The 69616-nt window shown below is 43.8% G+C and overlaps 3 protein-coding genes across 3 annotated transcripts; all 3 read left to right on the forward strand.

Annotated features, from left to right (window-relative positions):
* Positions 1-15616: 15616 nt before the first annotated feature.
* On the forward strand, positions 15617-18358 carry LOC111224647 (guanylyl cyclase-activating protein 2-like). Its single transcript, XM_022749214.1, has 4 exons — positions 15617-15877; positions 15962-16111; positions 16673-16769; positions 17859-18358. The coding sequence occupies exons 1-4, from the start codon at positions 15686-15688 to the stop codon at positions 17978-17980; spliced, it is 561 nt and encodes a 186-aa protein (XP_022604935.1). The 5' UTR covers positions 15617-15685; the 3' UTR covers positions 17981-18358.
* Positions 18359-20828: 2470 nt separating this feature from the next.
* On the forward strand, positions 20829-22836 carry LOC111222929 (guanylyl cyclase-activating protein 2-like). The gene is made up of 4 exons (XM_022746853.1): positions 20829-21029; positions 21185-21334; positions 22490-22589; positions 22712-22836. The coding sequence occupies exons 1-4, from the start codon at positions 20829-20831 to the stop codon at positions 22834-22836; spliced, it is 576 nt and encodes a 191-aa protein (XP_022602574.1).
* Positions 22837-25661: 2825 nt separating this feature from the next.
* Positions 25662-59555, forward strand: LOC111222936 (golgin subfamily B member 1-like). The gene is made up of 29 exons (XM_022746866.1): positions 25662-25673; positions 27333-27392; positions 28509-28670; positions 30518-30655; positions 30961-31077; positions 31840-31995; positions 32135-32314; positions 32444-32566; positions 32661-32774; positions 32851-33157; positions 33611-33720; positions 33979-34096; positions 34255-34346; positions 34454-34604; positions 38718-38824; positions 39919-40042; positions 41653-41786; positions 42410-42519; positions 42726-42894; positions 43008-43112; positions 43287-54758; positions 55036-55139; positions 55464-55500; positions 55724-55861; positions 56040-56162; positions 56978-57084; positions 57167-57259; positions 57432-57546; positions 57867-59555. Exons 2-29 carry the CDS (start codon positions 27348-27350, stop codon positions 58023-58025), a joined length of 14910 nt encoding a protein of 4969 aa, XP_022602587.1. The 5' UTR covers positions 25662-25673; positions 27333-27347; the 3' UTR covers positions 58026-59555.
* Positions 59556-69616: the final 10061 nt, after the last annotated feature.

Below are 69616 nucleotides of genomic sequence, written 5' to 3' on the forward strand. Positions count from 1 at the left end.
CAGAGCGGTGTGCTTAGTGGATTATTGTTGTTTACCAATACAGCACTTCACATCAAACGTATGTAATTATATAACTATTTTTTTTGTCAGTAATGTTTGATGTGTTTCTCTGTCCAGGTTCTACAGCGCCCCTCAGTCCACAGACGGTCACACACTGACACCTGGTGGAGAGTTTGTGAAACTGCAGTTGAGTATTGTGAATAAAACGTAAGGAGCAGACTAGAAGAAGAGGGCTTCAGTGATTCTTGTTTTGATACTGTGTCATTGTCATGTATGTGTAGACTCGCTGGGAATGTTATTCTTATGGGAATGCAGGAGGAAGAGCCGGGGCTTAGACAACAGGAGTGGTGGGCTGCAGGCGGGAGAACAAAAGACTAAGATAAGGCTCTTTGCATAAACTCCCATCAGCCCTATGAGCTCCGTAGCACTGTAAACAAAGCAATAATGTCCAAAAACCGGGTCCAATCGAGTCACCTTGGTCCAGAGTAGGTATAGGGATCTTAATGCGTTACCCGGAAGTCTGTAAATTGTAGTTTTCTGTAAAGCGAAAGTCAACATAGAACGACTTTATTCTCTTAGAAGCGTAAGTTTCGTATTCACCATGACAGTATGCACTTCCGGTGCAGACCCGGATATATACTGAGCCGAACCTTGTGATTGTCGTGTTACTTCGGTAACACATATACTAAAATTGGAACGATACAGAGAAGATTAGCATGGCCCCTGCGCAAGGATGACACGCAAATTCGTGAAGCGTTCCTCATTTTTCATTAAAATATTAATTTTTGTCCACTGACTCTAATGGAACAGCGCCCCCGCTGCCAGCGGCGCTGCCGGGAACTGCAGCGGCAGGAGTCAGTGTCTGTTACAAACTGCATCTGAAGTAATTATGACTAAACCGAGCTGCTCTTAAACATCAACGACTGTTGATAAAAACTACACGTCACAGACAAAGGAACGGTAAGTGAAATAAATTAACTCAAAACTACTAAATTTTTCCGCGGGGTCGGAGCTTTGGAGCTGTCCCGTCTCCAGTTTGTCAAGAGCGGGTGCGAGAGCCGGTCCAGCGCAGGAGAGCGTCGTCCACACCGGGGAGCGGACGGAGGTGTTCGCACATCCACCACCATCTCAGCCCAGCCTCACACGGGAACCTCGCTCGAGAGCCCGCTGCCGAGCACCCACCCTCCGGTAGCAGCGTCCTTCAGGCTCGGCTCCCCGCGCACTCTACTCCTCTCTGAGCCAAACAGGTGCAGCCACCTGCTCTCATCATCTCAGGTGCAATCACTCGCTGTCATCAGCTCCACGCGCAAGAGGTCCTCGTCCAGACCGAGGAGCGGACAAAAGTGTTCCTACGTCCACCACCAGATCACCCCAGCCTCACACGGGACCCTCGACCGATAACCCGCTGCCTCTCTGGGTCACACAGGTGCAGTCACTCGCTCAAATCATCCCAGGTGCAATCACTCACTTTCATCAGCTCCACGCGCTGTTTCAACTCATTTTCTGCTCTAAAACTATTGAAACGTGTTATTTTTTCTTCAAACCTCCTGCTCACGTACTGACCCTCGGTCAGACCGTGGTCCTCATGATCCAGCCTCTCCGGTTCAGCCAGACTCGTCCTCCTCCAGTTATTGACTAAAACTCGTTGTTTTTATGTTTTCGACTAAATTGTGATGAATCAGAAAACTTTGGAAGAGAAACGTTTGGTTCATGTCTTTATTTCTCCGGACATTTCATCTGTTTTTCAGGAGCTGAAAGGCATCAAACCTTATTCAATTTGTTACTGTGGTACTAGTCTTGGGACCCGTAACATGAACAGTTGAGACTATTTTTTCTGTACTTTTAGTGATTTTCAGCTGTTCTTTCTCTGTGTGAAGGATCACAGCGCCACCTACCGGACGAACTACATGTGACACTGAAGTAAAATATCACAACACACCTCAAATCTGAAAGTGACTTCCGGTGACGTGCTTCTAAATAAAAGCCCAAGTGTGTTGATGGAGAAAAACAGAACAGGTAATATTATTGATAACACCATTAACACCTCTTGGAATTTCTATTATTATTTCCACTGTATCAAACAGTCTGAGCTTAAATACAACAGTATACAGATGCTCCGGGTCTCTCCCTCCCCAGAAGGTCAGCAGTTCGATACCCGGTTGTTACAAAACTGGAGAAAAGCTTCAGGGGTTGTTGCACAGTGTAACAGGTCTTTGTAAATAATGTGGCCGCCTGATAAACATAGAACAGTGATGTATTATCTCCCAGACAGGGACATAGGAAAATCCAAGATTAAGTGTCTGAGTGAAGTTGTTGTTAAACTGGACTGAGATCATGTCACTGAAGGCACCAGCTGATAGTGACTGAGTTCTGTTATTAACATGAATAATTACTGACATGTTTGTGTTGCCTTGTATTGACATTTGAACCCTGACACCGTGACTGTCATAAGCCATCCATGTTGTCTTGTTAGTGTTTCAGTTGCATGTTGTCCTCATGTTTACATGTTACATAATGTCAATAAAACATAAATAATAAAGCTGTCACACAAAGTGCAGAGTGAACTATTTAATTTTTATTTATTTGCAGATTTTAGAAACAACATAAACTGAAGAACACTGGCAGAAATGATAGATATGTAAGAAAGAAAGATAAATTATATATATATATATATATAAAAAAAAAAGAAAAGTCCTCAAGGTCCTCTTCTCTTTGGAGGGGTATCTGGCCTTGAGACGGTGGGGACCTCAACGTCCTGCAGGTATGGTCCGGGTGGCAGGGGCAGGCTGTTCCACCCACTCAGGATGCCTTCAGCATCAGCGTGGCATCAGCAGAGTGGTCTACTACAGTGACACAGAACATGAGAGTCAGAAGGTTCATGACTATGAAAACATGTTATATTATTATATTAATGCAACTGGTGTTTGAAAACATACTTCTTTTTAAGGAATGAAGCAGTTTGAACCTGTAACAGAGCAGAGGAGGACACGAGATCAAGGTTTTATTGCTGCATCATATATAAATACATATTCATACACAGTATATATATGGTTACACACAGATGTTCTGACATGTTTTATATATGATCACTGACATATGTATGAAGGACAAAAGCCTAATTTTCCCGCCTCAACATGAAAAATTAAAGTAAAAGCAGCAAACAACATTAGCACTGTAACAGTATACAGACCGACTGACAGCGAAGTGTTAGCATAATGTTTTTAGCCTAAAAGACGGTTTGAACAACATGAATGTTAGCTGGCTAGCTCACAACATATACAAATACTGTATATCCACGAATTCCACGAAGTTAAAATGATAATTTGACATTTTGAGAACTACAAATCCGCAAATATACGGCGTATACAGTGATAACGATCAGTCGGCGTTTCACAACGAGCCGTAAAAACCCTTCGGTAAAGAAAGTCTGACTAATACATCTATCACAAACAAGTTTACTTTCCTCAAATATCTGATTAAGACGAGTGAATATTGGACTTACGTCTTCACTTCGTTCTTCTAGGAAGAAAATGCTTCGCCTTGACCGTGGACGTCACCGTTCAGAAATTGGAACAAATCCAGCTCTTCCATTGGGCGGCAAAAGATCGGCTTCTCGAAATTGGAACAAATTCCGCCATCTGATTGGCTGGCCGTTTCCCGGAATTTGGAAGAATTGGAACAAATGCAGGACGGTGATTGGGAGAGGCGGGACATCGCCGAGGACAGCCATTGGTTCAGAAGTTGGAACAATTAGAACTCACTGCATAGTCTTCTCTGTGGGGGCCGGCGAAAAAAAGGAGGGGGGGGGGGGGGGGGGGGTTTGCTCCTGTGTTTTCGCCGCGGAGCGGGAGGTCAGTTGTTCGATCCCCGGTCGTAACAAAAGTCGAGAAACGCTTTAGCGGTTGTTACCTGAGGTATATGTGAACAATGTGGCAGCCTAATAAATGTAGAACAATAAAACCTCTCAGCGATGTATTACGTAAGTTGTTGTTGTTAAACTCGACTGAGATCATGTGACTGTCATGGTCACATGATCAAACACCAGTGTTGGTTAACCCTTTACCTACAAACAGTATGTGTTTGTAAGTATGTGTACAGTGTGTAAACCATGAAAACTCCATGGTTCATTGATGTTTCTGAGCTGTGTGTATGATACACAAGTGATCAGCTGAAGCAGCTGTGGTTATCTTGTCAGACTGAGGCTGCACTGTGTGGATTATATGTTGTCACTGATCCCTACCAGCACACACCATGTGTCAAACATCTGATAACGGCACTAATTCAACATCCACTACTTTTATGGGAGCCTTGGCCGAGCAGGAGGAATTAAAGATGTAATTGACAACAGCTGATTGTCAACTGAGTTCTGTCACATTTGTGTTGACTTTCTATTGTATTGATCTTTGAACCCTGACACCATGACTGGCATGAGCCATCCATGTTGTTTTGTTAGTGTTTCAGTTGCATATTGTGCTCGTGTTTACATGTAACATAATGTATAACATAAATAATAAAGCTTTCAAACAAAGTACAGTGAACTATTTAATTTATTTATTTACAGATTTTAACAACATAAAAAGAGGGAACAAATGAAAGAAAAAAAAAGTCCCTCAGGTCCTCCTCTGTTTTTTCCTCATTTCCTCCCTCCACTCTTCTACAGTCTTTCCGCCGACAGCCGCACAGTATGATACACCTGCTATGCGAGTGTGGCCAGTGTCAATCCTTTTCAGCTGGCCACACTTGCTGCAGGTGTACGATGTGGGCTGCCGGCGGGCTTTCGCTCCGGGGAGTGGCTCCAGTCCCGTAGCTGCGGCTTCGGCCGCCTTCCTCCTCCTGTAGGCGGTGGTCCTGGGTACACGTCCAGGAAGAGGAGGCGGCTGTGGAGCAGATGACTGGAGCGAGGCGAGGGGACGGGCGCCAGCAGCGGACGAGGGTCCTGGTTGTTCCTCATCAAGAGGAGGAGGAGGGGGAGGATGCAAACCCCTGCCAGAGGGCCCATGCCGATCCTCTGGGATGTGATAGGTGAGGGGCTGTCCTTGTCCCACCTGAACCAAGGACAGCCCCGTCGCTGGGGGGGCGGTCCCGTGTGCAGAGGCTGGAGCAGGGACCATGCCACTCCCCTGCTCCAAATTAAAGCACAAGAAAATATCATTATTATATTATTATTATTATTGTCGTTGTTATTATTCCTATTATTACTGTTTGCACTTGGTCAACGTACATCAGAGTCTGAAGAGGGCTGGTGGAGAGCAGGGGCCTGAACCTCAGGGGCCTCTTGGTAAGAGGCGGCTGGAATTGATAGCTCAGACCTGGGTGCGTCAGCTGGATCACCTGACCGGGCCGCCGCGCTGGTGGATGGGGTATCCAGCTCGAAGACGGTGGGGTCCTCAACGTCCTCCTCCATACCCTCATCCACCTCTTCCAGCGACTCGACGGCGGCGGCCTCGTCCGGAACGTCAGGGTCCACGCTGACGTCCTCAAGCACTCTGCCTGTCTGGTCAAAGAGGAACTCCACCCCGATGAGTTCCCCTGCGAGACAGCAAAGACACAGAGCGGTGGATCCAATTAGCGCTCCTTTTGTCGTAGTTCTGACGTTAGCGTCGAGTTCTGAAGTTTAAATTCACGTACCTGTGTACTCAGCAGGCTTGGTGAAGTCCTTAACCATCTGAAGGCCAAGCACCCTTTGGCTCTTCAGGTTAAGGACGTGCTTGAGGTGGCCACTGTAGGAGTGCAGAGACGCCACCTGTTCCTCAGCTGCGGACGGCGGTGCAGCTGCGGCTGCGCGGTCCTCGTTCCACCTCACCAGTCCATCGACCAGGAATGCTTGAAAGTACTTGGCACTTGCTCGTTTCCCTGTGGAAAAAGGGTTTGGATCAAAAAAGAATTTACTTTTGCATGTGATATAAATACACGATAAACATAATCGCGAGCTGTGAGACACACGCACGTACCTGGGATGAACCGGTTGAGGTGGAGGTGGAAGGACTCCAGAGACCCAGAGCCCCTCGCGCAGCGATAAACCGGCAGGATGACCTCGCCCTTTGTCAGCCTGCCGGTCTGTGTGTACAGCTGCACTCCCGCCGGGTCCTGGATGCAGCTGATGTGGCGCCTCTGCGTGCTCCATACGTCCTGGATGCGAAAAGCGTCTAGCAACGGGACTCCCAGGGTGTCGCGTCCTGCCGGTCCGCCGAAGGTGTTGAGGAGGTCCTGAATGAGGAGCGTCGTCTCCACCGCTCCACGTGTCCTCCGACGACAGTGGAGCCTCCACTCCTCCCTGGAGATCCTCTGGATCACCTCGGCGTCGGTCAGGGCGACCGTCCCGTGCCTCCCCTCGAGCTGGGACCGCTTGGCCTCGATGAGACGGCCTGCATCTCCGGGGTCCACCTCAAAGATGCAGTGAGACAGCTGCCTCATGAAGGTGGGGTACAGCTCGTGGCTCTTGGTGGTGACACCCGACGCGAAGCGCCGCATCAGGTGCCAGATGTCGAGCCGAACTACGAGCTGTCCCCACTCCTGCCACAGAGAAACAAACGCAGTCCCATTCATTTTTCTAGAATTTGTGTACAGTGCATCTCGGGTTTAGTTTACATAACTCAGTGTGTGAAACGTGAGTCTCGGTTCCGTACGTGAAACAAGGCAGCCGTCTTGGACGGGCCGTCTCTCCTGCAGCAGTCGCGGTTCACGTACATCAGCTGAGGGGGAGGTACCCCGGCGAGTCGGTACCGCCTCATCAGTCCGGCCGCCATCCTGGACAGGCCCTCCGCGCCCTCGGAGCAGGTGAGGACGCTCATGAGGACCTGCCCGTACTCGTTACCCACGTTGGTAACCCAGGCGGCCGTGTCCGAGGCGGAACCGGCGAGCTTCTTCGTCACCTGGATGGAGAGAGAAAGAGGTTTCAAATGTTAACATGCGATGTGACGGCGGCTGTGAGAACATAATACGCTCTGATAAACTCTACTCGCCTTCTTGGTGGAATCCATCTTTAAGATGGATCCGAAGGTGGACGTGATCCTGGCCTTGTACTCGTCCAGCCGCGTCAGGACGTCGCAGCCGTACACCGTCAGCAACCAGACGGGTGACGGCACAGGGGGCATCTGGGGTGGCGGTGTAACGTGCCCCCTCAAGGCCAGGAACTGCTCGCACACGCCGAGGTACTCGATCGCTTTCCGCATCCAGGAATCGGAGTGCGCCTCCCGCAGGGTGTTGTACAGCTGGGTAGCACTGTTGCCCAGAGTGCGAGACCTCAGCTGCTGAACGACCCTGAGGTCACAGGACAACCTGCGGAAAACACAGCACCAACATTATATACAGCTGCGTCACCGCGTGAACACTTCAAACCCTACGTTCAAAGCAAACGACAGAGATAAAAAATACACAGAGTTGAATGTTCTCTTACTTGTACGTAAGTACGGCTGGAAACTGGCAGCTGTAGGTGGGGGACAGCTGCCGTATGATGCCCTGTGACCACCCTCCAACCTTCTTCTTGCATCGACGGCACTCCAGGTACTCAGTGGCCATGAGATACCAGCCGTCGATGTCCAGGACCCTCCGGATGGTCCGGTACAGCCCAGCCTTCGTCAAGGACCCGGTGCACGAAGGCTGGGGGCATGTCAGCTGCAGACACCATATATGATGCGGCATCCACAAGAACAGCCGACATGCGAAGAAGGGGTTGGGGGACGCGGGAGGCTGATTGTAGATCGGCCGGGTTTGGGGAGGGTGCCACCAGAGGTTCAGCTCACCGGTGAGCCGGGGCCTCCCCGAGCTGTCCCTGGTGAACAGCACCCGACCGATCCACTGCTGCTGCTCCGCTGTGAGAGCTGCCCGCCAGGACTCTGGAAGCAGCTGGAGGGAGAACGAGAGGAACGTACACAACATTTAATGTCAGAAGTGAGGGCGGCAGAGAGGGCAGTGGCCTCTGATAAGCAATGTTTACTGTTTGACAGACAGCCTCACCTCAGCACAGCCAGCAGGTGGTGGGGGAGGGAGGACGGCTGGTGCGGGCAACTCCTCCATACTCTGCTCCACGGGGGCCTGCAGGGTTGCAGCGGCAGCCGGGGCAGGGACGGTCCAGGCGGCCGGGGCAGGGACGATCTGGGCGGCCGAGACAGGGACGGTCCGGGCGGCCGGGGCAGGGACGGTCCGGGCGGCCGGGACAGGGACGGTCCGGGCGGCCGGGACAGGGATGGTCCGGGCGGCCGGGACAGGCGGTGGCGGCGGCCTGGCTGCAGGTGCCGGGAACGGAGGTGGAGGTGGATGCGGCGGCGAGAGAGAGAGAGGGGCCTGTACTTCTGAGACTGAAAGAGAAATAAAGTTTTTCAGTTACATGACAGAATCAGATTCATGTGTTCATACTGAGGGGCAGAGCAGCTCGGGGACATCCACACAGACAGTCACATGATGGTCTGAGAGGAAGCAAGGTGAGACAGATTAGACAGACAAGTGGAGGCAGCGATGCAGGCAGCAGCTACAGGAGTCATGCAGGGAGGAGGATGAACAAAGTGTGATTCTACAGAAGCCGTCATTAGTGATGTGTTAACAGCTGATGGGCCAGAATGTCGGTTAGTGATACGAGACCCACACCGGGAAGCTTTTCATTGAATCCAGACTTACCCTGTTGTCTCCTGTCCTTCTGATTACACAAACATTTATAAAAAAGGAAAAAAAAGTCAAAAGCAATGAAAACATTTTCAACGATATTTCACATAAATGTGACTTTATATTTTACTTACACTCCTCTATGTCAACTACTGCGCTGACCAGCTCTTCGTCTGAGATCTTCCCCGATGACATTGAGGGAAGAGCTGGTCTGGAGGAGGCTGAAAGTTCACCACGAGAGAGAAGAAACAGAAAATATACAGTGACAAAACATTAGAAACAAACGTAATGAAGTTAAACTCTGGCTTTCATGTAAATGAACTTGAGCTTGCCTGGAAATGCAGGCTTAGATGCCACCAGCTTTTTTATCTTTGCCTGCATTTCCACCGCAGACAGAGAACGCCGCCTGCAGACGAAGGCCGTGAGCGCAGAACCAAGAGGTCTGTAACGAGAAGAAATGACACGCAACATCTATGATGTGACATGACATATATTAACATTTTCTCAGGAAGGAGAGCCTTAAATTAAAACACATACTGTGACGCACTCCTGGCTCCCTGGTTCACGGCCAAGACAGAGGCTGAGCTGCTGCTGCTGCTGCTGACCGTGGCGGTGGCCATGGCTGTTGTGGCCGTGGCGGTGGCCGTGGCTGTTGTGGCCGTGGCGGTGGCTGTGGCTGTTGTGGCGGTGGTTGTGGCCGTGGCAGTGGATGCAGCAGCAGCACTCGCTCTCTGTCCGTCTCTCTTCTTGATGTATCGGACAGCGTTCTCCATCTGCGTGCCTGGAGCTGGCGCCTTCCTCCGCAGGTAGTTGACAAATCTATGAGAAATCAGACAACTTGTCACACTCCCCATTGATAGTTATCACAGCAGCTGTATCGCAAATGCTTTTACAACATACCGGATTTTTTTGGGGTCCTCAGACTCGTACAGGCTCTGCAGGGTCTCGAATTTGAAGTCCCCGAAGCCAACAAGCGCCTGTCCCTCCTGTCCAGGCTGGAGGGACTTCACCCGCGCCTCCTCAAACGCACTGTGGAACCTGACTGCCTCCACAAAGTCAGGGTACGCTGAGGAGTAGCGGGTGAGTGCGTCCTACGAGGATGCAAAGACAGGTTAAAACTGTGTCCGCAGACTCTGTAGAGCATCAATCAGACTGAAGGACTCTACCTTGTTGGCCATCAGCGAGGACTGAGACCCTGTCCTCTCTCGTTCCTTCTGGTGGGAGGCAACCAGGTTGATGGCGTAGCCCACGTCATTCTCCAGGAGCCAGTGGAAGGTCTTGCCCTGGTATCTGCCGAACTGGACCTTCCACCGACTCAGGATGAGGGTGACGTTCCCGGTGTCGCCACCCTCGGAGGCGACGTGGGCCCAGGCCTCCACATCCACCTCCTCTGGCTTTTTGGCTATGACCGGGGGGACCGGGCGCTGGCCAAGGGCTTGGGCCTCGCTGGAGGCCTTCAGGAGGAGGGTGCCGTTTGGGCACCTCCGGAAAGTTGGGTTTTCCATCTAAACAGAGCAAATAAACATCAGCAGAGTGGTCTACTACAGTGACACAGAACATAAGAGATACATGTCATATTATCATATTAATGCAACTGCTGCGTGAAAACTTACATCTCTTTTTAAAGAATGAAGCAGTTTGAATCTGTAACAGAGCAGAGGAGGACATGAGATCAAGGTGTTACTGCTCAGGTCTCTCGGCATCATATATAAACTCATATTAATACACAGTGTATATATGAGTGTGTGTGTTTACACACAGATGTTCTGACATGTTTTATATCTATAATCGACATTAGCTTCTTGAACAGCATGATCAATGACATATGTATAATAATAATAATAATAATACATTTTATTTAAAGGCGCCTTTCTTGGCACTCAAGGACACCCTACAGAGTTACACAATTTGAGATTAAAAACACATTAAGAAGAAGCAACAATAAAAATGAAATATAAAAATAAAAATAATACAAAAGTGACAGAGCAATTGGCATCAGATGGAAAAGGCAGTTTTAAACAGATGTGTTTTGAGTTGTGATTTGAAATGGGGGAATGAATCGATATTTCTGAGTTGGGGTGGTAGTAGATTCCAGAGACGGCAGAGCAGCTGAATACTCTACTCCCCGTGGTGGTGAGATGGGCGGAGGGGACAGACAGGTGTGTGGAGGAAGATGATCTGAGGGAGCGGGAGGGAGTGGGAACATGGAGGAGGTCGGACAGATATGGGGGGGCGAGGTTGTGGATGGCCTTAAATGTTAATGTATGATTGACAAAAGCCTATATTTCCCGCCTCAAAATTTTAAAATTAATGTAAAAGCAGCAAACAGCATTAGCACTGTAACAGTGTACTGACCGACTGACAGCGGGGTGTTAGCATAATGTATTTAGCCTAAAATACGGTTGAACAACATGAATGTTAGCTGGCTAGCTCACGAATTCCACGAAGTTAAAATGATAGTTTGACATTTTCAGAACGACAAAATCCGCAAATACAGTGACAACGATCACTTCGGTAAACAAAGTCTGACTAATATATCTGTCACAAACAATTTTTTCCCAAAATATCTGATTAAGACGAGTGAATATTGTACTTACGTCTTCACAACGGTCTTCTAGAAAGAAAATGCTTCGCCTTGACCGTGGGCGTCATCGTTCAGAAATTGGAACAAATCCGGCTCTCCCATTGGACAGCAAAAGATTGGCTTTTCGAAATTGGAACAAATCCGGCCATCTGATTGGCTGGCCGTTTCCCGGGGCTTGGAAGAATTGGAACAAATGCACGACGGTGATTGGGAGAGGCGGGAAACAGTGTCTGTTACAAACTGCATCTGAAGTAATTATGACTAAACTAATGACTAAATCTGCTTTTTTTTTTTTTTTAAATCAACGACCGTTAACACAAACTACACGTCACAGACCGGTAGTAGCGTCCTCTGGTCTCCGCTCCTTTCTGGGTCACACAGGTGCAGTCACTCACAAAACCTGAGAAAAGCTTCAGGGGTTGTTGCACAGTGTAACTGAGGTCTTTGTAAATAATGTGGCCGCCTGATAAACATAGAACAGTGATGTATTATCTCCCAGACTGTGACAGAGGAAAAACCAAGATTAAGTGTCAAAGTGAAGTTGTTGTTAAACTTAAGAATGAACTCTCCTTGTTAAAAAAATCTGAAAAGTCTGAAACAAATAAATAATCCCCATGCAAATAAAACGTACATATTTATCGCAAAATTTAACCTATCCTAAACCCCTTGTATTTAATTAGTATGGATTTACTTGGTTATATGATTTTATTTTTAATTGTTTTGTTATTTATTTTATTCTCTTATCATTCTCTCATTCATCTTATATCTGTTATATGTTTGTTTTTGAAATGTGATATACACCACCGCAATAATTTTTCAGTTTGGAATATCAAAGGAGGTGTGAATTTACTTTAAAATGTTAGATAATTATGATTATGTTTGAGTATGTCATCGTTCATGTAATGTTCTATGTTTAAATAAAGTTTTTTTTTTTTTTTTTTTAAAGTTGTTGTTAAACTGGACTGAGATCATGTGACTGTGAAGGAAAAATTTTATTTTTGCAATAAACATACAGTTAATGAGAAACTACTGTAGGAGCCATTTCTATGCGAATATATGTAGATACCAAATTTTCCATCCAATGTGACCTTCAAGAACCAAACTGAAGTCCAGAGGACTGAACAGCTGCTCTACAACATCAGGCGTTCTCTGATACGTCCAGATACTGATCTGACCTACCTCCTCAGAACTAGTTATTCTGAGAATACACATGAAAAGAATCACTGAACTTTACCCAACACCTGATCTGTTTCTCAACATCAGACAGCTCTGGAGGAATCAGACCTGAGAGCTTTACAGTTTTATTTTTGTGTGAACCTTCTGTTTGTTTTATGTTTGGTTCATCTTTATATCAATTATCTCTTCTGTTAACTGGTTTTGTTGTGGTTTAAACTCTGTAGAGATTAAGAATCTCAAGAAAAATGACTGATTTCATATTGGGTTCTTTCATTGTTCCTGTCATTTCAGCTTCTCTCAGCGGTTCACACACTGAAGCAACGATCCCCTGCACTGCCTCAAACGCCTCCCTCACAGGCTTCAGTCTCACCTGGAGATTCAACCACACTCGGATCATCCTGAACCGGACCGGAGCTGACGTCTCCTGCACAGTCTCAGAGGGGTGGAGGCAGCAGGTGAAGGGCGTGTCAGAGTCAGGCAGCCTCATGCTACAGGACTTATCTTCACATCATGAGGGAACATACACCTGTGAACTGAGGGACGCTGAGGAGACACTGACGACCAACACCTTTCTCAGGATAGGTGAGGCAGCTTTAAGTTAGGATCTCTTATTCTGTATCAGCATGAACTGTTATCATCTGTAAAAACAGAAAACACCAACATGACAGGCTCTTTCTATATTTCAGGAAATTCAACCAACGTTGGAGGTATTATAATCGGGGTGGTTGCAGCCGCTTCAGTCGTAGCAGCAGCTGTTGTTCACTGTAAAAAGAAATTAGAAAATTCCTGAAAAAATTTTGAATGTGCCCGCTGCTTGGTGCGTGTACTTCATTCCTCATGTTTAAATCCATACATAGGACGTTACTTTCAGTTTTATTCATGTTGTAGAGACTCATCCTGACACTGACCTGGCCAATATAACCTCACAATTATAGAAAGGCACGAACACACACATCAAAGAACCACACATCAACACCCACACACAAATATATGCAAATACACTGTGTTGATTTACCTTAGAGTTGCTCTCATACCTGAGATAAAAGGCTAAGACGCAATGAGTTTAATTAGCCAATCAGAATCAGCTTTGTCCATGTCCATCTGCCTGGATACTGCGTTTGTAGCACCTGCCGAGACCTGAGACCTGAGACCTGAGATGGGAGAGCTGCTATGATGGTTGAACAGTTCCTGTAGCTCAAAGTAATATCAATGTCTGCTGCTGTATTTGCTGTATTTGCTGTATTTGCTGTTTTTGCTGTATTTGCTGTATTTGCTGTATTTGCTGTATTTGCTGTCTAGTCTGAACTGTAACATTCTGTGGAAATACAAGGGCTTCACACATGCCCCCATTAAGCATTCCAGCGAGAGTGAGTAAGTATATAATAATATATTATTATATGCCTTTAATGACATTACATTGCAGGCACATAAAAAGGTAAAATAATATTCTGCTTACACTTTTTAATCAATTTCTTGTTTGTTGTTTGTATTGATGTTACACTCTCTCTCTCAGGTCAACAAGAAAACAACATGACGATGATGAAACACAAACGTGAGTAAATCTTCTGTATTAGAAATGCACTGCTGCTCTGTATGGAACACAATGTACAAGTTAACCTGTGATTTTAAGGTTTTCTGAACCCAAGTAGAGTGCTTCAGGAATGAGTCCTGTTCCAAAGTCTCTGGGTTTTTTTTTTTTTGTTAGATGACTGAAAGGTCTGTGGGTAACACGAGCTAAAGACATTTTCACGTTTCATTCTACGACATAAAATACGTCGGTAAATACCCCAGTTGTCATTTTTCTTTAAGCTTTTACGTTTCTTAAAAAAGGCCGGTTGCTAACAAGTGGCTGAATGAGACTACAGAGGTTGATGGGGACGTTAAACATCATCATCTCACAAACTGTTACAAAGTTTGTGAGAGGAAAGGCTTTTGTGGAAGAGGTCTGCAGTTCCGTAGTGGTGATGCTGAAGTCATGCGACCCTGGTGTAGTTCGTTTGTAGCCTAACATTAGCTTTTTACTTCCGCCGATTATATTTATTGTTCCAAGAGTTTATTTTCTGCTGTCCAGGACTTACAGGCATGGAACTAAACACAGGTGATCTAAACTAATACAGCACACAGGAAAACTGAAAATCCAAATGCATAAATCTATCGCTAGGAAACATGAGGGAAACAGTCAATCTGACAAAGACTGACAGGAAGCCAGAGACTGAAATACACAAGGGAGGCAATTTGAAATTAATTGGGAGCAGGTGAAACATCAGGATGGAAAGACGATCACAGAAGTGGGAAAAACAAAGACAGGAAGAAAAACAACCACCTGGGGCGATCAGACCATCATATCATGACGATATCGTACAGATAGCATTAAAAGCTGCTATATTTAGATATTTAATTAAAAAAGTTCAGTCGCTGTTAACCAGCCCATTGTTAACTGTTAAGCTAACCTGCTAACTGCAGCTGCCCATGGCAGTCCTTGTTCTGCTCTGTAGCCTCGGCGAGCGTGACATAAATTTTCACCGTTCGGTGCTCGGTCCCTAATGATGTTGTTTTTATATATATGTTTACAGTGTGCATGTATTATAGCTTTTTTCTTCAATCTCCAATAAGTTACTAAAAACAAGAAAACCTTTTGTTTTATATTTTCCCCTTTATCACTAGTCAGTTGATAAAAATAACTCTCTCTCTCTCTGTCTCTCTCTCTCTCTCTCTCTCTCTCTCTCTCTGTCTCTCTCTCTCTCTCTCTCTGTCTCTCTCACACACACACACACACATACTCCCACCCTGGACTAATCCTTGCTATGGATATTGATGAGGAGGAATGAGGAAAACGGGAACGAGTTTTCTTGGAAGAAACAAGAAAACAGATAAAAGGTGAAACGTATTGAATGTGTGCTGAGATGTGGATCTCTTCTTTTACATTTCAAATTAAAACAAATTTAACTCCAGAAAGTTTCTACAGACCAACACACACACAGTTAATATCAAATCCAGCTGCTGTAAATGACTAGTAGACTAACTGAGCAGATACAGATAAAGTTTCTCTCTTTCTGGATCTTGGTAACAACAGGTTTGACAGATTTTCAGACCTACTTGGATAACACCTTCATGGATACAGATCAAGTGATTAACGAGCTAATCTAATTGACCTCTTACCTCTTAGTGGACTCCCATCATCCTCCTGCTCAGAGAGCGGCTGGATGCTGGTGCAGAGTCCTCAGTGCAGAGTCCTCAGTGCAGATTCCTCAGTGCAGACCTGCAGACAGGAACCAGAACCGTCACCAGAGCAAGTCGTGATTTCTTCCATCAGGGTAACCGGAGACCATGGGACAAGAAGAGAGCCACACTGAGGAGATGGACTTGGCTCAGATTCAGGATCTGTGCATCATCTTCATGAAGGAGTGTCCGAGCGGCGCGCTGCACCTCCACGAGCTGAAGAAGATCTTTGGGGTGCCGAGCAGCTCTGAGGAGTCCCTCTACGTCGAGACCATATTCCGCTCCTTTGATACAAACCAGGTGAAAACGCACACAGCAGTTTCTAATTATACAATCAAAATTTTCATTCCCACGTAAATTTAACTCTGAATTATTTGCCTACAGGATAACACACTTGATTTCCTGGAGTATGTGGCGGCACTTCACCTGATCTTTAGAGGGAACCTTGAAGATCGGCTCAAGTGGTCTTTCAAGATGTACGACAAGGACGGGAACGGCAAGCTGGACAGACAGGAGGTGAAACGCATCATAAGGGTGAGAAAAACCACCTCAAACATTTATTTACAAACATTCATTACAACTTGTACAGTAAGTTATGAATGATGGTTTTGTAGAAATGTGAATAAAATGTGGTTGTGTTTTCCGCTGATGTCTGAAATTGTCCAAATGACCAGGTTTCGTAACACAAATCCTCTCAGGACAGATTATAGTAGTGGCCCAGTGACAGGGCTTAGGACCAGGGGTCATGCACTGTAGGTTCACAGGCTGTTAGATAAGGAGTGGGTGGGCTCTGTTGGTGCTATTCTTGAAGTGAACATCTTTAGCATACTTTACAGTAAGCTTCTAAATCGAGAAACATAAATCTAGCCTACTGTGCACATGATCTGATTTACCTGACAAGGAATTAGGTAATATTTGTAATCCAGTGACCCTATTCTAGTATTGCATAAAAAAAAAAAACAAGCAGGAAAGGTCTTTCTTCTCCTTTCAGAGCTGTCCATGATGTATGACATCTCCTGAGCTGTCACTGACAGTCGTGCAGAACTGGAGGGGTTAGTGAATAAAGCTTGGACTGATCTCATGTGTCTCACACAGATTATTTACAAAATCAAGTTCCAGACGAGCAGCGTCAACATGTCTCCGTCTGAGATCTGCGACCGGATCTTCGAGTTGGTCGACCAGAATAATGACGGTACGTAAGAACAAAGCTTCAGCGTGTTGTGACGAAGAATCACATGTGCAGTTTTGTCACGCTGGGATGTTTTTTTGTTTTTCTTCACATCTATGTTTATAGTTCCTGTCACACTGGCTGTAAAGAGATCCACAGTTCTTGTTAGTCAAACAGTTTGACTCTTCAAATCTTCAGGTTGTTCGTCCGTCTCGTTCTCGTGAACGCGATGAGGGACTGTTAACACTTAAGTGGTCAAAGGTCAGGGTCACGGTGACCTCACAAAACACATTTGGGGACATAACTCAAGAATTAATAAACTGCACTCTGCATTCAGAGGCTGCACCTGAAGACCGATTGTGTCACAGTGGCGCAACGATAATGTCCCATCTCAAGGCTCCTTTAAATGCGTCCTTCTCCAACAGGTGGATCCTTCATGGCTCAACCTATCCCATGACTCATTGCAGGCCGGTATTGAAAGCAAACAACACTGACAGAGAACCTGAGGATTACACTTTTAAATCTGAGTATTGGGTTTCAGCTCAGTTCAACAGCTAACGGTACAACTGCTAAAACCAAGAGCTTTAAAACCTCAAGTTTTTGTAAATAGAAGTTTAGCCGTGTTGTCAAAGTTGCTAAGCAACAGGAGCCGTGCTTTTCGACGCAACAGTAAGGGCGGGAACAGCTGATGATGCAATCCTCCGTAGGCCAGACAGTTGTAACTCTTTTTTTGTAATGTACAGATGAGTTTTATATTAAGTTACAAAAAAAAACATTTAAATTTATTCATTCAGAGCCACAGATTTATTTTGAACAAATATGAGGGATGAGCACAATCAAATCTGGACAAACTCTCTATGTTTAAGTAGAAACTGTGCTGATCATAAGTCAGCTGTAAACATAGTGGATGTTCCTCTGTTGGTTCTGTTTGAAGAAAAAATACACCTTTTTAATTTTGATGATTCCTGTCACTTAATCTGTTGTTGCTTTTTCTCTTAATCCGACATTTTGACCTCAGACACACTGATGCTTGTGGATAAATGTAAAACATAGATTTTTCTCCTGTTGTGTTACACGCAGTCATCATTGTGGATTGTCTCTTTGTCCTCACAGGTCAGATAACTTTGTCAGAGTTCATGGAGGGAGCACAAAAAGACGAATGGGTCATGAACCTGCTCAAATTGGACGTCAACGCCACCAGCTGGGTCACCCAGAACAGTGTGAAATTACCATGACTCCCAGGCTCAGTGGGGTCACCGCCCACATGTTTTGGATTGAGGTGCTGACTTCATACCTTGGGTTTAGGAGCTTTACCTTCGCTTCCTGTGACTTGAAGCTGGAGAGCGGTGTACTTTGTCATGGCTGCAGCTCTGCCAGGATTTGGACGGCTGGTCCAAAGGTCCGAGTCCTTGCTGTGGTCCGTCTTGGCAGTGAGCTCATGTCTCTATCGAAGAAAACCCAATACTCACATAGAAAGTGTGTTGTTAAAAGCTGTATGGTCAGTTATTGCATATTTATTAATGCATGTATCTTTAGTTTAGACATGTCGGCCATAATGGATTTGTAAACAAATAAATAACCCCAAAGTAAAGAGTCAACTTTACATTGACAAGAAAAACACTTTATTTAATTATTCTATCTGATATAATCAGTTGTTACAGTTATTTGTTGCTAAATAATTTAAACATAAACAATTTCGAAATTGGTTAAATATTTTGTAGTAATAGTATAACTGTAACATAGAAATATCTTGGTGGTGTTCTTGTTTCTGCAGAGGGCTGATAAAAATACCAACATCATATTGTGCTAATTTGTTAACCCATCTAAGAGTTTAAAGCAGTATTCATTTTTTGTCCACTAGGGGGCAACAAAACAAGCTAAAACACAACATTAACATCAGAAGAAGAAGCACACGGGTTTGCAAACAGCTGCTTACTTACTGTACGTTCAGACCGAAAGCAGCGAGAGCAAAAACATTCGCTCTGGCAGCTCTGTTGAGAGGTTCGTGGACGCTCTGACGTAGATGAAATAGACAGCTAGCTGCTAGCTGTTTGTTCAGGATGGTTGCTTTTGTAAAAACTTTATTTAAATGGCCTGAAAAGCAAACACTCATGTCCACCGGTATCTTTGTAGAAGGGTTTAAGTTAACTGCATGAATTTTTTTAACGTTAGCGTTACCGACTGATTTGCATTAAGTTGTTACGCAACTGTATTTTGCATGCTATCACGCTAGTTAGCATGAAAATCCCTCCTATTATAGGCTACACTTCACCAGCTCACCTGGAACACCTACAGTGTCACACACCTTTGACCATGCATTGTTTTTATTTAAGTAAACAAACAGGGACTCCTCGTAAAAGACAGGGGGAAAACCCGCCACCGCAATTTTCAGTTGTTCCTCTATTGTTCCAATGTTTGATGGGAACAAAACAAGGTTGTGTTCTCTAGCGTTCTCAATACGCAGCACTTCCACATTCTGATTGGTTGCCACCAAACTGCGTCATAGCTCATTACCATGAAGTTGCCTGGACTTCAACTTCTTCTGATGCCCACACCGCCCAAGACGCGCCACCAACAGCCACGCCCCTGTTCGCCGCCAAGAGTGACGTTTTCGCCGCTTTCGGTCTGAACGTACAGTCAAACAGTTCACAGACAGAGCAACATTAACTCTTGTTTGAAGTTTCGTTTCAAGTTATTTGAGTGTAAAATGTAAAATTCACTCTTCTTTGATAAACTGCTGGTGAATATCTGGCCCCTTCTTCACCAGATCGTCTCTTACTGTGTCCGTCATTTAGTGATGGGCAACACGGTGAACTGTAAAACAATATGTCAGAATATTTTACGTAATGTTGTTTTACTTTTTGTTTTTTGTTTTTTTTGTTTTTTGCAAAAGTCTGAAGAAAAGAAAAATGCGGCCCTGAGAGAAAAACTCTGTATTTGTTTCAGATGTGTATTTATTTTGTTATTAAAACATATTTTTCTAAAAACTTAATGCTGTGTTTCCTTCACCTTGTCAGGTACAGTGTCTTTTTTGATTGTGCCACAAGGAGGCGCCAGAGGCAAAACATTTCAAACCCTACATGTAGCTCATCAGTTTGTCAGACATCCAAGAGACCCACCCACCTTTCACAGTCGATATCATTACTTACACTTATGACCAGGTGTTGGAAAAACAAACTGTACCATGTTTCATGTAGTCTCATGTAAATAATCTGGATTTCACCACACCTGTTATCAATGTGCGACCAGAGGAGAAAATATTAATGTTGAAATTACCATTACATTGATTAATTCTGTCAGGTGATCATTTAAAAATAAAGAAATACCTGCTGATAAAACATGATGTTTGTCCAAACAACAAACTTTGGATGAAAGATGCAATTTGATCTTTGGATACAAAAAATATTTAAAACTTTGACAGTAAAAGATTCACGTCCATCAGTCTGAGTTTGATGAACAATATGGTGATAATCAATCTAAAGTATTGTTATTGATGTTTTCCGGTGCAGTTAAACCTGTTTATTTCAGTTATAATCACATGGAAACTCTGCCACATCAGGACGTTCATGTATATCTCGAGCTGGTTTATGTTTCGTTGTGAGTTTACCAGGCAGGTCAGGTCAGGTGGACAGTGTAGATTTAGACAGACCTCAGTGGATCAACAGTTTTACAGACCCCGCTCAGGCTGTATTATGACGTCATCCGTCTTTTAATCTCACTGGGAGTTTGGTGGTGGCTTTTCGTCTGGATCGGGACAATCCACTTTTCTCTGCAGTCAAAGAGCCGACAGATCTGCTGCTCCTGCAAATTCATTAGCGAGTCAATCGGTATTTGTCTTCAGGGCAATGTGGGGTGGAATTGTCCGATTTTAGGGAATGGAAATGTTGAAGAAAAAAAGATAATTGTGTTGAAGGATTTGGGGAAGATCACTGAAAAGTCAATTGGATTTGTCCACAGGTTACCTGGAAATATCCCACACACTTGTTTTCTGCTGGGGCCTCAAACCATGGGCGAATGGCTGGTTGACAACTTCTACCTGGATTTTTCATTATTTTAGCAACTTTTTCTTTAAATCAAAATATCATGGGCCAAGTACAAGGTACACCAGATAAGCAAGTGACTCTTAAAAACATTCAGGAACTCTACCGGAAGTTTGCAAGCGAGTGTCCGAGTGGAAATCTGCACTTACACGAATTCAAGAGAATCTTTGGAATCACCAGCAACTCCACAGAAGAAGAATCTGCATACATGGAAAACCTGTTTCGATCCTTTGACACAAATAAGGTAACGTCACAGTGTCTTATGGCCAAGAGAAGACACAATTCAAAACGGACATTTAACAAAGTTAACTTTAGTTCAGTATTGTTGGAAAAATGTAAATGGCCAGATTGAATATTTGTCAGTATTTGCATAATGTCAGTCTCCTGTTTCCCTCTCAGGACGGGAAAATAGACTTCATGGAGTATGTGGCAGCTGTGCATCTCGTTCTTCGAGGAAAACTAGAGGACAAGCTGAAATGGTCTTTTAAAGTTTATGACAGAGATGGAAACGGCTGTCTGGACCGACAGGAAGTAAGACACATCGTCAAAGTAAGTTTTCAGATCCATTCATGATGCTTTTCTGCAGAGACTATGGTTCATCGTAATGTTTTCTCTTGTACGTAAGTTATTTTACAATTAAAAAAATCTCAAAATCTTGCCAGTGAGCTACAGGTGCAATCACTGAGCTGCAGATATTTTAATAGCTTTAATGGATTTAGTTGCGTTACTAATATCAGATCATTGATTCAGTGAGATATTGTACTACACTCTTTGAATAATCTTTAACCCTCTGGAGTCAGGGTTGATTGTTCAGCTGTTCTTACTCCACATGCACGGTCTCCTTTTTTCTGCACAAAAGTCTGAATCCTCCTTTTGTGGAGTGTGTAAAGCTGTCAGAAAAATAACACAGGGGGGTGTAAAATTTTACAAATCTTTAGTTATAATCAGTCAGAATATGATCAAAAAACAGTTTATGGTTGTTAAAAAATATTATTTCCTGTTCATACAAACAAAAACAGCTGTAAATGGAAGAAATAAAGATCTAAAGTTACACTCTATTTTGGCCTACATGTGAAGCGATTTTATTCTTTAACTTTTTCATTAGAAATCTAACTGAAAATATTAATTAATGTTATAAACTCACTATTTTGAAACTTTCTTTTAATAAATGATGGCATACAGATGTGTATTAGATCATGTTTGAAAGCTGCACATCAGCTGGTTTTCTCAGCTTGTCCCTACATGACCATATAAATAAATGTAAATAAAAGATGTTCACATTCAGAACAGACAGACTCCAGAGGGTTAAAGCCACACCAGGCTCCAGACACCAGTGAGAGTAAACTCTGGGTTGTTTGTTGTTTATTTGCTCTGATACCTAGAAATCCTCTGATGTGTTGTGTCAGTGAACATCTGTGTTATCTTATAAAAAGGTGACATGTCACCCCAGAGTCGTTTTAAATGAAATCAAATGATGCCCACACGTGTCGACAATTAGTATTCAGTGCGTAGCATAAAGGTTGCAGTTAAAAGGGATCACAGCAGCAGAGAACCTGTGTAGATTTCAGTGTCTCTCTAATTAACGTTGTGTCATTGCTCTGAAATCATTAAAGCCACTGAAAACAATAGAATGAAACATAAAGCACAAGATATTTTCTCTCAAACATGTAAACTGACATCAGTTTGTTTCTCTCATCTGTTCAGATCATCTACAAGATAAAAAAGCACAACGATCCGGGCATCACCGTGAACATCGACGACATCTGTAACAGAATATTTGAACTGGCGGACAAGAATAACGACAGTAAGTTCCAGGTTGACTGTAATCCACATTCAAAATCAGACTGTGAGCAACACCTGTTCCTACATTATAAATCCATAATGCCATTAGTTCCTCACCTTGTGTTTCTCTTGTGAACTGTCCAGGTCAGATTTCTTTGGAGGAATTTATGGAAGGGGCTGAAAAGGACCCATGGTTGATGGATCAGCTCAAACTGGACATCGGGCCCTGTGATTGGTTCATGGAACAGCAGAAGATTAATGAAAAATAATGATATATAGATAGTATTATTATACATTATCTCATCCACAACTGGGTGGAATCTTAGCAGCTCGTAGGGTTCTCCTCTCAGTGAACCCAGACCAGTATTGACTCCATGGTCAAACCGGGAGAGAAACTCAACCTTGGACTTCGCACAAATGACACTGACGAAGCCTATAAAAACGTAAACAACTCTATGGATGTTTTGCAGCCCACAGGCTGACCAGGATTTCAGCCAGTAGTCCCCATGGCCAGTCCACCTGTGCTCTGGTCCTATTTCTTTCTTTGTCAGAGGCCATTTTAGCCCAAAAAGTGGTTTCTTCAGTGGAGGGAGGGTGACTTTCACCTGAATGCTCCGTTGCCAGTCTGGATACCAAAACAAAGAACAGAGAAACTTACTGTGTTTCAATTCACAAACTTCCGTCATCTTTTGTACCTCTGAATGTGTGAAAAGTATTGATTATATCTCTCTTGAGGTATAACTGTGATATTTTAGCAGGTCACTGTAAAGTCAATACAGAGATCACAACATACACAGTTCTCTTCTTCTCTTATCACGGTCTGCCTGGTTTAAAACCCACTGTGTGTTTTTTAAATCTGAACTATTCATTTATATTGATAGATCATCTGAATGTGAATGACCAGGAAAAGAACTGCAGTAATGAAGAACACAAACGCAGGAGAAGATGAGAACAGAAGTATGTGAGCTAGATCAGAGATTCAATCAGCATCTTGTTATTGATAATCTTTCATTTTTCTACTGTCACTTGGTAGCTTCATTTCCTCAGTGGATCAGCTGTTGGTATATTGTAAATATTTTAACATCCTCAATGCTTTAAGTTGAAAATAAGACCAAACCAGTGTGTGTTCATGTTTCATCACATATTTCTCACTTTTATTCTGGGACCAATTCAGTTGTCAAAGCACATTCAAACAAAAAAAACAAAGAGGAGACCTCGAGGGAGCTTTCACATTATGGATTTAGTCTGACTTACTATTCTTAGCCTTTAAAGCTCTTTAACTAGCAGTATAATATCCTTTGGCTTCACAGTGACACCAATGAGAGTCACAAATACTGTTAGGTAAAGAGCCTTAGTGAAACAGGCTAAATCCATACAGTATAAGATCCCATGGGGTCTCCATAAGGTGATGGTGTCTCTGCGCATGTGTGACTCACTGAGCTTCAATCAGAGTCAACAAGCTTAATACATCAAATTATTTTTGAAATATTTAAATTGACCAATATTTTTATGTTTGCTTCTGACAAGAATTAAATGAGGAAAATGCAGAATGACACTAAAAATGAAAAATGAAAAATGAACCTGCTCCTACTGCTCAATGCACATAAATCCATTGTCTGCAGCATGCTGGATTACCAACCAAGCCCCTCTGAGGCCCATGCCTGGCGAGGTTCACCATGTATCATTGTTTGTGTTAATTTGACTAAGTGTGAATTTGTTTGGGAGCAGGTGCCACTGGTGGTGATAATTATGTCATCTTGAGAATCTGTGAAGAACAGCCCTGTGATAAAATATAGTTATATATTTTATAAAAAAAAGATCTTTACTGGTTCAATTGACATTACACCTACAAAATAAACATACATAAATGTGTGTTCAGTCAAATTACTATTTCCTCTGACAGTGTGCAAACCTGGGGTCAGTATTCAGGCAAGAGAAAATTCTTTGTGCAGCAAGGCAGCATAAAAACACAATAAGATAACTTAGGACAGTGAAAGTGCTCTTTGCAATTCAGAATAAATTTCCAGTGTGTATACGAATAAACAAACACAGACAGTGGAAATAAAGTATTGAAGAATCTTCCTATAATTCTTTCAAGTGAAAATGTAAATGAAGAACTTAAACATACTGTAGATGATGTATCTCCTCCACTGTCAGTCATGGCTGCACCTGTCAGTGTCCTAACGATGGCGACATCCACGGTCTTATCTTAAATCTGTGTTTGAAGTTTTAGAAATAAAGAAAAATTTCTTTCTTTTTGAATGTTTGCTGTGTTTATTACGACCAAACGTCATCACTGCCTAAAACAAAAAAGAAATATGAAAACGACAACAGCTCATTTTGCTGATTCAGTTGTGTTTTTAAGGCCATGTCTATCGTCTTTGTATTATATTCTACAGGCTTTTTATTCTACAGGTTCTACAAGTAATTCACTAGGTTGTTTCAGAGTCATTAGGTTCTGTAATCAATGCCCTAATCCTCTTGTTCTAAATTTGAAGAAATTCCCTCAAATCTTAACGCGTTCACGAGAATGGGACGGACGGACGAACAACCGGAAACCAATAAAACTATATTCTCACAGTGTCATAAATTGAAATGACACTGTTAGTAGCTTGGTGAGTCGGACTGGAGAGACCCTGGACGATCCTTTCAAACGAAGTGCGTCTTTTTGACCAGAACAGAGGCGGAGTTGTCCTCTTAAGTCCGTTAAACGAAAACGGAAGTGATAGATAGGAAGATCTTGGTGTTTGTTTCCTCTTGGATACGCATTTGCTGGGACAAGAGGCGTCTTTTGGAGAAAAAAAAAAGATGAGGTAAATATTACTCCTCGTCTACACAACTCTAACAGATTTACCTACACCCATTAACTTCACAGATATCATATTGCTTCGTAGCTAATGATAATTGTCACATTGGCTACCGGGACCTGTCAGTGTAACAGAATTGCGCAGGCGCAGTTCCTCCCGGTTGTCTGTTGACAAACGTGACCGATGTCTATCTCTGTCCCGTTTGCAATTTCGTCGTGAAGTGGAATAAAATGTAATTTCACGGGATTTTGTCGACGTAGCGTGATGTCAGATGGACTCTTCATGAAGTTGTGAATCCGGTAAACACCTAAAAGTATTATTTTACTGGTTGCGAGCTAATTTATTAAGTTAATAGTCAAGGTGCAGTTCAGTGCTAGCTGCGTTAGCATGTAGCTACATAGCTGGCAAGATAAAGTTAGCTAGCTGGATTAACGTTAGCTATAACTGCTGTTTATTTAAATAACTGTCCGACTTGCCGACGCCCACCCCAACCCAACCCCCGAGGCCTTCTCCCGGTACAAGTGTGAGGCCTTTGCGGTTCAGTTGACCCGTGGTATGGATTAGTCGGAGATGCAAGCTATTAATTTAGCTAATGTCAATTCCTCGGCGACCCTCACACTTTAACTTGACGCTAGACTGTAAGAGATTTTGTGTTTGAAATGGGAATTTACTCCCGTTCAATCAGCAGTAGTTGGTGTGGCTTTCTGTGCTTTATGTTTCTGGTAAACCGCAATTATCAACAGCATAATGAGACTTGAAGAGAGCTGCATGTCTATGTCTACAGCGTTAGCATCTCTGCAGTATCTTTCATTGTGCTCTTAATCTAACGTTAAAATGTCTGTTAACATCTCAGTGCATTAAGATTTGATAACAAGCTACAACACAGTCAGAATCAGGTTCTTTTGCACAGTTCACCTGTTCATTTTTTGTGTATTGTCCATTACTAGTAAATAAGTGAACTTTATGTTTGTGCAAATAAATGACATTAAGCCAGAAAACCACTATGGCAATGTATGGTGCTGGAGTCTACTGTGGTATGCGTGACAGAACCAGTTTGACCTGATTTTTCTCCTGCGTCACGTGGGTAGGACTGTGCAGCAAGCTGAATGAATTTGGCTGATCATGCACCCTGGCAGTGTACTCGGTGTTACACCAGGCCTCAAGTCGTGTCCAGTTTAGTCCTCTAGGTGTTTGGGTTACTACCTGCAACAAGCACCAAGAGCCACACCTGTCAGTCTGGTTGTAAACAAGGTTGTGCTTCTCTGCAGCTGAAACATAAGCGGGGTTTATGATTAGGTTTGACTCTCCTAGCAATCACCTGACTGACTTGGCAGACCTGTGGCCTGCTTTCTCAGTTTGTCAGATGAACTGACCTGAAAGCCTGCACTGCTCAGTCTGTTATCTGCCAGGATGTTGATGAATATTTTAAAGAAGGAAAGCAGTGAGAGCGTAGTCTTGTCTTTCCTGTATCTCTGAGGGCTGACTTGCTCATTTATCTAAATACATTATTGATTTTTAAACTTTAATAGACATATAAGCTTCTCCAAGCTAACAGCTAACAGCATTGTAAGACTGCTAAAGTCACAATGAAACAGCATTTTGAGACTATCATGCAGCTTAAATTTGAGTTATGCTAATTTAAAACAGGATGTAAGAATCATTCAACAGTTGAAATCAATGAGAGGTCGAGTTAAAGAGTTTTATTTGATAGGAAGAATTGTTAAAAGGGTGGTGGCCATCACAACAGAGAGGCATAAAATGGAGACACAAGTGGGTCTGATATATAATACTGATTCGTTTGATTGAAATTTTATTTCCTAAACCTTAATAAACCACAGAAACCAAAATCCACACCATCAGTAAGATTTTCTAGATTCTGAATAATATATTTACCTGTGTGTGTGTGTGTGTGTGTGTGTGTGTGTGTGTGTGTGTGTGTGTGTGTGTGTGTGTGTTAGGTCTTAACTGAAACCATGCTGAAGTGGTTTTCTGGTGAAGAGGGAGAGCCTGGCTCTGGAGTAAGTACACATGTGCTTTTCTTTCCATTGCTTGAACAGTGGTATTGTTATCAGTGTCTGGTGACTGGTATTGTGGCACTATTTAAGAAACAACAAGTATTTTGTGTATTTGTCTCACCACTTGTTTCCATTCAAACCATTTGTTGCTATATTCATACATTTGTTGACCATAGATTTAAGTCAGTACTAACAATTTCTCTAGTAATTTAATTTGCTCAAAGGAAACCCAGTGGAAGCTTTGCAGTGTTTTTCATGTCCAGATAAACTGGAATTAGATAGACTGCTGAGCACAGGGCTTTGCCTCAGACAACCAGAGCTCACACTTCCTGTGAGGGGGAAGCACTGCTCCAGCTTAAACCTCTCTGCAGCCCCATCTATGTACTCTGCAGCCTATATGCTAATCTTACTTTTTAGGATAACATGCTTATATTCGTTTTTTACTAGGAATGCAATGAACAGCTCAAACCACACAACCATTACATTTTTCACTTCAAACAATATGAGTTTAAGATCCATTCAGATATTTAATCTGAGGTGGGGCAGTAGCAGCATTTCCCACCTGTTAGCCTTTGTGCCATTGTCGTTTGTGTTGCTAGGCAGCATCTAACTAAACAGGAAGAGGTTTGCAAAGCTTGGCCAGGAGTTTTAAAATCTTAAGAAGTTTTAAAGCCAGGAAAGAGAAATTTTACTGATGTCTGTCAAACCCAGAGATGAGATGATGTCTACCTCTCTCTCCCCCTCCTCTGCCACAGACACACAGACTCTCTCCCTTCACTCACTGATACACGTTTATTAAAATGATGTTTTCTCTGTTCTCACTGAGAAGCTGTTTATTCTTTTTCTTCGGTTGGCTGCAACACAACCGAAGCTCAGAGCTCTTTAGCTGAGGCTCAGCTGTTGATTTCTTTAACTGCAGTTTTATAGCTGGCACATTCATTTAAAATGGCAGACTGTACGTCATTGATGTCTGGTTAATCCACACCCACTAACCAATCAGAATCCAGACTTTTCACTGGCCAGGATATGCATTCGTAACAGCATTTAAAATTAAATGCAGAGTTTTTTTTTGTTTTTCTTTTTGGTCACTAGTCCACCATCTCCTCCGTCTCTCCTCAGGGTCCAGGCTCTCCCCATCATGCTGCTGCTGCTGCTGCTGGAGAGGTCGCTGTAGAGGAAATGGCAGAGCGGCTGACCCAAACGGAGCAGCTCGTCGCTCAGCTGAAGGAGCTGATCCGGGAGAAGGACGCGGCACTTTGCACCAAAGACGACCAACTTAAGGTGAGGACAAATATCTCTTCTGGTTTTCCTCTTGTAAACAGTTGTGTGTCTATTGGCTCTATGAAATTTTGACATTGATCTTTTGATAACTTGCAGTAATGGTGTGATGGTTTCTGGAGCGCCCTCCTTGTACAGTATACGTGTCATTATTTAAGCCCATATAACTTGTACTCGTGTCAGGTAGGGGTCATGTGTAGGGGCCACTTCTGTCATCACCTAAACCATGAAACAAAAAGTACCTGCTTTTGTTTTTCGTTATTGTCTGTGTCCTTCATTTGGTAATTGCATATTATCCACATGAAACACTCAGACCACGAGCAGTGGACTTAATGAAGTCAGTGTTCCTGAGCTTTGGTTCGGAGTAGAGCTGCTGGATATGCAAGAAAAAATCATATCGGGATTATTTTGGCAGTTATTGTGATTTCAGTTGGAATGATTGTTTTTACATTCAATTTTTACTGGAAAACAAATCTAAAAATAATGAGGATGTGATTTGTGTTGGTTCTTGTACCTAACATACATGTTCCTTTACGTCTGGAGGATATGATTTGTGGGTCGGGTCGTCTCTGTAGCACCACAACGCTTATGGTGCTGACAATGTACGACAATGTTGTGACACATTTTACCTTAATCAATAAAAACTGCAGCTCCTGCGATTTGGACATATTGTGATTTCGATTATATTTCGATTCATTGTGCAGCTCTCGTTGAGAGCCTTTCTATTCTTCATTCACTGTGTATTTACAACATGATAGTTCCATGTTTTATGATATGGGATATTTAAGTATGTGGTGTGAGCTCTGGGTTCTGTGTGACAGGGATTTGTATCTGACTGATCCAGGCACAGTTGGTCACATGTGTTTTTCTAACATAGTTTGTAATGCTGCAGTCAAGGGCCACTGTTAGTCACTGACTGAGACCATTCAGTGAAATCCCTCCCTGATATCGTTAACTATTAAACTGCCAAGTCAAAGTCTACTACACAGTGATAAAGACAGGAATGTGAGATTAAAGCCACAACACAGTAAATGTTTGGTTTAGAAACCTCATTACAGGAGAGTGCAGACAGGAACATTTACTCCACTACAAAACATTACTACAAGACCTGTCACATCTCGCGCTGCATTAATCTACTTTTTGGCAGCTTGTCCTTAGATTTTTCATCTGCATGAACTGATTTACAGCTGATGGTGTAACCAAGCAGTTTACTGATGTACAGCTGGGCGATATGCCCAAAAAACTAAATTAAAAATTCAGAGAATCAGAATCAGATGTATTTGACTCCACAGATCAGGGTGCAGGTCACATTTAAAAACAACAAAAGACATGTTATACGTGTGACATAACAACATGAAAACATGAAAAGAGAGCAGCGTTCTATGTCAGACTTTGAAAAACTACAAAAACATGACTACCTGTCTTTGTATTGTATAGATTTATACTTTTCTATGATATTTCTTTGCATTTTATTGTAGATATTTTATCTTATTGTTAAATTTCTCTATTCATATTTAAGATATCTGACGTGCAGTACTTGCTTGTTTCATCTTTGTTTATATTTCTTTTCGTCTTACTATGATTATCAATATGAACCAAAACACCAAAGCAAATTCACTGTATGTTGAAAACCTACTTGGCAATAAACCAGATTCTGATTAAGTCGGTGTCTCCAAGGAAACACAGCCAGCTTACATTGCTGTCATAGCACTAGCAGCGATGTTGTTTGAGAGACGGCAGAGGAAGCACATATCTCAGTTTTGTGATTTAGGCTTTTTTTTCACATCGTGCAAAAACATGAATTTGAATTAATGGAATAAATCCAATGTCACATATTGTCTGTGACGCAGGTGGAGAAGGAGGCGTGTGAGGCCAAACTGTCAAAGCTGCGTCTCCAGAACAAGGCCAAGGTGACCTCCCTCACATCACAGCTGGAGGAGCTGAAGAAACAGCAGGGAGGTCAGCGCACGCCAACACATGGCAAGAAGGTACGAGCATGCACACACATTCACACTGGTATGATTGTCCACCTGGAAACCTATAGTGAAAACATGAATTCCCTAAAACTCACATATATTGTATTATTTAAATCCCAATAAAAAAAAAAAGAATATGAACAACACATAAAAAGTTGTTACGGCCAATTCATTAGCACATACGTGGCTCCTTTAACAACCAGCAGACACAGAGCAATGTGATCAGTCCATTTGAATCATGTTTCTGGTCTTCTGGCAAACGCAGTCCAACGCGTGCCATTTGATATTTATAACATTGTCTTTGTGTTTCCCTGCAGGGGTCATCGGAGGGAGGAGGGGAGCAGGCCAGTCGGGGCAAGATCGTCCTGCTGAAGAAGAAAGTCGAGGAACTGGAACAGCAGCTCGCACAAAGAGACGAGGAGCTGGAAAACAAGGTAAAGTTTATTTATGTCATGTTTTCTCAGTTATTAAAGAAATGGAATTATTATAAAGAGCTGTTGTATGTATTAGATTGATTAGAAGGTTTTGAGTTGGTCTTATTGAATGATATAGATGTGTATTGTTGTATCTGATATCATTGAAGTATTGCCTATAAATTACTGGGGACCCCGTGAAGAGTAGCCACTGTTTCAATACAGTGGCTAATGGGGATCTAACAAACTAAATAAAAATAAATAAATAAATAAATTTGAATTAACAGTAAGTGCCTTCATTTTCAATCTATATAGAAAACTCCTAAAAGTGTAAATGAAAATCTCGCTTTAAATACAGTTGTATAAAAAGGTGTTTTAAACAGGTATCACACCTGTCGTAGTGAAACTATGAAGCCAGCGTCATGATCATGTTCACCTGTGTCTCTGTGAACGGTGTTTAAAACAAACAGTGAGTTGAATTACAGCGATGAACAGATGTACTGCTGAGAGAAAAAGCAATTTGTCTGTTTGTTTTTATAGTTAGCTGATAGATAGATAACGAGTTCAAACATGTATAAGCCCTGAACTGAGGAGTGAAACACTTCACTGAACAAACACTGTGAAGTATCTTTCTCTATTCTGGCTGATTTGTGACGTTTAGTTAAGCTGTTACTGTCCCAGGTAAACGCCTCCAGAGTGAGAGGCTGACCGGGTTTGTAATCTGATTTAATGTGCGGCTGTTTCTTTACTTCGCTAAGCAACATCATTACTAATTAATTCTAGCGGAAGGAGGTGGCGTCTCAGCGGCAGCGAGGAGAGGAAATGGACTCCATGCTAACGGAGAAGGACAGGAAACTGGCAGAAAAAGAGGCGTACATTGTCCACCTGCAGACAGCACTGGCAGGAGATCAGCCCATCGCACCTGCACCGCAACAAAAGGTGTGAACATCGCCTCATAACACTTTTCTCTGTCGTTCTCCACCGCAAACATTTTCACATCGTAAGACTGGGGTCAGCAGAAGCTCCATTTTAACTTCAATCAAGAGGCTTAAGTATATATTATGCTGTACATCCTCAGGTGTCAGAGGACAGTGGGGCAATGCAGGAGCTCCAGCTGCTGGTGCAGAGTCTGACCAGGAAGGTGGGAGAAGCAGACGAGCGCTACAGTTTGCTGCAGGAGCAGACGGACAGCCTCAAAGAGCTGCTGGCCACAGAGAAGGAGCAGTACGGTCAGAAGGAGAACATGTACAAACAGAACGTAGGTTTCCAAAGCGTTTGCCTGTCGCACTGACACATCAACGATCAGAGGCACAAGCTCTGATGCGTTTATCGTAGTATCTGATGCTGTTGTCTGTGTTTGTTATGAGACTCTGCTTGTTTGTTTCAGATCCAGACGTTCAAAGACATCATTATCCAGAAAGACAACCAGCTGCTGGAGATCAACCAGATGCACGAGCAGGAGCTCTTCAAGCTAGCAGCAAAGTCTGATGCCAGTGCAGACTTGGAGCAGGTAGTGACTCCAACCACTCTTTAAAGGAAACCTAACAGTGCCTTACCAAGTTCACTGTGTTAGTTGTGTAACATCATTTCCTTTGTCCTCTCAGCTGTTGAAGGCTCTAAAACAGAAGCTCCATGAGAAGGAGGAGGTGCTGCTGGGTAAAACCCAGGTCATCGATGTTCTTCAGGGGGAGGTGGACGGCAGGGACCAACAGATAAAGGTCAGGAGAGACACCTCTTCACTTTGAACATGTTTTTGTTACAGCCTCCTCATCCTCTCTTCTCCTCTCCCCACAGGAGCTCACCGAGCGGCTCCGTCGGCTGCAGGTTGAACGAGAGAGCCTGGAATCCAAGATGGAGGCAGAGAAGCATGTGATGCGAGCGCAACTTCGTGACCTGATGGAGAAACAGCAGGCAGAGGTGCGGCGAATGACTGAGCACCATCAGACGCAGATGGACCAAATCCAGCAGGATCTCCTGGGGCAGATGGAGGAGCTGAGGAGGGCCTCGGTAGCAGCACCACCACCTGCCCCCCAGGAGGCCGCAGGAGGTGGAAGCGTGCCTGCTGATTCAGCCTCCATCCAAAGAATAGCTGAGCTCGAAGGTTTGATTATTCGCTTGTGTCATTCCTTCTTATCATTATTCAGTCGACGTGTCCCAGAAATGCAAGAGAAATTTCATGGTGGTTGAAGATTGTCAGCAGTTATTTTTTATTTTAGTCTTTAACTGAAATAACTGGATTTATTTAAGCCAAAAAATAATAAAGATTTAAAAATACAGTTTTATGTGCAAATTGTGTTTTTAAAGTCAAGATTTTCACCTACATATTTGAATTATTATTATTATTGTTATCATTAATTCACAAATTTTTGAAACGTAACATAAATACTTGGATAATATTTTCTTTAATAAACATAATTATAACATAATGAGACTTATCTCCTGCAGTGGCTAAAGTAAATCAGTGGGATCTCTTCAGAAACTGATGTTTACCTCACTACAGTCTTGAATGTCACCGTTTCATTCACTTTCACTTTTGTTTTTTTTGCAGCCCAAGCAAAGCAGAAAACAGATGAAGCCAGCAGATCAGAGGCCAAGTTCCTGAAAATGAAAGCCTGGTCGAAATCCCGGATCAGACAGTTGGAGGAGGAGTTGAAGAAAAGCCAGGTAAGATTTACTGTGTTTTCCGTTCTCGAGAGTGTTTTCTTTAATTAACCCATTATCCTCTGACAGATGTTAAACAGATGTAAATGGGGTACCGATCACTTTATTATAACGGAGATAGAAGAAGAAACTCTAGAAACCCTGTTATCCAGATTAAAAGTAAAAAACCACATCAAAATGCAGGACGTCTTCCAAGCAAAGGTGCAAGATAAACAAAATAAAGAGACCCATTTAAAAGATGTTTATCTTGTCCCACTTCAGGCCGGAGTTGCCCCCCCAGACCTGACGGCCCTGCGCAGTCGTATCACAGAACTGGAGGAGGAGAGGGAGGAAAACCTCTGGAAAGTTGAACAATATGAGGAGCTCAGAACAAAGAACGGTAACAAAAGCAAGCAGCTTCTGCTTTCTGAGCTGGAGCAGAAACACTAACTCTTTATTTTGTCTGTAATAAATTCATTGACTCACGTTGTGATGTTAAATCTTCACTGTCGCTGGAAGCTTTGATGTGAAACTTGTATGTTTGATGTTTTGTGATAGAAATGCTGGAGGCTAAGCTGGTGGTTTATGAGGAGCAACAGAGGACACTACAAGCAGACCTGGAGCAGTTCACCAAGAGGGCTGCCTCTCAGGTCAGGGATCCGCCATGTTTTTTAAAAATTCTGCTTTCGGCGTGGAGTCGATGAAGCCTGCTCAGTGTTGTCGGTGTCCTGTCCCTCTCTGCTCCCTCTGGTCACAGGCGAGTGAGTCCGGCAGTGCTGATGACACTCAGAGCCAGGTCCTGGAGTGGCAGGAGATGGTCGCTGAGGCCGTCAATGCCAGGGACCGGGCCAGGGAGGAGAAGGCCGCCATGGCCCTCCGCATCAGCCACATGGAGGAGGAAAGAGAGGGTAAGGCCTTTGCTAGAGGATGACACGACGTTGTGTCAGTGGCAGATTAATGAATGAAGCTGGAATCAACAGGCTCAGTTGTTTATTACCACTAGGTAAATGTGGGGGAACTGGAGTTATTTTATAGAATATAAAACATGGATGTTGGTATTTTTTTGTGCACATAAAGTAATACACACTTGCTCAGAAAATCTGACACCATGTGAATCTACAGTGCTCCTGCATGTCATGTCGACCCTCTATAATCTAATACAGTAACAATCTGTTCAGGCACCGTAAAATATCCGCTCTCATCTTACTTCAGGACAGATCAGCTATGAGCTGCTGTTTGAGGGTTTTCAGTTGGAAGAGTTTCATGCTTTTGTTTTACTGTTGTAGTTGTGTTTTCTATATAAATCATTTACAGAGACGCTTTATGGACAAAGGTCCTCGTATAAATATCTTTTGGAGATATAATAAATTCAAGATCACAGTTATTGCAAACATTACAGTCTGGAAGCCCCACAAAGTCATCATAACACATCCTCGTGGTGGAGAAGTGAGTCAAGTGGCATTTTCCAAGATGTTTGGTTATTTAGGGTTGTTGTGCAGATCTCATGACTCTTAGTCATCTCAGTCATCCCTAGCAGCGAGCAGCACGAGCTGAGGTTTATTTCAACTACAATGAGAACATCTCATCTCACAGAAGCAGAGACAGGCCATACTTTTTATCCCGTTATCTCAACATAAAGCTCGTTATCCGAAGATGCACAAAGTCGCAGTAACACTCCTCCTTAGCAACAGTCCTTAGTAACTCGTCAGCTGATGAGGACTGGTCTGAAAATGACCTTGTATGAAAAGAGTTTCAATCTGCATCTGATCTCTGATTAATAAAGTAATTATAATGAGAAAACAAGCTTTGATCAGATAAGATAACGGGATAATACCTCGTTATCTCGGGATAATGAATGTTGTTTTGTTCAGATAACAGGATTAAAAAAAATATATTTGCGAGTATGGCCTTTCTCAGCCTCCGTATCATCTGATGAAATGTTCTTAGTTGCTGGTTTATTAGATCCACAAAATACCAGAAACACCTCTTTAGTATAATTCAATGAATCCAATAAACTGGCAACTGAGTCTGAATTTCAGTTCACTTTGTATTTTGTCCCCCCCCCCACTACCTGCAGCACCATGAGACTTTGCAGCAGAGAGATTCACAGTTTGTGTTGTACCATGTGTCGTCTGTTGTCTGACTCAACATTACTTTCTGTTTCTTTATTTTTTTTCCCCTCGTCCTCACCTTTGTTAACGGGGAGCATTTCGTTGATCCTGTGCTGCCTCCCATCTCATGGACCTCCGCCCCCCCCCGCACCACCACCACCACCACCACCACCACATACATACCCCCCCTCCCCTCCCACACACTCTCCCACTCCAGCCCCTGCTCCAGGGATGGGAGCAGCCACACAGAACAGTTTCCCATCAGTTTTGTGCATGCAGGCTCCTCCAAACCTCCAGTGCAGCTCTGCCTCACTGTGCTGCCTGTAGTTCCCCTTCACTTTACCTGCTCCGGGGTCGAACCACAGGCAGCACAGTGACGCGCTGCTGCACGTTAGAGTCTGCCATTTTGTTTCTCCTTTCTCCTTCCCCTCTCCTGTGTTGTTCCTCCTTTCCATTCCTTCACCCCTTTCTGTCCTTCTGTTTCTTTTTTCTGTCCTTTGATTAGTGGTGTGGCCACACTAAAATATTTTGGAATAACGCACCAATGATAATAATATAATAATAATAATAATATCTTGGTATCAATCAGAATCAGACAACGCTGTTATTTCTCTTTTGTGGTGGGACGGCTAATTATACACTAACTCTGGGAAGAGGACAGTCAAAAGTTGTCAGGCGAGAGTTTCTGTATCAGATGCTACAAACATAAATAACATTCATATAGATTATCTTTGATTATTGTTTCAGTCATTACCGATCAAGCTCACATGGGCCTTTAAAGTTCTGGTATTTGCGATATTTTATTAGGGTTTACATGCCATCAAATCTTTGATTACCAAAATAAATTGCAATCATTGCACTAGACATCCAGGTGTTTTTAAATATCCTGTGTTCTGCAAAACTAAAGTCGTGCTCAAAATAAAGTGGCTAATGGTCCCTTTTAAATTATTTCTGCCTGTTGATTTTGATGAACTCTGTGAGCCACTGGCTGTTAAATTGGTGAATCAGTGAAGTGGAGTAGACTTTAATGAACCCACCGTGAATAATGAGACTCAAAAGCCTCACAACTCAACTCAAAGCCCTCGCAGTAATTAACACTTTCTTTCTTTTTTTTTTATGAAGCTCTTCTGCAGTCAATTTGTCTCCAGAGACGCACTTCACCGCTGTCTCTGCTAACACTGACAGAAAACCAACAACCTGTCTCGAAGCATTACGTCCTTTCTCAGACCTCGTTAGTAGAGAGAGTTCGTTTTTACCTTTTGCTTTCAATCCAATCAGTCTTAATGGTGAAACTCTGTGATTTAATTCAGGGTGAACTTACTCGCTTATGTTCAAGTTCTGCTGGAGATACCTGTCAGTCTTTTGTGATGCACAAGTTGATCTGATGTGGCTTTCAGGTTGAAGATAGCGTGCTTGGTGTTGCGTTGAGTCAAGTGGTTTCTAAGTTAGAAACCATTAATGGCTGTAAACAATATCTAAAGACGCGACGGCTTCAACATCAGCACCTGCTTCGCTTTTGCTTCTGTTTTTCTGCTGCAGCTCAAAATGTCGAAAGTGTTTGCCCGAAAATGTTGATTTTATTTTCATTACTAATCACCCTCCCTGTTGAAAATTTGATTGTCCCGAATCACAGTAAAGCAGATTGACACCATATGAACACAGTCTTCTGATACCGCTCTATAAAAGCCTGAATAAACTGCATGTTATCAGACACCAGACGATTCTCCTGCATGACGTTCTCGGGCACAAGCTGAAGAAATCCTGCTGGAAACCAACAGGAAACCAGCAGGATTTTAGCAGAAAACTAACTGGTTTGGCTTCATGAATAATCCCCGTGTCTCTTCTGCTCTGATCCTCCACATATATAATCCCTGCTGCTGTGGTCAGTGTAGGTGAAACACCCGGTAAGAGGCAGACTGGCTCTACTGCTTCACACAGTTGTTCTAAATTATATTCAACACTACACTGTTATAATGATGTTTGTGTTACATGCATGGTCCTTTTTGAATACCTCAGCTGAACCCACACTGACCACATCTTAACCCACTGAACTCCTTCTCTTTTCCTGCCCCACCTTCTGCTTCGAGCTGCCTCCCTCTCACCCCCCCACCCCCCCTCACCAGACATCAGAATCAGCCTGTTGTCACAAAACAGATGGGAACATGTTTTGTTCATCCTAATCAATCTGGCGTTGCGCTGCTTGCATCCTGTGCTGCTAAATGAAACTCCAGATAGTATAAAAGTAAAGTGAGAGCCCCACCCCCCACCCCCCAGATCTGCACCTGTCTGGTGTTACTCTATATAACTGTCTGGTTTCCATTGGCTTTAAGTGTGACTCATGAAAACGGCCCCTCTCCTTCCTCCCACAGCCACTCTTACATCCTCGTCTCCCACATGTTTGAATGCTGTTTTCTTCTGCTATGTGAATTAGATTAGCGTGTGCATGGCTCTGACCAGAATGTTGCTTTTGAAGTGTTTCTCAGGTCCACGTATCGTATGCAAATACAAAAGTGAACACAAAACCTGGAGTTTGAGTAACTTCCTCTCTCTCCGTCCTCGATTCCCCTCAGTCTCTGTCTTCGCACTTTCCTTACAGTCTGTCTCTCTTGTTGGATGAAACTGTTTGTTTTCTGTGTCACAAAGTTTATTTGTGGTGTTGAAAGTGCCTCATCTCCCTCTTCATCACAACCACCGACACCATCACACTTCTTATCTGCTCTCCCTCTTTCATCCTGTCTTCAAAAAAAAAAACAAGTCTTCAAAAATCTTTCTGCCATCGCTCTGTCCAGTCCATTTTATACCCACCTCCCATCCATAAATACATCCTCAATCCAACCCAACCTCCCCCCTTTCCCTGTGGCACAAAACTGATTGAGGATGACTGGTTCTTTCCTGGCTGCTCCGATCCAGCACTGGCCACACGGCAGCAGGAGTTGGAGGAGGAGCTGACTCAAGCTCGGGGGCTCGGCCAACACAGGACCAAGAAGCTAACGGCTCCAGCCCAGCGGAGCCTGCAGGTAGGTGGACAGGCTGACATCATCTCAGCATGCCTTCAGATGTTTTTTTAAATGCTTGTTTTTCAGTGACATAGTTCGTCTTTAAAAAAAAAAATCCAAACTGCAAAACTGAAATTCAACCATTCCATCCATTATTTGTAAAAGCTTGAAATTTTTCTTTCACCAATTTTCTCTGTAAAATCATCAAAACAACCCAAATGAAACAACTTTGGAAATACATTGGTACCAAAGCTACTTCTTGCTGCAAGTGTGCTTCACAGTCAGCTGTTTATGCCCTTTTTCCTGGCTGGCTAACTCTCTGCACAGACTAATGGCTACCTGCTATTACAGGAAGTCACAGGTTCCTATGGAAACTTGTTAATTCCAGTGTTTTAGAAAAGGTGCACAAAGGTTTCACAGGATACTGGTGGGACACTCGACTTTCAACTAACACTCCATTTATTTATTTATTTATTTATTTTAACTTTATTAATTAAGTAATTAATTAATTATTTTAACTTATTTTTTTATTTATTGTCATTTGGTAGTATAGCAACATCTTACAACATGCAACACACACACACGTCCAAACACACATAACGCAATAACCCAAACAGAGACAGGAAAAAAAAACATACATGACAATTATCAGACGGTTATCAATTGTCATTGTTCCTTCTTGACTATTTGGTTATTTGCAGTTGTCCATCATTTTCAATATGTCCACATACAAAAGGTAAGAATCATTCCGCTGATCCTGAAGGCGAGTAACGTTGTGTCCAGCTGTGTGTAACAACCCTCGTCTGTGATCGACAATATTTGTACCAATTGCCATATACGTATCCCATTGATGGATTAGACAAGAGTTTAGAAAATCATTGCCACTCTCATGTGTGAGAGCTAGAGCCAGGAGGTGGTTAGCTTAGCCTAGCATGATGTGAAGGTGTTAGCCTGGCTCTCTCTGAAGAATAAAAAACAGCAAACTGCCCTCAGGGACCTTCAGCTGTGTCTTTTACACAGACAGAGATGTAGAAATTTTTAAACTCTTCCTTTAAATAATCGTTGCTTTGTGACCCGTCACTGCTCCTGTTGAGTTGACTTTGTCCCACCTGCAGGAGGACTTTGAGTTTGACGGGCAGGTCCCGTTCCAGGACCCTCGCAGCACCTCGGAGAGCACGACCCCGATGGAGGGAGAGAACATGGGAGGTTGGTGGCCCGAGTACAGTACTCCTGATACAGGTGTGAGACCCGCTAGACAGTTTACACTGGCATGCACACGGTCATCTGCACTTTACTTTACTGGGAAACCTAAGTTGTCTTTGGGTTGATATTTCGTTGTTTTTACCATAACACTCCAAACTTATTTTTATTGAGTGTTGGATTGTGGCTGTTGGTTGGTTTTGTCTTTTTTATTCATTTATTTTTTTCACCTAACATGCCAATACTGTGAATGTAAGACCTGGGTTTTCTATACGGGGTTATTGTGTTTACATATTAAAAAGGATCAGCTTCATTCAGCTTGACTTATTTCCTCCTGGTGGACTCCTTGTCCCTCTGTAGCAAGCTGAATTTAAGCTCATCCCCAATTTATTAGAAATAACTCTGGGACAATTGATGAAGAGTTCATTCATCGGTTTGCGTTGTCATCTGTCTCCAGTATTTTCTTTTGACACGTGCATGCTGGTTGAGCTGGCTAGTGTTTGTTGGGATTTATCCACTGAATGCACTGAATTCTTGAGAGCATATAAATGTAGGTGTCAGGATTCTCCCCATCTGTGGTAAGTTTTTTGTTTTTTCATTGTTTGCATGTATCTGCTCCTTTTTTTTCTTCATTTCCTCTCATCCTCTTTTCTGCCTTTTTAAACTGCTGCTTGTCAAAAAGCCAAAAAATACATCAGCAGATATCTAAGAAATTAAACTAATAACAACAAAAATACATGTGAAATTTAAATTATAATTGGGGAGTTGTATTTTAAATGGAAAACTGACTGATGTGAGTTTCGGTTTTTTGCAGCTAAAGCTTCTCTGGAATTTCACTTCCTGTGTTTAAATGAATAAATCTACCAATGTCCTTTTTAATTAGCCTGTGCTCATTAGAGATGAGAACTTTTCTCATAGACTCTGCTTCCTGTGATCGTCTCCTCCCACTGATTCACGTTTCCTACAGATTTTTTACCAACTTGTTTTCCCTCTTGCGCCGACACAGTAGGGCTGTCACTTAAAAACATCAGGTCACGACATTATCAGTTTGAATTAATGCAGCTCTCACAGCTTAATCAGAAGAAGTGACGTAGTTCTGTTAATTCATGGTTACCTGAGGGAGACGCCAACAGGTAAATTCAGATTTGCAAACAGTGACACTTTTTTCCATCTGTGGTGTTATCCACATACACGATGACGTACAATAGTCTAGTTTACTAAAAGGGCAACGTGACACGCATTGCTCAGATGGGCGGAGCATTTAACCGACACCTCCCACTGGAGCACAAGGCACCAAGCCCGTTGTGCTTATACACTGTGGATTTAATACAGTAGTCCATTATAGTTTTTTCATTTTTTCCCCCCACTTCTCATTTAAAGAGTGACAGCCACACAGTGCAGCCTCTCAAATGCTTTTAATCTGAAATATCTGTGCAGGAAGTGTTGACGTTACATTAACGGAAAAATAGCAGAGAAGAAGTGATAAGAATGAAAACAGTGTTTCTGCACATGGAGAAACTTGGAGCAGTGGGAATGTAGATGTGTTGAATTAGAGTATTGTTTACTCCTTCTCCTCTCAGTGGCCTTTTATTGTCACATGATGTCCCCCGTCACCTGTTCTCACCTGTTCTCTTCCCGGATGGTTCCAGATGGTTTGCGGTCCGTTGTGGAGGAGCTGGAGCTGGAGAGGAACCAGCTGCAGGAGCAGATACTGAGTCTGGAGGAGCGCTGTCAGGATCTGGAGGATCGACTGCAGCTGCAGGCACGCATCGAGGCGTTACAGGTAACCTCACTCACAGTCCCGGGGTTAAGTCAAACCAGAATTTGTCTTGCTGAATATTGTCTTAAACTCTCACTGTGAAGATGTAACTTACCTACTGATGAGTAAACGCTGAGTGAAATGCATGTTTCCCCCCCGAGAACTAGGATTTTGTAACAAACCCTTCTAACACAGGTGACGTTTGATGTAGATGAAGATGAGCAGCCATATTGGGTCTCTCAGGTGTGTTGGGTCTCTCGTGTATTGTGTGCGCTGGAGAGCACCTCTGGCGGTGACGGCTAACGGTGTGGTGTGCTCGTTTAATCCTGGACACGTTCGTCAGATAATGTTTTGAGCTAGCGCCGCGTTCTGCCGCAGACTCACTGGGTGTTGTAAAACCACACTTCAATGTTTTAATCTGTAACTGTCAAAACTGTCAAATCAGTGCTCAGCATTACCACATGAACGGGGAAAATAGATATCTAATAGCATTAATGAAAACAACAGCGGTGTCAGTTAAATTACACATCTCCTGGTCTCCAGCGGGTCTGCTCTCAACCACGTCTGTGTGCAGTGACAATCTCTCTATCCAGTTTCTTATGAATTTAATCTTTTGCATATTGATCTTTGTTTTTGTGCCGCTGCAGAACGAGTCGGAGAAACTTCAAAGCCAACTGGCCAGCGTCCGAAGTCAGCAGAGCAGAGATGCAGAGAAGCATCAGCTGCTGGTTACCAGCCTCAACGAGCAGCTCAAAGGGTGAGCTACTGAATTAAGTCGACTGGCCTCGTCAGCGTCACGTTTCAAAACAGTCTTTGTCTCGAACGTTCGTCTCGTTACTGCGGAACATTTCCCCGTAGCTCCGTAATGCTTCCTCCATTCATGATCAAGTTCTTCATTATTGGACGGATAAAACCTCTCTGTACCTGTTGAATGTTTGAACTGTTATGATTTCTGTTTATCAGGTTGAGTGACACACAGGAGTGTCTGGAAAGTTCCCTCATTGAGAAGGAAAACACTTTGGCCCAAACGTCGGAGAAGCTGGAGCTCATCAGCAGCCTCCGAGAATCTTTGAGCGAGAAAGAGATTCAGTACAAAGAGGTTTCTGACAAGCTCCTTCAGACTGAGCACACTGTAAGTGTTTCGTTGTTGTTGTTGTTGTTGTTGTTATTTTTGTTTGTGAGGACTTGTCACTGTTCATTGTGCAGTTGTAGTCAATCATTTTCTTTTGTTTTCCCTCCTTTCAGCTTGAAAACGTTTCCAAGAAATGCAGCAGCTCAGAGAAACAATGTTCTGGGCTGAAAACTGAAGTCGCCGACCTCACGCAGAAGTTGAGCGTGCTGAAGGAGAAGGTGTGATTCACTGAATGAGAACATCAATTCTTCTTAATGAAAGCATTCTTCATTATTGTTTTTTCATCCATTAATTGCGTTGCACACATCAGATAACACTCCTTCACACGTCCAGAGTCATTTTATATGGCGTTTTACTTCATTGTTGTTTTTTTTTTATCTCATTGTTTTCAGACTCAAAAACAGGAAGTCACCATAGAAACTTTACAAACTGAGCTTGATCAGACAAACGAGGAGCTGGACAAACTAAACACCGCCCACTTGGAAGAACGAGCCCAACTTATTCATGACCTTCAAACCTGCGAGCGGGAAATCGATAGTCTCAAAGACGCATTGTCGGAAAAGGACAAGGAGATATCGACCCTCTCTGCGAACATGGTGGAGTACACAGAGCAGTTGACGGTGCTGAAGCAGGAGATTAAACTCAAAGAGGAGAACCTGGTTCATGTGGAAAATGCACTGAGGAAAGCGCAGCAGGAGGTCACGATCATCAGAGAGTCACAGAATTCAGACCAGCAGGCGCTGAATAACAAGGTCACAGAGGCGGTCGGGAAACTCAAAGATACCGAGATGGAGTTAGTGAAGGCCAAAGAGGAGACAGAGTCTAAAGTGGCTGAGGTGGAACAGCTGATAAAGCAGATGGAAGAGGACAAGAAAACCATTCAGGACCTCCGAGGGGAGATCCAGAAACAGAGCGCGAGCCATCGTAATCATCTGTCTGAATGTGAAACACACATCACCTCGCTAAAGGAACAGCTGACGTCCTCCAGCCAAAAGCTGCAGGAGTCAGAAGGACTCGTTTTACAGCTCAAGGATGAAAATATCAACAAAGACACTTTACAGCAAGAGCTTCATGAAAAAGAACTGAAATCATTCAAGGAAGAACAAAACAAACTTCTGGCACAGGTGGAAAAATACAATAATGAAATGCAGACATTGTCCAAACGGTTAGAGGAGCAAGTGCAGAGCGAAGAACACATCCAAAAAGAGATGCGAGAGAAACTGGAAACCATAGCTTCCCTGGAAAACCAACTGAAGGCAAATGATAAACAAGCCGAGGACGAGAGGCAGAAATTCAACAGTGAACTGCAGGTCAGAGATTCAGAAAATCAGAAGTTGAGCAATGAGCTTAAAAGCAAAACCGACAACATCTCCAAACTCAAGAACCTCTTAAAAAACACAAAGACTGAGAGACAGCAGCTGCAGGAAAAGCTCAAAGGGCTGACGGAGGAGCTGGAGCTGCAGAAGGAGAGTGTGAAAGAACTGAATGAGAAGGTTACGTCTGCTCTTGAACTCAACGGCGCCCTGGGGAGTCAAGTACAAAGCCTCACAAAAGAAAAAGAGAGACTTGAACTGGAAGTGACTGAAAGTGTAAGAAACATTTCAGAGCTTACAGGTGAGAATGAGTCACTTCAAGCCCAAATATCCACATTGGAAACGCAGCATTCACAAAATGACAAAGTGATTGAAGGACTACAGAAAGATAAAGAGGAGTTGACTCTTCAAATGAACGAGTTAAAGGGAGTTCTTGAGCAAAGCACACACTCAAACTCAGAGATCCTGCTGGCAAAAACAAATGAATGTAGTAATCTCAACCAGTTACTCAGGGAGAGGGAGGATCAGGTGACCCACCTGCAGGAACAAGTGCAAAGCTTGACTTCTAAGGTCGACCAGCTGCAGGGCGAGGCGGCAGAGAAAGAGGAGACTGCTGCTGATCTTCGTGTGCAGTTAGAGGCGCAACAAAACCAGCAAACACAACTTCAGGAAACACTGTCGCTGCTCCGGGAGCAGGAGTGCAGCCTGAAGTCCGGGTTCGTGGAGAAAGACGCGATACTGAAAGAGAAGCAAGAAGAGCACCTCAGTTTGCAGAATGAAATCGCAACGCAGAAAAATATCGTATCCAAGCTGCGAGCTGAAGCCGAGTCTCTCAATGAAGAACAGTCGCAACTCAGGCGGCAACTTCAAGAGAGAGAAGAACTGTTGGGGAATACGATGCGACAGTGTCAAAAACACAAAGACGAACTGAACGAGACGAACAAGACGCTCAAGTCTCTGAGTGACCAAATCAGCGTCACGGAGGAAAACGCCAGAAAGCTTGAGAGTGAAGCCGAGCTGCGGCAAACGGAGGTGACAAGCTTAAACAGACACATCCACACTCTCACTGAGGAAAACCAACAACTTCATGCTGCCTGTGAATCTACAGCAAAACAACTCGCTCAGCAAACGGAGGCCGTGTCTGAGCTCGATGGACAGCTGAAAGCAACTCTTGAACAGAACTCCAGTTTGAGCGGGAAGATTATCAGTCTGACAGAAGATCATCAGAGACTACAGGAGGAGTTGGCACAGAGCATCCGATCAGTTTCTGAACTAACCAATGAGAGGAGTTCGCTCCAACAGAAAACCTCTGGGCTTGAAATCCAGATCGCAGACGGTCAGAAAACAATCGGCAGCTTGTTGAGGGAGAAGGAGGAGCTTTCTATCGCAGCAGATGAATTAAGAAAGGTCCTGAAGGAAAGTGAAATGTCAAATTCTGCAGGTTTGCTTGAGAAAACAAACGAATGTGTTAATCTGTCAAAACTGTTGAGGGAGAGAGAAGCACAGCTTCAGAGTTTACAGGAGCAAGTTGGTCAACTCAACGTGTCGTTGAATGAGAAAGAACAAACGTTGTCAGAGTGGCGCTCTCAGCTGGAGGCTCAGCAGAACCAGCTGCTGCAACTGCACGACACTATATCCATGCTGCAGGAACAAGGATCTGCCTTTAAGTCGGGGCTGATGGAGAAAGACGCCATGTTTCAGCAGAAAGCAGAGGAGTGTAGCGTTTACCAGAAAGAGATCACGCTACAGAAAGATTGTATATCACAGTTACAGGGTGATGTAGAGTCACTCAGGCGAGAGTGCTCAGGCGCCAAACAGCAGATTGAGCAGAAAGACCAGACATTAAGAGAAGTTACAAATGAGTTTCAAAGCCACAAGGATGAGCTGAACAAACGGAACGAGTCTGTGATTTCGCTCAGCAGTCAGCTCGGCGCCATGAATGAGAGTGCTGCGGAGATGGAGGCTGAAATCACCGACCTAAAGGCGGCTGTGCAGAAACTCACTGCAGAAACTCGTCAGCTGACGCATGAGGACGACCAGAGGAAGGCAGAGATCGTTGATTTTAAAGACAGCATTCAGGCACTGAATGAGCAGAATACTAAATTAAAATCTGAACTTCTCAACACAGTGACCGTTCTGTCCGCAGCACAAGAAGAAGTCACAAACCTTAAAAAATCCGTCGTTGAAAAGGACAATGAACTCAAAGCAGCGTACTCCGACAAGGAGACGTTTAATGTGACCGTGAGAGGAAAAGATGACTCCCTGAAACAGCAGGAGAGTCTGATCCAGCAGCTCAACAGGAGGGTCTCTGAGCAGGAGGAGCAGCTGAAACAGAAAACAGACGACAACGTCGGTTTAAGTGCAAAAGTTTCAGAGCTCGAAGATTCTGCCTTGAAGCTCAGAGGTCAGGTTGACAGTCTGACTTCAGAGTCATCCATACTGAAAAATACTCTGGAGAAAAAGGAACAGTTGAGTCTTGAATATCAGACTCATTCTTCAGCTGCTGTTGAAAAGTTTAATTCAAATCTACAAGCCAAAGAGGCAGAATGTGAGAGCTTGAAAGAACAGGTTTCACACCTTGAAGAATCCGTCGCAAAGCTCAACGACACCCTCCAGGTTCAGATGACCGAGGCAGAGAATCTGAAGAAGGCGCTGGTGGAAAAAGAGGCAGCTCTTAAAGACCAGTCAAAATCTCTCCAGGACATTCAGAGAAGAGCAGATGAAGCTCTGCTCTTCAGAACTCAGTTCATGGAAAGCACAGAGTTGGTGTCACAGCTGCAGAGTCAAATTCAGTTACTGTCCACTGAGTCTGGAAACCTCAGAACGTCAACAGAGGAGACGCAAAGTGCCTTCAACAACCTACAAGAGAAATACGCTGCTAACTTGGAGGAGTTGCAGGACGTGAGGAAGCAACTCTCCCAAAGGACCGACGAGGTGTCCGACCTTCGCAAGTTACTGGATGACTCCAGTAACGAGCATCAGGTGGCGAAGACCACAATAGAGACACTGAGAAACGAGTTAACAGCCATCCGTCACAAACTGGAGAAAACGGAAGACCTGAACTCCAGTCTGTCAAAGGAAAAGGACGAAGCTTTTTCTTCTCACCAAGCAAGCGTGACGCTGCTGACCGTTGAAATACAAAGACTCAAATCACAACATCTTCAGGTTGTTGCACAGATGAATGCCCTGACAGAAAACCTGGAGCAGAGGGAAATGGCTCTGCACGCCATCAACAGCCAGTACACGGCTCAGGCCAAACACGCCTCTCAGCTGGTCTCAGAGATGCAGAAACTAGAAGAGCAAAATAAGAGACTGAGTGAGGAAATTAGTTTGTCAAAGGAAGGTCATCAGAAGCATCTCACCGCCGTCGGTAATGAGAACGCACGTTTGCAAGAGGAAGTCGGGAAACTTGTTGCGGAGAAGGAAGAGCTGGAAAGGAGACACCATCAGATCAGGTCATCACAGGGGGAGCTGCAGGTTCAGATGGAGCATCAGTCCAGCAGCATGAATGAACTAATGGAGAAAATGGTGTCCGAGAAGGAGAACCTGCAAGCAAAGGTTAGTGGCAAAGATGGAGAACTCTCTCAATTAAAAGAACACGTTCTAAAGATAGAGCAGATTCTGCAGGACTCTGAGAAAGAGTGGCTGTTAGTTTTGGATAGAGAAACACAGGATAAGAATCTACTTGCTGAACAGTTGAAAGGTGTTGAAAATGAAATGAAATCTAAAGATGTTAAAGTTAATGCTTTGAAACGAGACTTGGACAGTTTGCAGGAGAAACTAGCCGAGGCTTCTTCTGCAGTCAGGCAAGGCTCTGATCAGCTGAGCGCTAAAGAGTCGGAAGCATCAGCGTCCAGGATTCAGCTGGAGAAGGTGTTAGCATCTTTCCAGGAGAAGGATAAAGAGAACAATAGTTTGCAACAGGCTCTGAAAACTGTGGAGTGCGAGTTACACAAACTTATAGTGAGAAAAAATGACGCAGACAAAGATTCCTCGTCTGAAAAACAAACCTCTTTACAGGAGATGATAAAACAATTACAGGAGAGTCATCAGTCTGAAGTAGATGCTTTGAGAAATGAGTTGGATAAAACTGTAGCGAAATTACACGAAGCACAAAACACACTCGATGAAGGAGGGAGGAGTAACGAGGAGAGGGGTCAACGAATTGCTCTTCTGCAAGACACAGTGGAGCGTTTACAGACTCGGCTCAACGCTGAGTCAGAGAAAGTGAAAGAAGCTGCTGTCAAACACTCGTCTTTACACAGTGAACTGCAGGCGAAAGACGAGCAGATCGGCTGTATTAACATTCAGATAAGTCAGCAGAGGGAATTACTGGCTGGACTTAGTCAGCAGATAAGGGATAAAGACGCATCCATTACGCAGGTCATAGAATCTGCCTCGAATGAAAGAATGAAACTCGCGGAGGAAAAAACATCTCTAATAGCACAGTTAGAAAGTGCGGAGCAAGCACATAAAACCTCCATGAAAAGGTTTGAAGAGGTGTCGCAACAGTTAGAAGATTATATCTCACGCTCCCAAAGTGAAAATGACGCCAAGAATTCAGAGAAGCTTCAGCTGATAAAGGAAAAGGACAATCTCAAAGGCGAACTGGCGAAGGTATCGAAAGAAAAAGATGTCATGAAGAAGAAGCTTCAAGCTGCTCTCATTCTAAGAAAAGATCTGTTGAAAAAAATAGAGGAGTATGAAAAGCAAAGAGAAGAGAGTTTGAACAATAAAACGGAGGTTTCACATTTACAGGATAAATTACAGGAAGTAACAAACCAAGCTCAGTTAAAAGTTTCTGCTCTGGAACAGAAAATTGTAGAGAAAGAGGGAGAGATTCTCGAACACAAGACAGAGAGTGAACGACTTGTTGAACAGTTACAGTCAGAAAAACAAACTTTGCAAGAGACGTTAAATGAGAAAGAAGCGCGTTTGTCAGAAAAACTGCAAACACTCAGTGAGAAAAGCTCCGTCATCAAGCAGCTGCAGTCCAGTGTCGCTGAGAGAGAAGAAGCCTTCGAGAAAGACAGAAACAGCCTGATGCAGAAATTGGAAGAGCTTCGAGATGAAATCAAGACGTGTAAAGATGAGTTAAAGGACAAATCTTCCTCCACTGCTACTGCACTTGACTTAGAAAATGAGCTCGCACAGATGAAGTCAGAGAAGGCGATACTCCAGAAAAAGGCCCAGGCTGCTTTGCTGGCGCGCAAAGAGACGATGAAGAAAGCTCAAGAGAATGAAAAGAAATTAACTCAGGAACTGGCTGAGCTGAAAGACGACTACAAGGCTCTGTTGGAGCAACACTGTCAGCAGACGAACGAGCTGAACGCCGTCCAGTTAAACTCTGACGAGAAGGTGAGGGAGCTGGAGGACCTCCATAAAACCTCCTTGTCTTATCTGGATGAACTAGACACTTTGAGACAGCTGGTGGAGGAGCGCAATAAGACTCTTCAAGATCTGAAGATGTCTCTGGCTGAGAAGGAGAGCCAGTGCCATTCTCTGTCGCACCTGCAAACAGAGCTGGAAACGCTGAAATCCAAAACTGAGAACATGTCTCTTGAGATGGCAAGTAAAGACGAGGCTCTCGTAGTCATGGAGCAAAGAGCAGAAGCTCTGAAGTCAAAACTTCAACTGGTAGAGAACGACTTGGAGAAAGCCCAGGCGGAAGGAAAGGAGAAAACAGAAGAGATCGAGAAATATAAGGAAACGATCAAAGTTTCTGAGGTAAAGACCGAACAAGAGAAACAGGTTTTATTGGAGGAACACGTTAGTACAAAGGAGGAAAAGTATCGTGTTTTAATGGAAGAAAAGGAGGCTGTTCTGGAGCAAAGTAATCAGATGAAAGTGGAACTTGAGACGGCTCTTGCTTTAGTTTCACAGAAATCCTCTGAGGTTTTAACCATCGAAAAGACATTATCAGAAACTCAGCAGCAGCTCAGTGAGGACAAAGGTGCTCTGACCAAAGAGCTTGAAAAAGCTCGGCTGCATTTCACTGATATGGAAAGGAATTTGGATTTGTTAAAGCAAGAAAAAGAAAGCGCTTTTAGATTAATCGATGAACTCAGAGGTGAGGTGACCGCACTGAACCGGCAACTGGAGGAGGCAGAGGAACTAAAGCTGCATCAAAAGACGCCTGAAACAGACATCAGACAGGAAGACGTTGACGAAGGCGGGGTCGGTTCATCCTGCAATTGTGCTGAAAACTTCAAAGTGATATTAACCGAGAGAGATGATGCCTTATCAGTTTCTCAGGCTCGAGTTGCAGAAAAGGAAGAACTAATCGCTGCACTTGAACTGCAGCTACAGCAGCAAATCAAAATTCACGAAACTGCCGTTGAGAAAATGAGAATAGAGGCAGATCAGCTTCAGAAATCTCAAGAAGACGGCAACAAAATGAACGGTCAGGACAACCAAGGCAAAATTTCTCTCCTAACCAGGAAACTTCAAGCAGCTTTAGTTTCTAGAAAAGAGCTCTTGAAGGAAAATGCAACGCTCAAGGAAGAAGCAGAGGAGCTGTCAGCCAAACACGGAGCTAAAGAAGCCGAGTGTTGTACTCTGGAATCGTCGGTTTTGAAGTTGAAACAACAAAACCTGGATCTGGAAAGCTCAGTGTCATCTCTGAACAAGGAGAAAGACGAGCTCAGCACCGAAGTCGATCGATTCCTCAATGATAATCGCAGTCTCTCAGCAGCCTGCGACAGCTTGAAACTAACCATAGAGAGCATCACCCAGCAGAAACAAGCCTTTTCATGCCAGCTCGAATCCCTGAAAGACTCTCAAACGGAGGAGCTGTCCAAGTGGAAGTCAAAGCACGCCGAGCTGAAACAAGAGTACGAGTCTCTTTTGCAAGCTTACGAAAACGTTAGCAGTGAAATGGACAAGATGAGACAGCTTTTGGAGGGGGCCAAAAGAGACAGACAGGAAGCCCTCCGCAAAATACACAAACATGAGGCCGAGATGGAAAATCTGGAGAAGCAGGCCAGAGAGATGGAGGAGGAAAATGACAGAATTAAAGAGAGGATTCGCACATTTTCCAAAGAGAAACGGCAGAAGATCGAGGAGCTGGAGGAAGAGAATCAGAAAATGAGATTAGAATTGACTGAGCATGAAGGAAACCGCAAAATGGCAATGTGTGAGCTGACTGACAAAAATAAAGAATTGGAGGCTGAGATTTGCCACCTTAAAGAGTCTTCAGAGGATCTGAGAGTGAAACTGACAGAGATCCAGGCCGAAAATAGCCAACTGGCAGAAAAACTCGGAGAGGCTAGCTGTTCATTGGAGGAGAAGCACATGGAATCAAACACATACACAAACAACATGCAGCTGAAACTGGACGAAGCGCTCAGTTTGAGTAATTCACTCACTGCGCAGATTGAGGCCCAGAAAACGGAGCTCAGTGCTCAGCTGGAAATCAACAAGCTGTTACAAAAGGAGAAGCAAAATCTTTCTGAGAGAATTGACAAGATACAGAACGACCATGAAGTTCAGTTGGGAAAGAAAGATGATGTCGTCAAAGAGCTAAGAGACGTCATCAACCGACACGGCCAGGAAACCATCAGCCTGAACGAGAAGGTGAGAATCCTGGAGGACGATAAGTCTCTTCTGCAAGAGGAGCTTGAAAATGTTCAAGAGATTTCAGACAAAGTGAAAAATGAAAATGAATATTTGGAAACTGTGATCCTCAAGAACTCCGAGAGGATCGACGAACTGACCGAGTCTGTCTGCGTTTTGCAAACCCAGAACACACAGCTGTCCTCTCAGCTGGCGGCGAGCAAGGAGATGAGCAATCAGGTTCGTCAAGAGAAAGAGGAGGAGCAGCTCAAACTGGTCAGAGAGTTTGAGGAGAAGCTCAAGACGGTTCAGAGAGGCAACGAGGGCACCAAGAACGTGAAGAAAGAACTGCAAGAGCTGCTCAAAGAAAAGCATCAGGAGATAAATCAGCTGCAGCACAACTGTATCAAATACCAGGAACTGATTTTAGATTTGGAGAGCTCTCTGAAGAGCTCACAGTCAGCCTGCGAACACATGGAGAAAGAACTGAAGAAGAGTTCAGAGAAGATTTCAGCTCTGGAGGAGAGAAGGAAACAGTTTGAAGTTGAGCTGGTGACACAGAAGAATCTTCTCCAGGACGCCAAAGAAAAGATTGTGAGTGTCGAGTCGGAAAGAGACCAGCTGGCTCTGGAAATATCCCGGCAAAGTCGACAGTCTGAGGATCGGGAGAAGATAAAATCACCACAAAGTATAGATGAGAAACAAATAAATTCATACGTGGAGAATCAGTTTGTGTTGCAGCAGCAGATCGATGACCTCAAGGATTTAAAAGATAAAGAAAGTCAAAAGGTTAATGATCTGCGACAACATGTGGACTCTCAAGATCTACAGATAAATACTCTGAAGAGAGCAGCTGAGACTAATGAAGCGAAGCTGTTTGCTTTATCTTCCACTTCCCAAGGGGCAGATGCCACAAAACTCTGGAATGATTTGTACCAGAGGACGTTGAACGAGAAGGATAACCAGCTCCTGGAGCAGGGCTTTGTGATCAAAAGGTTCCTGGAAGACATGAGGGTTAAAGATAAAGAGGTGAATGAACTCCGAGTCACCAAGTCCAGACTTGAGAGGACTCTGAATGAATACTCTGTCGCCGCAGCTGCACAGCAGAGACAGCTGTTTGTGATGAGCGCGAGCAACGCCGAACTGACCGAGTCCGTGGAGCTCATGACTGTGCAGGTGAAGGAACTGAGTGCTCAGGTGGAGAGAATAGAGCAGGATAAAAACACGCTCAGCCGACACCTTGCCGACAAGGAGGATGCGATTTCTCAAATGCAGCTGAATCTCCATCAAACAGAGAAGATAAACGCAGACACAGACGCTCAGCTGCTACTTCTACAAACTCAAAATGACAAACTTCGAGCTGACTTTGAGAAACAGGAGGGAATTTCTCTGCAACTGAAAACCCTCCTTCAGAGCAAGGACGCTGAGATCTCCTCCCTGTTGTCCTGTAGAGATGGACAGATGTCGGGGTATCTAGAGCAACTCCAGGCTAATTATCGTTCGCAGGTCGCAGTTTATGAGGACAGGCTAACATCTTTACGCTACCAAAGGGAAAAGGCCGATAAAGAGCTGAGAGGGCTCGAAGCCAGGGTCAAAAGTCTGCAAATTAAAGCGAGCAGATCCGTCCAGGAGAAGGAGCAGATGGCAGCAAAGATGGAGTCATTCAAGAACTCCATGGTGTCTTTACAGAGTGAACGGGAGCGACTGATGTCAGAATACAGAATCCTTGAAGCAAAGAGCGAGCTGGGCTTAAAGGGTAAAGAGGGCTCTGCTGACGGGGAAGGTGGTGCAGCCAAAGGTCTTAAACATGAAATAAGGAAACTGTTGCATCAGATGGATGATCTCAACTCGGAGAACGCGATGCTCAGGGCTCAGCTGGTCCGGTACAGAGAGGACTTGAATCAGGTTTTATCCCTGAAGGACAACCAGTTGAAGGTTCTGCTGAAGAAGCAGCAGGATGTGATCAAAAACCTGGAAAATCAAAAGGCTGCAGCTGAGAAGCAGCACAGAGAGTCTCGCTTGGAGCTGCAGAAGGAAGAGCAGGCGAGCAATACGTTGAAAGCAGAGATTTCTAAACTCAAAGCTCAGGTTTCACAACTGGAAACAGAAATATCGACTGAGAAAAAGGACAGAGCCACGACGAACGAGGGCAAAGTGATTGCTGATTTGCAGGAGGCCGTGGCAGCCAAAGCAGCTGAGTGTAATGAGCTCCAGCAAAAACTTCTTTCTCAGAAAATCTTAACTGATGAACTCAAGGGAAAAATGCAGCAGGTGGAAAATGAGACGGACAAAAAACTGACCGAAGCCGAAGACAAATACAACTCTGAGCTGGACACCTTCGAGCGAGAGGTGGAGCTGATGAGGGGCGAGCAAGAGACAGCTGATCAAAGGGTGGCAGAGCTCGCGAAAGACCTTCTCGACATGGAGCAACAGCTAACAGACGCCAAAACTCAGAATAAAGACATAAAGGTTCAAAATGAGTCTCTGTGCAAAGCCATGGCCGCTTTGCAGAATGACCGCGACCAGCTCATCGAAGACTTCAAGGTCCTGAGAAACAGATATGATGAAGAACTCCGGGAGACTCAGGCAGCTTTGAACAAGGTGGAGCGCAGCCTGCAGGACGCCACGTCCGACCTGGCCATGTTTGCCAAAGAGAGGGACATCCTTGTTCATAAACTTAACGCTTTAGAGAGCAAAGACGCTGACGCGGAGCTGAACAAGTTGTTGGACGAGCTGTCGAAGGACGTGTCGGAGAAAGAGAAGAAACTGAAGCAGGTCGTCTCTGAAAATAACTCGTACGTCAGGCAGCTATCGGCGTTCTCCAGATCCATGGCCAGCCTCCAGAATGATCGGGACAGGCTGATGGATGAGTTGGCCGGAACCAAACGAGTGGTTGAGTCCAGACAGGGGTCAAGCCCAGAGACTGTCTCCTCCCTGAGTGTGGAGAGGTCTAAAGGAAGTGGCATCACAGCCCTCCAGACTGACAGAGACGGGCTGGTAAGTCAAGTCATCAGCTGTGTGTTCAGTTTGGCTGTTGCTTGCACTTCCTTTCTCTGCTGTAGTTTTATGTTGCAGACAGCATGAAGGGTTAAAGTTTTATTTATTCATTTGGTTTTTTCCTACATACCATTGCTTTGAATTGCATGGTATTTTTCTTTTGGGATGCACATGTGTTCTGGTGTCTGTGAAATTCTGTCTTTTAATTACAACTTTTGTTTAAAGATAAATTGTTCCATCTTTGTGACTGATGAGTCTCTTCTCTTTTCTGTTTCAGCAGACGACAGATGAGCTGCAACAACAAGCTGCAGAGAAGATGCAAACTCGCTTAACGTCCCCTGAAGAAGTCGGCAGCTCTCAGGAGGAAGCAGCAAATCTGAGGTATCTGAGTTAATTAAACCACGAGTTAGTGTCCGTAAAGAGTAACTGAAAGTCACGGACAAGTCTGGTGTTGGATGCATGAACAAGAAGTGTGGCCTCTCACACGACCTCTTGACTCAGACGGTTTTTCATGCAGCAGAAACAAGAAAAGAAAGTCACACACTTTGGCAACAAGTGAGAGGTTTGATATTTGGATGAACATTCATGTACGCTGCTTGTTGGGAAACAGCTGCAGGTTTTTCTAGCACTGAGCTCAAAGACTAAACGACGAGATGAGAAATATTAGATTTTTGTTGATGATACTAAAAGGTTTCTGTTGTGTAGGTCTGACAGAGAGAGGAAGGACAAAGCTCCAGTCAAGGTAAGTTTACACACATGAACACTCTGGACTGTGTGATGTCTCCTGGTTATTTTATATTTTATACTGTTTGAAATGTGGGTATTTATTGTTGCTGGCTGTTGGTGCCACAGTAAGAAATCATTAGTTTATCTTAAATATTGTTTGCACTGAGGACTGAATGTGGAGAAAGACGGATAGCTGTTAGTTTTTCATCTTGCTAATTGAAATGTTTCCGTCCGTGCAGCGGGAGGCAGGTCAGAGTGGGATGGAGGAGCTGGTGAGTCAGCTGGAGGCAGAGAGGGTTCAGCTTCACAGAGACCTGCAGCGCTGCATGTACGAGATCCAACAGCGAGACCAGTACTTCCAGCAACTCAACACCAAGGTACGAAAGATATTATTTTATTATTATTATTTTCAATTCCTACAGAAAATACAAGAAAAGTAAGAATGAAAGCATCCAGTAATCCATCACCATGGATGCTACGATATGCTAAATCTCCCTTGAATACTCTTCCTCACCCCACATCCTCACTCCACACACCTCCCCCCTCCTCCCCCAGCTGCAGCAGGCCATGGAGGAGAAAGGAGCCGTTGCAGCTCAGCTGAGGGCCGTTTCACAAACCCTGAGGGACACACAGAACCGCTGCCATTGGCTGGAAAACCAGGTCCAAGGCCAGACTCAGGTAAATAATGCTGTATACCTGCAGGTCTATGCTGCTCATGTCTATGGCAGGAGGTTTCAAAAAGTGAGCGAAAAAGACATTTTATCATCTCTATCTTGACTTTTTAAACATCTTTTGAACATAATTTCATATCACACATTGTTAGACCTTCTTGTAGAATTCAATTCAAGTCAAACAACTACATCAAAGTCAGTCAGACACCAAATGAAATCTTCACTGCGCTGCTTTTCATATCCCTGTCTCAACATCGAGTCTAAACCCTCTGTCTCCTCTCTCACTATAGCTACTAAAAATCAATCCATTTTGTCTCGTGAACATCTGAGTTTAGCTAAGCAGATGTTTACACTTATTTTTCCTCACGCTGCACCTTCCCTGAAGCTCTCTGGCACCTCGAGCTTTGAAAGCTGCTGGTCTATAATATTTATGTGGTCCCTTTTTTCTCTTAAAGCTTCTAACAAATAGTTTATTTTTAGACATCAGATTAATAGTTTTGCCCCTGTCCCCCTGACGTCATCATAAAGCACGAGGGTGGCCACATAATGTCTAAAGGTTTATGTGAATTGATGTGTCTGTGCACAGCTGCGTCTGGACACTGTAGATCCATTATACGTGACTTGCCTGTGCAGTTACCTTCCCTCTGCGTTATGTTTTTCCATCGTAATTCCACCTGTGTTGTTGCATCTCGTCACTCAATGTCTTTCCCCTTATTTTCTGAACTGTTATAATATGAATTAAAGTCCAAAATGCTATAAAAATAATCTTCCAACAAAAAGTTACCTCTGTATGTACCTGTAATGTTGTGTCATCACCACCAGGGGTCCGTGTTTGCTGAGGTCGCACCAGGAGCTCCACAGGAGAGAAGCAACGACTCGGTGGTTGCTGAAGCTGCTGAAGCTGCTGAAGCTGTTCAGCTCAGAGAAAGGTGAGACCAGACCTCTCCACATTCTCACAGATGTTTCTGTGTAGCACTGGTCGAGCTCATGGATAAATTAATGTGTGTTCAGGCTGCTTGAGGTGGAGCAGAATCTGGCTGATGAGAGAGCGAGGAGAGAGACGGCTGAGGAGGCTCTGCGTCTGGCTGAGGACAGGGTGAAGAGGTGAGATCCAAATTCAGTCACATATCTCACACACACACACACACACAAACACACACACACACACACACACACACACACACACACACACACACACACACACACACACACACACACACACACACACACATACACCTAAAACAGTGCAGAACTTTTTAAATGTTTTGTTGTGCAGTGTTGGCTCCAGTCTGTCCAGAGACAGTCAGAGGGATTTCAGTATCGAGATGGAAACAGAGGAGGAGTGGGAGGCTCTGAGTCTGAACCCCAACCAGCCTCTAATAACACGAAAGGTACGTTTTTATTTATTTAGCCTTAGACCTGATTACCGTCACCACTGCCTCTAAATATAATAAGAATAATACCTTTTATTTATAGGCACCTTTCAAGGCACTCAAGGACACCTTACAACACACAGTAAAAGATAAAAGACTAGTACAAGGCATAAAATACAGAATAAATTAGAATAAATGTAATTGTATAAAATTATAAATTTTATTATTTAATTTTATGCAAAAAAGTGTAAGATAATGATAAACCCTTGTTCATGTTCAGTTTATATAAGACATGAGTGGCAGGTGTGTCCCTGACTGCGTGGTGTGTGTACCTTCAGGTGAAAGGTGGGATGGTGGCGTGTCGGCGGTGGCTCAGAGGGCGGAGCCTCTACTTCTCCAGGCTGCTGACGAGCCGCGCCCGCTCTCGATATTTCTTCCTGGCCTACTTGCTCACAATCCACGTGCTGGTCCTCATGTGCCTCAGTGGCGCCCTGTAGCGAGGTCACGCCGGGAACAGACCGGCTCAAGGTTAAAACTCAAAGCCGCGGTCTGCAGGAAACACTAAAACCGGAGGTGGAGATGCTCCTGGTTAATGTTGCCAGGGAATGAATGTTGAAGTTAAAGATTTCATCCTCCAGTTAATGTAATGTTCAGTTTATTTGTTTTTCTGTTAAAGGCTGGACACAGATAAGTTATTGATTAGATGTCTGAGCACTGGTTTTTATTAGTTTACTAGTTTACTTTTTTCTTTTTCTAGACATCTTTTATGGTAAACCAAGCCTTAAAGCATGATCCTCCCTCCTCTTCCTAAAACAAGCAGGTGGATTCCTTAATTCTTGTGGCCTGTTTCCTACAGTTTGTTTTCTGATCCACATTGGAGAAGAGACGAGGAGAGAAGCTTCATATTTGACACAAAAAAAGCCTCAAAGGGAGTTTGAGAAAGACGGGACTTGAACCAAGAAGGTGCAGAAAGCCATATCCATTCTTTGTCAACACTACTGTATGAATCTTGTTTTAAATTCCTCCCCACCTTGTTGCCCCTCCCCCCTGAGCTGGGAGCAAACATGCAAACATCCCGTCTGTCAGTTCCGTTTGCTTCACATCCAAATCACAAACGTTGGCACCAGCTGCTGCTTTACCTGCCTGGGTTCACACTTTGCACATAATCGTGATGCTGAGTAAAAACTATGCACTGATACTCCAGATGTAAATGTAATCATCTCATATAAGCTCAGAAGCACTACAGCCCCCCCCCCCGTTCCCTTTAAACCGTAAAGCCAAAGGTGAGTGTATCCTGACCTTGGCAGTTGGAATAAGTGCTGTCATGCCCGTTAAAGTGAGTGAGGAGACATGTTTAAAAATATCCTGAACTTTAGCTCCTGTATCATGATGTGCCATTGCAAAGTGTACTGCAAAAAAAAAAAAGGATATGAAAATACATATTGTATGTATTTAAGGTTTTTCTGTATTTATGCGTGCATCCTCAGAAAGTATAGTGTACAGTATCTGTTATGGACTGTATGTATGTATATACACATTTCTATCGACTCTGCCTGGTGTATGATGACTGTACATTTCTTCTAGATTGTTAAAGAGGTGGAAGATGTGATGAGAGACGAAGTTTCACAAAACAAGCTCAACTAACGAACCAAAAGTAAAAAGATAAAAATAAGATTGAATTGTTTTAAAGAGGGTGAAAGACGATTTGTGGCTCGTTAATTGGTCTGGTTTTGTAGAAAACCTCGAGTCGAGTACGAGTTTGAGATATTGCTGTAATGATCTGTACATAAAGGTGACTGATGGAAAAAATAATGAACTGAATCTATTTATGAAAAAAAAAAAAAGGTAAACTACTGATAAATGTTCAGATGGCATATTTTCTCTGCTGCCTCTATTTTTAAGTTAGTGATGCTGTTGGCCTTCTGGTTACATTAGGCTTCACTTGGTGCAATACTGTGTCAGAGGTGAACGTTTTCAGCTCACCTTCACCATCCCAGAAGAAATTTAATAAAGCTTATTGGACTTTTCTTCAGTTTGCCCTTATGATGTGTATTTTACTAGCAGCCTGCGGCATCATCCGCTCGGCTGTCATCAGATTGTTGTGTTGGATGATAAACACAGTGATGTCGCAAATTATTCAACTGTCATTTTATACACACTTATTGTTTTGTAGATTTTATTTAAAATAGATTAAATTTACTTTTTTTTAATTTAAAATACGTAAAAATGCCAAAACAAAGTGAAATACAATACACATTGTTATATGTATTTCTTTTACTATGTCATAATTGGATTTTTAAAAAAAAACTTATTTTACAGATTTTTCCTAAATTATTATGATCAAACACCATCAATAAAGTGACGCCACTCAAGTTTCTGCAGAGAAACTTTTTCCTAATAATAAAATTAAGTGTCAATCAATTAAATATCAACACAAGCTTAATATTGTAAAGTAAACCTTTTGTTTTGGAAGACAAAGTAAAAAATACTGTGTAAAACAGATTAAAATCATCTCAAACTTCAACTTGCAGTATTTGTGTCAACATTGAATCTATAAATGTAAAGTAATGTTAAAACCTGTAGAAGCACAATCTAAATACAATATTTACTGATTCAGATTCAGATCAATTTTCTTACATTTCTCATAAAATATAATATACTGAAGAAATGGAAATTAAACTGTTAAGTCTCTATATATAGTCTTTCAACTAAAGTGAGGTTGGAAACTAAATTACAAATAACATACGAACCACTATTGACTTTATAACACTTTTATTTAATATATTCAGATGTAAATTTACAATATCAACCAATTATTCACAAATAGTTCTTCAGAGCCCCGGGATGATCTGAAGAACTAAAACTGGCATTTCTCCATTGGTCTATCTTGCCTGTTAAGGTTCCTATAATGAGGAGGTGATGATGTCACCTCTGAAAGAGGGGGGGCTGTGGAGCTGAGGGGGTGTGGTCTGTTGTTTTTTAGCTTGTATCTTCCAATTCAATTCTAAATAAGTGATGCTGTTGGAACAGCACACTGATATTAACTATAATGGCTGAGGACTATGAAATATGAACTCTAATGTTTTAAACTATTGACAGTTTGTTACAGCTACAGTGGAGTCCAAAAGTCATGTGATTGTATGTCTGACATGGGGCAGAGAGTGTAATACGACAGTGAGGGTGTAGGGAACAAGGAAGAGCACAGCTGATCAGACTGAACAATGTTATGGCCACAAGTGTTACATTAAAAAATACTATATTATCATATAAGACACTGTGTGTATGTTTGGGAAGAGAAGATCTTCATGTGTGGACACTGCAGGTGGAGGTGGTGCAGGGCCTCCATCATTGCTGCAAGAGGTTGTAGGTGTCCCCAAAGATCCAGACTTTGGCTGGATGGAAAAAACATTATAATAGAGAGAAATCATATCAATATCATATTGTAGAGTACAGAGAAAAAGACAAAAGAAACAGCACTCTGATTAGATGATCACAGATATCTGAAAATACATTATTCCCTCAGCTTAGTTGTAATAAACAGTCTGCTGAACCGTTTTACATGAAATAACAATAGAATAGAAACTAATACTCAGTTTGGTGTCATTGTGCAGGTGCACATGTCATGATGGTTCTCAGCTCTCAGTGATGTTCTTTATTCTGACAGAGACAGAATCATTCCAACAGATGTTTTGACTCCTGTCATCAATAATGAAATGAACTAGAGCTGAAAACTAGCCGACTAACACTGAACCAAACTTAATATGAACAAACACGACACACACGTCCGCTGCTCTGCTCTTTAACAGCGCGTCCAGACACGACAGTTCACTGTAATAACGGGATCGTTTAGTGACCGTGACTTACCGACATTGACAACCCGCTGTCTCTGTTAACACTAAGGTCGGTGACGTCACCTTCGCTTTGCAGAACTCATTGTAAAACACGTTATAACATGTTTTCCCTCGGTCTATGGTTTTAATACAAGCGGTTACACCACACAGTTAGCTTACACACAGGAACTTCAGCTAATATTACAAGCTTTCTCCTCATATACGTGATATTTACCAAATGTGGACATGTATGCAATTAGCTACTGAGATTATTTTAACACTAAGATATAAAGTTTACCTCGAATTATTAATGCTAACTGTGTTAGCAGTGACTTCGTACCGCGTATCCAGGAGCCTGCTGCGGTCAGGTAGCCGGTGTAGGCGGCCGTGCAGAGCAAAGATCCTCTATAGAGAAGATGCCGCACTACAGGCAGCGCCAATGGTGTGAAATGAGACAGTTCCGGTCTCCTAAGTGGATGTTGTCCCTCAACCCCTCCCTCAAGTGAAGGCAACTGGCATGAAATGTGACAGTAGTAGTAGTCTATACCTGTCTAGACTTACCTCTCTGCATCCTTTGGGAAAGAAAAGACAGAGCTGTTTTTGTTGTTATTACAGCCTGTTGCTGCACAAAGCTCGAGCATTTTTTACACTAACTGATAGATGACTTGTTCCTGTCAGAGCAGAGAGGAGGAGCCTCCGACTCCACGGCTTCTCCTATTGGTGCAGCAATGATCCTCTCAGCCCTCACCACAGCTGTTGCAGTTTGAGCATCAGAGGAAGAGAGTTTAAGAGCCCAGCCCGAACATCATTAGTTGCGGCTGACATGATCGGCAGCTCGCCTCTGTATCTCCTTTGTGAACATTTGTGTGTAATTTGTGATTTGGTTTGAGATGCTGGTGTTGATTGTTGGGGACTGGGCTAGGTTTAAAGATTGTGCATCACACCCTTAGAAAAAGACTGTTGGACACATTAGGAACAGGGGTGCTGCTTCTTGTGTTTTTGGGTTGGTTAGAATCGCATAGTTAGGCTCTTTGTTGGCTCCTGTTCCCCTACTTCAGTTATCCTCTTGCCTTGTTTGTATTTTATTTATTTATTTTTTACTTATTTACGCTCCTGGTTACGCAATAAATTAAATCAGTAAATGTGATTTACCAATAACACCTGGTTTTATGTTGCTTCCCTTTTTCCCCTAGCTGGGTCGTAACATAAAGGCAAGACTGCCAACATACAGTGACTGGGAGCACAGTGCCATGACCTCATATACGGACACAAGAAAAACCAACATGGCTGCGGTGAACTGAAACCTGGCTCTGTGAGCAGTCCATGGTCAGTAAGTGAAATACTCAGTGATTAAAATTTCCGGGGCTGTTGTATCCTCTTTGCTTGCAGAAATCAACTGCCTGGTACTGGACGTATGTCTCAGTGTTGGAGGTTTTACTTTCTCAGCAAAGTGGTTCCACAAAGGGTTTATATCTTGATACTTCATGTGAACAGTGCAACATCTACTGGCCTGAATGCAAAGTGGGCAAGTACAGCGTTTGTACATCACAAATTGAATGTAAGTATAAGGGAAAGCATGATTGTATTTTATAATCCAAGCATAGATTTATATACTACAAAAGCAAATAAAAAATGTTTTGTATGCATCAAATGTGTCAATATCAGTGAAGTTAAGTTCAATGTCTTTGTTTTAACTTGGTGTCAAAACTGTAAGTTAGTTTGCAATGTGGGCAAAGAATGTGTAGCTTTACTTTTAAATGTCAGTTTTGGTGGTTGTGCTGTAAAGGTGCAATATAAGATGTGGCCAGAACTTTAGTTTAAAATGTTCATAATGAATTAACACGATCAACAGTGTGTGAAGCAGCCACAGTGACGATGTCATGATCAAGACCTCTATCTGTCCTGTCTATTTCAGTTATCTCCTGAAATGCTCACCAGCCAGCCCCGACCTGTCCTGTGTTGTAATACCACTTTGTGACGCTAGACGCTGTGTGAGTCAGTGGCGCGTCAAGTCTGCTCTCAGTCCCACGAAGAAGAACAACTTGGAAGTTAGCTTCACAAAAACACAGGAATGGCTGAACCTCCTAAAAGGCGATATTCATCTGTATCCCAAAGAACCGCTCCCGACAAGAAACCACGTTCAACGGCCAAGAAAAGAAGCGACACGAGTAAATGTCAATGTGGCTTTCCACCGCTGGAGACGGCTCCTGAGAGTAAAGAGATGCGGTTTGATGCCGAGCTCGCAACTTTCCTGTTAGCCAGGTGAGTGGCATTGATGTTAGCTCTGAAGCTAAAAGTATAATCGGTAGAACGACTGACACATACCATACCGACAAACATTTCAGGTGGTGATATTGACGGTGTCGACAGACCCTTTTAGCGGTTACTAGGATTGTGTCTGTTGCTCTCGGCTGTTGTGCAGCTAGTGACGTCAGTAACTTTAGGCTCATTTTGTAACTGATGACTAACTTGAGATTGTATGGACCCAGTAGACCGAGTGAATACACGTCAATCGGTTCACCATGTTGTAACCACTTTACATTAGGAGATCAGCCATGATTGAAAGTGCACTAGGTCTTTTAATTTCTGAGATTTCATCATCCCTCTGTTTTTATCAGGACCTGAGCCAGTGCAGATGCAATACCGCCTCCACCTGCCTCACCAACGGCAGAGAGTCCAGACAGTGAGGAGGGTCTAGGTGAGTAACATGCTATACTTCACTTTATAAAAGTAAGACTTGTCTATACCACTGATTAAATCAGACCCACAGTGTATACATGTTCATACTGCTGATTCTTAATAATGAATATACCACTGCCTATATTGGTTATGTATTTTACTGTATATCCATATTTGTACCACTGAATTTGTTGTTGTAGTGTGTGTACATTGAATTCTTACCATACCTCTAGTTGTTTACCCTTCATTTCCTTGCATTTTCATTTCATAATATTCTTACTGTATTTATTTTTACATATGCATATCTATCCTCACAATTTATACACACACAACATATCTAACATGTTTGAATATAAAGAACTTGTAAGATCTAAACTAATTGTCCTATCACATGTTTGTCTGTATCAGGACCAGAATTCCAGTCTAATCATCACCAATGATGGACCAGCACCAGCCTTTTCTTCTGCATCTGGCCTCATCAATCAACTGCATTACATCAACACCTTGAGGTATTATCCCTGCACATAACATATATTGTCTATACTGTGATCTTTTGCACATCCCCTAATCAATACCTTTTGCACATCTTGCCCAGCAGGAGTTTTGTCACTCTAAAACACTTTTGTACATAGTTGTGTAGTATGTTCATTGTTTTATGTTTAATTTGATCGAAGTGGTGTTTTTTTTTCCCCCCTATGAATACATTAATTGGATACTACACCAAGTCAAATATCTTGTAAGTGAAAACTTACCTGGCAATAAACCTTATTTCCTGAGTCTGCCTTTGTGATGTCGTCATCCCGTCCTCATGCTGCTATAGCCTACCAAGGACCACCTGTGTGTGGTGCCGTAAACCCTTGCCTTCATAAATCTACAAGTGTATGACACTCAGGTTCCAAATAGAATTTAGATCCTATTTTCACACCTGAATTTAAATTCTACTTGTAACCTCAGTGTCACACACTTGCAGGAATTCTGAGCACCAGGTTTTACAGTTTTGTGCTTTGTATGTGTACACAGATGTTGACAGAAGCTCTTCCTCTTTCAGTGTCTTTGTGTTGCCTCACCACTAATGTTTTTTTAGGAAGGAATCTCTTCTACAAATTCTTAACATGTACATTTATCATTTGTTCAGATTTATTCATAGTCTTGTTTTTATTACAGTATATCCTAAATGAGGTTTAAGTGGATGATTGATACATCTTTTATGTTCTGAAGTCCTTAGACTGCCTCAAACATTTCAGTCAAAAGAGGAGCTGCTGACGGCAGAATCCACCTCGGGCCAGAACCACACCTTGCCCAGCAAGAAGTGGTAAGTCATGCGCATTACTCCACCCCATACATATAGGGTGAAAATGACTGAGCTAGTTAACCTGTAAAATGAATCTACATGACAAATTCAAGTTTCTGCATGTGTAGAAGGGATTTGTATTTGTTAAAGTCTGAATATAAATCCTGATCAATGGTGAAGTTAAATGTAATGTTATTGCATTTCCACACAGATCATAGTCTAACTTTTAAGATGAGTTAAATGATATTCTGTTTTTTTACATTTAAGTTGTCATATTGAATACACCAGAAAACAATGTGGATGTGATTATTAATATTTGGCTTGAATATTTAAATTAAAATACTTGTTTGGAAATGTGCTATGTCTGATTTGTTGTGGAACTTATAGTGATGGAGTAATGAGGAACTACTCAGTAACAACTGTTTATCAATTCACTGACCAAAGCTCTACAAATAGTAAACTACCAGTTAAACCACAACCATGTAATGTTTTACATAGCCTGCTTTATGTTGAGAAATGTGTATTAGTTAGCAGATGTTTTTAAAAACAAAACTGTTGTTGGCTGTTTGTGTATCCAGGCTCAAATTAGGGTCAAGATGATTTTGAGCTTGTAAAGTGATGTTCACAAATAATTCCAATGTTTGTAGTTGTAAATCAACCTTTGTAAACCTGTAAAATAAATCTGCAGGAGAAATTCAAGTTTGTGTGTGAAACAGTTGCACTTGTGTCGAAGAGATTTGTATTTGTTGAAAGTCTGAATCAAAACTCAACAATGATCAGTGTTGATGTTGAACAAAGACACTAAAAGAAGAAATGGATTTGTCAACATCTGTGTCGTGATACAGAGAAGAGAACTGTAAAACTCTGGTCAGAAGTTCCCACAGTGACACTGAAGTGACAAGGATCAAAATTTGTACTTGTCACTGTCACACTGGGAATGTTGCACACTGAGTTTTACAGTTGTCTGCTCTTTATCTCTGTACACAGACGTCCACAAATGCATTTCTTCTTTCCCTGTGTCTTTGTTGAACCTCACCACTGATCATTAGTTCATGTTTGATTCACACTGTCTTAACAAATACAAATCTCTTTGCCACAAGCACAATTTGTTTTCACATGCACAAACTTGAATTTCTCATGCAGATTTATTTTCCAGGTTTACAAAGTTTGATTTCCAACTACAAATATTGGAATTATTTGTAAACATCACTTTATAAGCTCAAAATGATTTTGAGCCTAATTTGAACCGGGGGCTAAGTCGGGGGCTAAGTCGGGGGCTAAAGTTCGGGGGCTAATGGGAAGTCGGGGGCTTAAGTCGGGGGCTAAGTCGGGGGCCTAAGTCGGACGGCTTAAAGTCGGGGCCTAAGTCGGGGGCTAAGTCGGGGGCTAAGTCGGGGCTAAGTCGGCGGGCTAAGTCGGGGGCTAAGTCGGGGGCTTAAGTCGGGGGCTAAGTCGGGCCTAAAGTCGGTGGGCTTAAGTCGGGGCTAAGTGTCGTCCATTCAAGCAATGGCCTGTTGCTGGGGGCGGCGCGGGCTACGGCCCGCCGGCGCCTAGTCGTGCCCTGCTTGCTGGGCGCTAATGCCTGTGCCTGGGGGGTTGCGCGGGCTAGCCGCCGGGCGGCTAGCCCTGCTTGCTGGGCGCAATGCCTGTGCTGGGGGGCGCGGGCTAGCGCGGCCGGGGCGTCTAGCCCTGCTTGCTGGGCGGCACATGCCCTGTGCTGGGGGGGCGCGGGCCTAGCCGCCGGGCGCTAGCCGCTGCTTGCGGGCGCGAATGCGCTGTGCTGGGGGGGCGCGGGCTAGCCGCCGGCGCTACAGCCATGCTTGCTGGGCGCAATGCCTGTGCTGGGGGGGCGCGGGCTAGCCGCCGGGCGCCTAGCCCTGCTTGCTGGGGCGCAATGCCTGTGCTGGGCGGGGCGCGGGCTAGCGCCGGGCGGCCTAGCCCTGCTTGCTGGGCGCAATGCCTGTGCTGGGCGGGCGGCGGGCTAGCGCCGCCGGGCGACTAGCCCTGCTTGCTGGGCGCAAATGCACTGTGCTGGGGGGGCGCGGGCTATGCCGGCCGGGCGGGCTAGCCTGCTTGCTGGGCGGCAATGCCTGTTGCTGGGGGGGCGCGGGCCTAGCGCGCGGCGGCTAGCCCTGTTGCTGGGCGCAAGTGCTGTGCCTGGGGGGGCCGCGGGCTAGCGCCGGGCGGCTAGCCCCTGCTTGCCTGGGCGCAATGCCTGTGCTGGGGGGCGCGGGCTTAGCCGCCGGGCGGCTAGCCCTGCTTGCTGGGCGCAATGCCTGTGCTGGGGGGGGCGCGGGCTAGCGCCCGTGGCGGCTTGCCTGCTTGCTGGGCGCAAGGGCTGTGCTGGGGGGGCGGCGGGCTAGCCGCCGGCGGCTAGGCCCTGGCTTGCCTGGGCGGCAAAATGCCTGTGCTGGGGGGGCGCGGGCTAGCCGCCGGCGGCTAAGCCCTTGCTTGAGTGGGCGCACATGCCTGTGCTGGGGGGCGCGGGCTAGCCGCCGGGCGGCAGCCTGCTTGCTGGCGGCAATGCCTGTGCTGGGGGCGCCTGGGCTATGCCGCCGGGCGGCTAGCCGCCGGTGCGCTAGCCTGCTTGCTGGGCGCAATGCTGTGCTGGGGGGCGGCGGCGCTAGCCCGCCCGTTTTCGTTTAGCATTAGCGTTAGCATTAGCGTTAGCGTTAGCGTTAGCATTAAGGCATTAGCGTTAGCATTAGCAATTAGCATTACAATTTTTTTTTAATGTATCTTTTTGGTGAAAAACAGACAAACAGAACGGAGTGGTTTGGGGGGGCTTAGCATGCTAGCATTAGCAGCTAGTATTAGCATTAGCATTTTTGTTTTTTATCTTTATTGGTGAAAAAACAGACAAACAGAACAGAGGGGGTGGGGGGGCTAGCATGGTAGCATTAGCAGCTAGCATTAGCATTTTTAAAAAAAATCTTTATTGATGAAAAAACAGACAAACAGAACAGAGGGGGTGGGGGGCTAGCATGCTAGCATTAGCAGCTAGCATTAGCTTTTCTTTTTTTCTTTGTTATGGGTGAAAAAATGGACAAACAAAACCGATGGGGTGGGGGGACTAGTTTGCTAGCATTTGCATTAGCACTGATCATCAGGGTTAGCTTCTTTTCTTCAATAATGACATGCTAACAAGGATATACTATAAATAAATGGTGAGATTCACTTCAGATATCAATGTTTCCTCTAATGAATATCAGATCTATATTAACACACACTGCTCTCTGATTATCTTTCAGCTGTCTTCTTGGACTGAACTTGGGCCCTGCAAACTGGGCCAGTGTTAGCCGCCTGGTGGAGGCCATTTGCAACCAGCTCTGCCGTCTTCACCCGGTGGCTACGTGGTCCAGAGGGACCGTGAGGACTCGGTGGTCATTCATTCTCAAGGATTATGTGGCCATTAGAGAGGCAGTGCTGGCCAGCCCCAGGTTGAGGCTCAGACCAACATCCAGCTCTTTGAATTGAATTGAGGACTCAGTGGTAAGAGTTTGTCATAAAGTTGTGTTGGTGTGTTGGAATCTGTTCTGTGATTTATCTTTTAATGAAAGCTGAAAATCCTAAATCAGTCTGTGTTTGTCTGTGTGTTCCAGGTGTTGGCCAGACTCTCCCTTCAGCAAAGGGTCTATCATTGGTACAGGTGGGACAAGGACAGCCCTTTAACTTCAATGTCCCAGAGGAGCAGCCTCGGCCCTCCAGCAGGGGTCTGCCTCCTCTTCCTCCTCCTCCTCCTCCAGACAATGAACAGCATGGCCCCTCATCCAGTGCTGTTGGTCCTCCCCTCGCTCCAGCACCACTCCCCTCTTCTGTTCATCCACGTCCTCTGCCTGGACTACCTGTACCCAGGACCAGAGCCTACAGGAAGGTGACCTGAAGCTGCCGTGGCAGAGCGTGGGTCGTTGCCTGGAGGAAAAACCCCTCCGGCTGCCAACGTCATACATCTGCAGCAAGTGTGACCAACCCAGAAGGATTGACACTGACCTCACCCACATTGCAGGTGTGTCACACTGTGAGACTGTTGGTGGAAGGACTGTGGAGGGAAGAGATGAAGGGAAAACGTTTTCTATCTTCATTTATAACTTTTAATTGACATTATTTATAATTATTATATTTATTAATTATAATAAATATATTAATTACTATGGTGGTTGTGTCACCTGATGTCTCATGATGATGTCAGTCCAGTGTTCCCTCTCTTTTAGCTCTGTGTTTGGTCTCCACCAGCTCCTGAAGGAAATCTGTCTCTTTAGCTTCTTAATGCTCCACTATGTTCAGCAGC

The sequence above is a fragment of the Seriola dumerili genome, unplaced genomic scaffold (assembly GCF_002260705.1).
Source record: "Seriola dumerili isolate Sdu_G_001 unplaced genomic scaffold, Sdu_1.0 BDQW01000011.1, whole genome shotgun sequence".
Taxonomy (NCBI): domain Eukaryota; kingdom Metazoa; phylum Chordata; class Actinopteri; order Carangiformes; family Carangidae; genus Seriola; species Seriola dumerili.

Bases quoted from the DNA above. Each gene is read 5' to 3' on its own strand.
- LOC111224647 (XM_022749214.1), top strand. From the start codon at position 15,686: ATGGGACAAGAAGAGAGCCACACTGAGGAGATGGACTTGGCTCAGATT. The intron at 15,878-15,961 runs GTGAAAACGCAC...ATTTGCCTACAG, and splicing joins GCTCCTTTGATACAAACCAG to GATAACACACTTGATTTCCT. The intron at 16,112-16,672 runs GTGAGAAAAACC...TGTCTCACACAG, and splicing joins AGGTGAAACGCATCATAAGG to ATTATTTACAAAATCAAGTT.
- LOC111222929 (XM_022746853.1), top strand. From the start codon at position 20,829: ATGGGCCAAGTACAAGGTACACCAGATAAGCAAGTGACTCTTAAAAAC. The intron at 21,030-21,184 runs GTAACGTCACAG...TTTCCCTCTCAG, and splicing joins GATCCTTTGACACAAATAAG to GACGGGAAAATAGACTTCAT. The intron at 21,335-22,489 runs GTAAGTTTTCAG...TCATCTGTTCAG, and splicing joins AAGTAAGACACATCGTCAAA to ATCATCTACAAGATAAAAAA.
- LOC111222936 (XM_022746866.1), top strand. From the start codon at position 27,348: ATGCTGAAGTGGTTTTCTGGTGAAGAGGGAGAGCCTGGCTCTGGA. The intron at 28,671-30,517 runs GTGAGGACAAAT...TCTGTGACGCAG, and splicing joins CCAAAGACGACCAACTTAAG to GTGGAGAAGGAGGCGTGTGA. The intron at 32,567-32,660 runs GTAGTGACTCCA...TTGTCCTCTCAG, and splicing joins CCAGTGCAGACTTGGAGCAG to CTGTTGAAGGCTCTAAAACA.